Genomic DNA, 72,089 nt, shown 5'->3' on the forward strand with positions numbered 1-72,089 from the left:
CTTGTATTCTGAAAGGGTGTTGGCAATTCCTATTGTGTCTTAATAGCTTTGTCCTGTGTTGGATCTTGAGTGAGGGTTAAGGTTAACTCCACCATTCTGTCTTTGTTCAGACTTTGCTGCAGGGAGTTTCAAAATATCCTTCTTGAACGGATTTCTGCCTGCAGTATTTGCTTTGCCTATGAATAGAGCTATCTAGATACTCGTCTTCCTCTTCAATAAGCTCTTAATCTTTTAAGTGCTATATCTGCTGTGGGCTATTAAGGAAAGTGGGGGTTGCTTTCTGCCTTTAAAAAAAACATGTTTCTCCATTTCTCCCTTTGGAGAATATAATATTCTGCCTTCTTTTATTATTTCCCAAAATATTTCATTCTTCTAGGAGGGCGATAAGTGCTGACTTTCTACAATCATACACATTCACATCTTGATAATATTTCAGGTGATGTGCCTGCTAAGATAAAGCAATTGTCACACCTAATTGTCATTCTCACTGCACAGATTAATGGTTTTTAATCACATTTATTTTATAAAACAATATGTAACAGATTTCTATTGGATATTATTTCAAGCTTATTTATCTCAGTAAATGGATGTCCTTTTATTAGAATAATTCAGTCTTTGATTTAATGTCTCACTGATTTAAGTGGCACTACTATTCTTTGTTTGGTACAACACATTGTGTGTAATACAATCCAACCTATTAATTTAAGTTAGTGGAAACCTAATTAATTGCATTCTAGTCACTTAATTATAACTTGGAAAGAGCTTTTCCTTAGATGATACTTCTACAAGAACTTTGTTACTGATCAAACACTCAAAGCGGTTAAAGATAGCTACCCTTAGTTTACTGAATTGAAAATTTAAATTTGATTTTTATTTTAATAAAAAAAAACTGACATTAATTCTGACTTTAAAATGCCCTGGAACATAATTCTCTGAAAAACATGGGCTCATAATAAATCATTATTCTCAATCCGTTAATGTACTGCTTAGAGAATATAGAGTATTAAAAAGATTGGCTCCCATTTGTATGCTGCAAATGTAATAAATTTGAGCCATTATGGCACATATGAACTTGTCCCCTGGTAATGTGTATTGGCTAGATCAGTGATGGTGAACCTTTTAGACACCGAGTGCCCAAATTGTGTGGGCACGTGCATGCCCAAACTGAAAGATGAATGCACGTGAATGTATGCATGCACAGCAGAGACCGGAAGACCAGCTGGCAGGTGGAAGGCGGGCAGTGGTGGGTTTCAAAATTATTTAGAACCTCTTCTGTAGGTGTGGCCTGCTTTGTGGGAGTGGCTTGCCAGCCATGTGACTGGGTGGGAGTGGCTTGCCAGCCATGTAACTGGGTGGGCGTGGCCAATGTGTAAAATGTGGTGAAACTCACTTAACAACGCTCTTGCTCAGCAACCAAAATGTTGGCTCAGGAACTCTGGCACTGAAGTGTGCAAGTCTTAAAACTGTTAAGTTACAAGATCCTTGCACCCCTAACCCTTGAGAGAGAAAAAACCAGGGATGTTCAAACTTGACAGCTTTAAGACTTGTGGACTTCAACTCCCAGAATTCCTCCTCTCGCTCTTCATCTTGATGATGGGCGGACGGGCGGGGGGTGGGAGCTGGAACCGGTTCTAAACAGCACTGTAGATTTGTGGAACCTCTTCTATAGAAGAGGTTAGAACTGGCAGGAACCCAACCCTGGAGGCGGGGCATCCCAGCACCAGCAGTGCGGCAAGAGATAAGATCTTTTTCTTTCATGAGTTTCTGTTTCATCATTTGTAGGGAAACAGAAGCTCACGAAAGAAACACCACGGAGATCTGACCTAGGGCGATGGCGCGCGTGCCAACAGAGAGGGCTAGGTGTACCATGTCTGGCACATCTGCCATAAGTTGCCATTACAGGGCTAGAAATTATTATTATATTTTTTATTCATTCAACATGAAATCATTCAATTATTATTGTTGTTGTTGTTGTTGTTTTTATTCATACCATTATATTTATTTATATAAATTTATGTATATAAATACCATTGTTGTTCTTATTGCTGTTCTTATTACTGCTATTGTAAATTAAATTCTTCAAAGGCAATTAAGAATTAAATATGTCAATATTTTGTTATATTATATCTCCAAAATCTAGAATTTTCAATCTATGAAGAACGGTCGCTATATCGTGCCTGGACTGTAGCAAAAAAAATGAGTATATACTCATGGAAGAATGTCTATATTTCTAATTTGAAATGATAACTTAATTAAATTTGTGAACTCTCAAACTTTGAATTAGCTTTGTATCGATGGAGAAGCAAGACAAGACAATATGATATTTTATGGTCTAGAATCAATTTGTTGTTTATAAAAATTGTATCACAACTACATAATGAATTGGAGAAAGGCACATATTCTTAATAGACTTAAGCTATATCTCTACATATATATATATATATATATATATATATATATATATATATATGCATTTATCTTTAAATGTATGTGGGTGGGCATATGTGAATATATAAAGATAAGTTAAATATTTTGATATCATATTTATTTTTCAGGTAGTGCAGAGTTTTCTATTTTGATCATTTAAGTACGTAGTTTAATATAGTATTTCCATTTTTTCTTCATTTGGTTTTATAATGGATATCTACTTGGCAATTTATTATGAAACATAATATAGTTCATTCGTTTTAAGCTTTCAATAACCTAAGGCAGCATGAGTTCTATGGAAATCATGAAACTTAGAAAAAATTATTTAATGGAAGAATATACCATCTAACTTTCCCCGAGTTGACACAAAATGACAAAAGCAATTTGCTGTTCTTTTTGTCAGTTCCTATTAATTCATTCATTTTTATGCAGTAATTTGTCTCTTTGGCCTGTAGGTCTTTTTTTCGGTGGCCCCCTAGATAGCTTAATAAAAACATAATAAGAAATGAACCAATTAAAAAGAAGTACAACCTCAGAAAATAGTTGTACTGTTGTTTGGCTAATTGAGGTTCTCCCAATAGTACTGTGGAAGAACAGTCTAAATGTTAATAGGGTATAAGTCCTGATCATTTAACTTTTCCACAATGGAAAGAATACAGAGAGAAAATCTACCTCCTGGCCCCCATTCCCTTGATCTCTGGGATGGAACTCCAGAGCTTCCTCCCACCTAAACATGTATTAGATGGCAAATTCCATCTAGAGCAGGGACGTGTGGTCAGGGGAGGCTCTGCCTCCCCTCTCTTCATAAAATAATAGTATATAATATTATATACTATATATATATATATACTATATACTACTATACTACTCTATGGCATCCCGTTTAGGTCCTTTTTTTAGCCAAAGCGCATGTGCGTGCTCACATTTGTGAACCGGGAGGGAAGGTAAGTGAATACCACCCCTGGTAAATCGGGTAATGATGGCCAGGGAGTCCAAATGAGTTTTAAAGAAAATAAAAAGTATCATGAATTACACATCATAACTCCTATAGTACAGATGTTGCTCCCCTAACCAGTTCACACCAGTTAACCCAAGGGTAGCTTTCAAGGGAAATCGAATTAAATCAAGAAGTATAGCTAGGATACATTGATTCTTGAAATCTTCTGCAGCAGCAGTGCTTCCATCTTGCTGGAATTCAGTCTTAGCCTCTTCCACCCTTTTTATTCCTTCACATCCTGTAAACACTCATTCAAGATTTCTACTGCATCTCCTGTCCAGCTTTGTGCTCTAATGGCTTCATGTTGATGTTTTTTTAAAAAGTGAGCTAATTGTTTCCACTGAACTGCCCAGGATTTAACTTCTCCTCCTTCCACCTCTTCTGATTGGAACCACCTGCTCAGAAAGCAGCAAAACCACTGCAAAATAATACCTCTGATTTCCAGCTGTTACAGGGACTCCAAAGATAGGATGGTTGACAGCATCCAATGCTGCTGAAAGGTCTAATAGGACCAGGAGAGATATACCAGGGTCAATCAGGTCATGCTGAAAGTCATGCATAAAAGTGATTAATGCAGCTTTTTACCCCATGCCCAGGCATAAATTCAGATTGGATAGTCTGTTTCATCCAGAACCTCCTGTACTTGTTTCCCCATTTTCTCTACAGTTTCCCATAAAAAAGGAAGCATTGGCCCAATAGCAATCGCATCCTACCGCATACATCCCTGCGACCAATTCGCTCTCACAGGGAGGGACTCCTCCGGGTGCCGTCCACCAAGCAATGCCAACGGGCGGCGCCTAGGAGTAGAGCCTTCTCTGTGATGGGCCCAACCCTCTGGAATGACCTCCCCCCCGATATCAGAACTACTACCGACCTCCGCTCCTTCTGACAGAAACTTAAGACCCACCTGTTCCAATTAGCTGGCCTGGCCCATTTATAGTCCCATTTATACCTCCTGGCAAATATTTTATCCTGGGATAGTTTTTAGGGGTGTTTTTTTAATGTATTTTTAAATTTTTAAAATTTTAAATCTAACTTTAACTATTGTACAGTAAACTATTGCTACCTCCTCCAGCCACATCTATATTTATTTTATATTTATATTATGTATATTTATTGTTTTTAATATGACTGTACACCGCCCCGAGTCCCTTCTGGGAGAGGGGCGGTCTAGAAATCAAATAAAAGTTAAAGTTAAAAAGTTAATTATTTAATGTGATTGAGTCAAGTGGTGACGTGTCCAAAAGAGGGCACATCGTTGCCTCTTTCAAGCTTGGCAGCATCACCATAGAGAACCTTATCATGAATTTTCAAGGGGTTGCCTCTGTCATTTCATGAGACAAAACTTTCCAGTAATTCTAAATGGTTATGAGTGGTTTTTTTACTATAAAATAACTAGAGAACCACTCTTATCAAAATTTCCTTCCTTCCTTCCTCCCTCTCTTCCTTCCTTCCTCCCTCCCTCTTTAATTTCTAAAGCCACCACCTCACCTACTGTAAGTAACTCAGGATGGCTATAGAAGCTGAGGGTCACAAGAGGGGAATGGAACCAAATATCCAATCCAATCTTCTTCTGCAATAGCCTTCCTACTGTCATATCTCACTCTGCCCATCACTACGCCAATCTTTTCGTAATCTCCCACCAGACCTCTTTAACTGCTATCCCTCCATCCCAAATACCGGTCATCTGCAATTTTCCATTCTCAACACTTTGTTAATACAACCTTGAATGACCACTCTGTTATCTGGTTCCTGTAGCTCTATGACAGTCATGGCGAACCTTTTCAGCACCGAGTGCCCAAACAAGAACCCACGTGCATGCTTATGCATATGTGCACAACAAAGCACCAGAAACCCGAAGATCATCTGGTAGGTGTGCGAATGCCTGGTTTTTTGGCTGTTTTTCAGGTTATTTTGAGGCCATTTTTTTTTTGTCATTTTCAGGCTGTTTTTCAGGCCAAAAACCTGTTGGGCGGTTTTTCGGGCCATTTTCTGACGCTCCAGTGCCTCCAAAGACCAGCTGGCTGGCGTGCATGTGTGCGCAGGAAATTAGAAGAGCAGCTGGCGACAGTGCACGTGCCCACAGAGAGGTCTCTGCGTGCCACCTCTGGCACCCGTGCCATAGGTTCACCATCAGGACCCTATGAGGTACAGGACACTCTGTGGCCTTCATCTCAAGAACCTTTTCTTAACTTTTATGCAAAGTCTAAAGCACTTGTGACACACTTGTAGCCTAGGTCCTACTGTGGGTGTGGGTGTGAGTGAGTGTGAGAGTGTGTATGAATATCCCTAAGAACCAAATAGCTGAAAATTGAGTATTGAACTGGCAACAATAGGTCAAGTAGAATAGTGGACATCCCTTCTCCTTCATCTTATTTGGAAGATGTTTTCTCTAGAAATAGTGAGGCAGGGGATAACAAGTATCAAAGAACTTGACAAACCAAGTACTAATGGAAGGAAGATGGGGAGGGAATCCTAGAAAAAAAGCAACTGCAATGAAGACAGTGTCACAGGACGCCCATTTTCCCTTACGTGCCTGCAGCAGGCCACTTGGTCTCATTCACAAGATACTAAGTGGTAAAGCATTACAAGTTTTACATATGTTGGAAAGTTGATAATTTTAAATTATAAAATAGGGCAAGATGACAACAAAGGCTGAGGTTGTTTAGACATGGTAGGTAAGCACTCAATGATAGATCTAAATAGTACAGTGCTCCTTTAATGGTATACATGGCGTATAACCATAATTATGAAATGGTGAATACTGAACAAAAACCTTTCCAGAACCCTGACTCACATTATTTGCAGTGCCCAGTCTTACCCATAGGAGTAGAATAGAGTTGACTCCTTTTCAGAAAGCAGATCTGGAGAGAGTTATTTGTTTAAACCTAGAACATTAACTCTTCCCTCAACTTGGCAGGGACGTGCAGTCAGGGGAGGCAGGGGAGGCAGAGCCTCACCTCTCATCATGAAATAATATATAATATATAATAATAATATATATTTCCTCCCATCCCTTTTACACGGCTCCCGCTAAGCTCCGGTAAGGAGAAGAGCCTTTGGGGAGTGAAGAGGAAGAGGAGGGAGGAGGAGGAGGAGGAGCGATCGTGGGACGGTGCCAGCTTCCTGCCTCCGCTGTACTTTGCGCGCTCCTCGCAACTGCAATAGACGTCCAGAAGTGGCAGGGGCTGTTGGGCTGGAAGCCCAAACCCCATTAGCCACAAAAGCCACTTCTGGACGTATATTGCAGTCGCAAGGAGTGCCCGAAGTCCAGCAGAGGCAGGAAGGTTCTTGTCATTCCCCAGTCGCTTTCTTGGCTTTGTCATCAAGACGAAGTCCGGGAGCGCCGACAACATTTCTGCCTCCACTGGACTTCATCTTGATGATGTCGCTGCAGCTCCCGGGCGCGGACGGACGGAGGTAGTCAGAGTGGCGCCAAGGCAGTCCGGCGTGCGAGCGACCGAGGATCAGGCTGCCTGATCCTCCATCGCTCACTCGCTCACTCTTTCGTCCACCCGGACCGCCTCGGTGTCGCTCTGGCTACGTCCGGCCGGCCGCGCTCAGCAGTTGCGGCGATGTCATCAAGACGAAGTGGCTTGGAGGCGAAGTGCTTTTCAGTGCTTTTCTGTGCATCTGGCGTTTAGGTAGATAGCTGGATGTCCTAAATGCCAGACGCTCAGAAAAGCACTGAAAAGCAGCTGCTGTTGGGGACTGCGGAGTGCGAGCCGGCGGAGCACGCTCAGGAAGGCGGGGAATGGAATCACGTGTGCTGGAGTCTGAGGCTGCCTCAGTCTCCAGCACACGTGATCCCATTCCCTGCCTTCCTGATGACATCACCAGCCTCACCAGTCATAAACCTCACCGCACGTCACTGCAACCTGGTATCTTTCAAGTGATTAGAATAATGCCATACTGTATCAGAATCATAAATATAACTATCCTGCTAAAGAATAATAAATAGAATAGTCCTGTAGTGTTTAATTTACATTGTTTATTTTACTTCAATTAGTCCAACATGTAATTGTAGAGAAATAGAGCTGAGATGTTTTGAAACGTGATAGCATATTAGCAGTTTTAGAGTAGGGATATGTAAAAAGTATTTGAACTGCTACTTAAGTCCATGCAATTTGTTTCTTAATTGTTTGCTTAAAATTCACACAGTGCAGTAAACAATAAAGTAATCATACAGGCTGAGTTTGTACAACATGATAAACAACTAAAAAACTAACCTACACAATTTGGCTGGGTTCACACAGTGACAACCTTAATGAGTTTATAACCCTCAAGGTAGAGATTTATAGATTGAAGTCAGCTTTTATTAAATATTCTGTGAGGTCCAAATCACTTTGCTGTTCAAGATGCAATTCTGGAAATAAAATATTAATTCAAACAGTGTGGATTTGCTTTACCAATGCCACATTTGGTGCTGAAATCCAAAGGATTAATTTGATTGTGGATAGATTGCTGTGTGTTAAAGATGATGAGTTCCTTTTAATTCTCCCAATATTAGAAATCTAGCAAAAACTGTGAACCTATCATCTGGCTAACAGAAATTATGACAAAGCATCAACAATTCTACTAGATAAAGTAGAAAAATGTGGGTTAGACAGCATCACCACCAGATGGATTAGTAACTGGCTGACCAACCGCACTCAACGTGTAGTTCTCAATGGAACTGCATCTACATGGAAGGAGGTATGCAGTGGAGTACCCAAGGCTCTGTTTTAGGCCTAGTATTCTTCAACATCTTCATCAATGATTTGGATGAGGGGATAAATGGGGAATTCATCAAATTTGCAGATGACACTAAGATGGCAGGAATAGGAACACTTCAGAAGATAGGCTTAAGATGCAGAGGGATCTTGACAAACTTGAACATTGGGCACTATCTAACAAAATGAAATTCAATGGTGAAAAGAGTAAGGTTCTACATTTAGGCAACAAAAACGGAATGCACAGGTACAGTATAGGTGGTACCTTGCTCAATAGCAATAACTGTGAGAGGGATCTTGGAGTCCTAGTGGACAACCATTTAAATATGAGCCAGCAGTGTGCAGCAGCTGCCAAAAAAGCAAACACAGTTCTAGGCTGCATCAACAGAGGGACGGAATCAAGATCACGTGAAGTGTTAATACCACTTTATAATGCCTTGGTAAGGCCACACTTGGAATACTGCATTCAGTTTTGGTCGCCTCGATGTAAAAAAGATGTGGAGACTCTAGAAAGAGTGCAGAGAAGAGCAACAAAGATGATTAGGGGACTGGAGACTAAAACATATGAAGAACGGTTGCAGGAACTGGGTATGTTTAGCTTAAGAGAAAGAAGGACTAGGGGAGACATGATAGCAGTGTTCCAATATCTCAGGGGTTGCCACAAAGAAGTGGGAGTCAAACTATTCTCCAAGGCACCTGAGGGCAGAACAAGAAACAATGGGTGGAAACTAATCAAGGAGAGAAGCAACTTAGAACTGAGGAGTAATTTCCTGACAGAACAATTAATCAGTGGAACAGCTTGCCTCCAGAAGTTGTGAATGCCCCAACACTGGAAGTCTTTAAGAAGATGTTGGATAATCATTTGTCTGAAATGGTGTAAGGTTTCCTGCCTAGGCAGGAGGTTGGACTAGAAGACCTCCAAAGTCCCTTCCAACTCTGCTATTGTATTACTGTATAAAGTACAAATCTACCCCTGATATGCAACAATAGGTTACTGCTATGTGTTTTTTGTCACTGTTTGAATTGGGCTATTTAATTCAACTTCATCACTAATTTTGGGATTCTGTCATATTGCCATAGTGATATGCATATATTACTTTGATATAATAAAAATTTTAAATGCAAAGTCAAAAGCTAACAACTTTAAAATTCAGCCTTTCCTTGATATGTGAAGTTGACGTGAGTTGGGCTGAGAGAGAGAGCGATTGGCCCAAAATCACCCAGCCAGCATTCTTGCCAAAGTGATTTTTAGCCTGGTGTTTCATTACTGAATGCCTTTGCAATCTCTCCAAGAAATGTATTTTTAAAACTAATGATTAAATATTAACAGTGGACGCCTCCAGGTGTATTTGTCTACACATACCTCTTCATGAAGCATGAGTATCCTAGCTGAAGTCAGCAGGGAAATGCTGTTCATCGTTTTTTGGAGGGCAACAGGTGGAAGAGCTGTGGCAATGGCAGTTTAGAAAGGATTGTGTTCACTTGCACTCGTCAAAGTTTTTCTGCAAGAGGGAAACCATTACCTCCCCATTACTTAAAGCGTGCAGAGAATTTGGACTGCACGCCATTCATCGAGATAGAAAATAAGGGTTGCGAGAGGAGAGAGAGAGAGAGAGAGAGAGAGAGAGAGAGAGAGAGAGAGAGAGAGAGAGAGAGAGAGAGAGAGAGAGAGAGACCGTCCCTCCCTCCCCCTCCCCCCGTACTTCGTACCTTCACTTTGAGGATAATCCTATCCACGTTTATTCAGACGCCTTAGCCCCGGTGATGCCCTATAGGAGAACAGCAGCCCATTGGTCTCTAACCCCCGTCCCATCACTTACACGCAGGGGCAGCACCAGCAATAACCAAAGAGCGCGTCAGGAGCCCGGGGCACGGGCAAAAATCACCCGGAGCGCATCCCACCTTAGAGCAGCATCGCGTCTTTTCAAAGGGAGCGGCTTTAACAAGTAAGACGCAAGGGAGGAGGAGGAGGACAAGGAGAAAGAAGAGGAGGAGGAGGAGGAGGAGGAGGAGGAGGAGGAGGAGGAGGAGGAGGAGGAGGAGAGGAAGAAGAAGAAGAAGAAGAAGAAGAAGAAGAAGAAGAAGAAGAAGAAGAAGAAGAAGAAGAAGAAGAAGAAGAAGAAGAAGAAGAAGAAGAAGAAGAAGAAGAAGAAGGAGAGAGAAAGAAAGAAAGAAAGAAAGAAAGAAAAAAAGAAAAAAAGAAAGAAAGAAAGAAAGAAAGAAAGAAAGAAAGAAAGAAAGAAAGAAAGAAAGAAAGAAAGTTGTCAACGACTAGCCACAGAGAGGTCAAGGTGACAAGAAAGGCCACCTGGCTAGGAAAGGGTCAAGGGAACCTAATAGGGAGCAAAAGCGGAGAGTCACCGCGCGGCAATCACCAGTGAGTAACTAGCCGCTCAAAGCTGCGCCGGCTCCTCCACACTGCGCGGACGCCGTGCTGCCGGCTTTGGGAAGGATTTCCTGGCTTCCACGCTGCTCTCCGCCAACGCGCAAACAGCCGCGCCGCGCCCTTTGCTTTTGCAACCGCGCCGCGGGCTGCATCTGGCCGGGATTTCCTCTTCGGGGAAAGTGCGTGGAAGCTGGGCGAAGCCTCCGCGCCGCGTTGCTGTTGCCCGCCGGTTCCCGCCCCTTTCCTTCGCCTCCCTCTCCCTCTCGGAGTTGGTCTCCCTCGGCCACTCCGGTCCCGGGAAGGACAGGGACTCTCTTGGCTGGAGCCGTCATGTGACCCGATTGGGCTGCCTGGATCGGTGCCGCACCATGAGTGACCTGGGGGCTGGGCAGAGCGCGAGCCGGCGCCAGGTAGCGCCCCGGGGGCTGCTGCTCCCTCGCCTCATCTGCCTGCTCCTGCTTTGGACCAAAGAGAGTGCCGCGCTGGCTGACTTCTCAGGTAAAGGGACGCGAGACCCTTGGCCGCCGCCGTCCCCTCTTCTCCGTCAGCCCCCGCATTGCAAGGCGGCAGGGAACCGATGGGCGCCGGCGAGCCCCGGGGAGGGATGTCCAGGAACCCCGTTGGTTTAGAAGGGGATGATGTTTGAGCGCTTTGGGGGATTGAGCAGCCTGCTTTCTCCCTCTCTGAAGTCCGATAAGGATGGGATCAGGGAAGAAAGCTTTACCTGTTAAGTTTCTACCCACCCTGGAACTTTTAAATGGTCGACAGCAGCCTTCTCTGACATAACCAGCCGAGTCCTTGCTGATCACCACTAAACAGCCAGGCCTTCTAGTTAGGAGTGACAGTAGTAACATCCAACATCTCTAGCAGAGAGCATCAGGATTGGAAACCTGCTGTGTATGGCAAAACTAAATAGCAACTTTAATGCTAGTATGTTGACTCAAAATAAATTAGTGATAATGCAGGACCTTAATTACCCCAGCATCTGTTAGGAAACAAATTCTTCCAAGCATGGTCCTAGGAATTTCTTGTTAACAATCTTCTCCATCAAAGAGGGACAAAAAGCACCAGATGAATATTTATACTTAGTTTGATAATAGTTATTGCAGAGTTAGTTAAAGAAGTGGAAAGAACAAAAGCATGGGAAAGATGTATATTCGTTTTATTAGCGGCTTATCCAGGTTGTCTTTCTTGGATTTTGTTACACTTTTTAGCGAAGGAATTGTTTCTCTTAGGATATAGACAGTTACTTTCCTATTTACTAAAGGCTTCTAGATAAAGGAAAACCAAACTCATTTTAAAAGTGGAAGCATCAGTATTCTTTGTCAATAAAGTTCGTGGCAAGATGAACCCACTATATTACAAAACTGATCTTTGATATTGCTTTCTAGTTAATTTTAATAGCTGATCCCTTATCCGTTCTGATTTTATCCAGACCTTCCACTAGAGGCAGTTGAATAATTATTATCAGCTCTGTTTAGTCAGGGCATATTGTACAGGTCCCGAATGCTTTGAAAGAAGCATGGGACAGGAGCAGGGAACTGGTGCAGAAATATGTATGTGTATAATACAGCAATTGTTTCTTAGGTGCATATGCTTGTGAGGTTTACTCATGCCGGGGATATGGGTGGAGAGGAAGGAAAACTCAATCCAGGAGGCATGTTTAGAAAAGATAACATTCATTTTTAAGTATTCTAGAAAAAAAATAATTTGCACATGGTAATTCATTCTCCATTATTTTTTACATCACAATCAGGATACCTAAAAGGCTTTCTAAAAGAGTAAAACCACAACTCTAATATTTTCCAAAGAAAACTATTTCAATATCCATTCATAGATGGTAAGAATTCTAAGTAACACTAGAGATTTAATTTTTTTAAAATAGAAAAAGTTATAGTTATACATTAATTTAAAATTTAAAAAGCCAATAGGCTTTTTAAAAGAACAATTATAAGTTTCAGAGAACACTATCAATGTTCAGAGATTCCGAGAGTTGCAATTCAAAAATCTGAAGGGCAGCTGATTGTCTATAAAAGTTTAACCATTAAGATAGCAAATCATTTAGCATAAATATTTGAAATGTATGATATAGTTATACCAAGATGATTATTAAATATAATGTTTGAGTGATATTTAATTGAGTGCTACAGATTGTTAAGAAAACGTTTGATAAATAGCTACACTACAGTAGTCAGTCTACAAATCTGTCCAAAATATATATTGACAGAATAAGTCAAAACCCCAAAACACACAGAAAATAATTAGGAAGCTATCATTGCTGAGACATGTTGATAGATGCTCAGCGATCTAGAGAAAACCTGGGCACATTAAGTATACAAAAAAAGTAAATCTACGTGCTATGATAACTTAAACAAACATGAGTCAACAAGAAATCACATATTTCCTCACCCACACATGCAAGTGATATAAGGGATAATACAATTGAATGGAAAAAGTGCTGCACATTTAATCATTCAATAGCCATTGTCTTTGGAACCAGAAAAGTCATATAGCTTAGGTCAGGGGTGTCCAAACTTGGCAACTTTAAGACTTGTGGACTTCAACTCCCAGAATTCCCCAGCCAGCAGCTGGCTGGGGAATTCTGGGAGTTGAAGTCCACAAGTCTTAAAGTTGCCAAGTTTGGACACCCCTGGCTTAGGTGCTTAAAAGGGCACAGAATGTTTACTAGAAATTCCCATATTGCACAAGCACAACTAATAAAGCATAAAAGGAACTGTAAAAAGATTGGTGCTTAATTCAGCTAAAACCCCTGCAATTGTTACTTTTTTATTATGTGTGAAATAATGGTTTAAAAAAAACCCTAAGGAACAATTGCTTGCTTCTTATTGGTTAATAACATGTTTCTTATTCTCTGCAAGATACAAGAGAACATCGTACTTCACCGAAGCAAAAGACATACATCCATTTTAATATGTGTGAAGGGACTTAAGGAACAGAGTAGGAAGTTGTTTCTTGACCATGAGACTGTAACTCAGCGTGAGATATAGTGCATCTTAAAAGCTCATTTTGAATGCATACAGGGCAGGGGTGTCAAACTGAAGCCCTGGGGGACAGATCTGGCCTGCTTAGATCTGCCTGCTGGGCTGCCCTGAAAACAGCAAAGTACCAGCCCAGGGTGCCTCTGCCAGTGAAAACAGAGCAGGTGGCCCTCCCGACCTCAGTTTTCGCTGGCAGAGTGCTCGGGCTACCACAGATACCCCCAACATGAGTGACATCTAGCTGGTCATGCCCCCCCCAGCCCCCCCCCAGCCCCTCCAAGGTCAAACACAACCCTGATGCGTCCCTCAATGAAATTGAGTTTGACACCCCGATGTAGAGCTTAACTGTTCTGAAATTAACAATTGGTTAGTGGGGAGGAATGAAACCAAGTCCCAATCAGTTCATTTTATGTATTTTTAAGCTGAATATTTTAACTTTTAAATATATTTATTTTAATGTATAATTATTTGCAATCTAGTTCTTCAGTCTCTTACAGGACAATAGTAACATTTGAACAGCTACACGGGCTATACAGATATTGAACCCAATGAAATGAACCCAGTTCTTAGCTACAAATAGTCCATGAGTTACGGCAGTAATGGAGCCTGCCCATTATGGCCATAAGTTGTAATGGATATAAAACAAGATGGCAATGAACCCAATTGTAAGAGGTTTTTTATGGCAGTCACTAAGCAAATGCCATAGGTATTATGTGAATCCATTGTTTGCTATGACATGGTTCTGCCTAAACACGGAAGTACCAGTTTTCAGCAAAACCAGTGTGATCACATGACCATGGGATGCTGCAAATGACTATATGTCCAGCTATGTTGCTAAGCATCCAAACCTCAGAATTTATGATCTGGGTGGTAAGTGCCCTTTTTAGGTAGGTTGTAATTTTAAACAGTTGCTAATTGACCAGTTGTAAAAAAAAGGACTGCCTGTATAAAGTTTTCAGTTTATTCATGAGCTTTCAGTCTACATCAGTTTAAATGCTAGTATTAGATTCTGGTTTATGGAATAGAACCAGGGGACTGTTTCTTGCAACTGGATGATATGGACCAGTGGTGGGTTTCAAATAATTGAACAACCGGTTCTCTGCCCTAATGACAAGCTGGGTAGGCGTGGCTCAGTGGTCATGTGACCATGTGGACGTGGCCAACTGAACATCACTCAGGTTGATGGTTACTTCGCCTTAGACTGTTACAATGTAACAAGGGTTAACTGGAGAGGCAGTTTCTGTAAGCAGGGCAATAAAGATTAGGCTACAAACAACACCAGAATGTTTCCTTCCTGCCTTCCTTATAGGATTAGCCCTGTAAAATGGAAAAAAACAAAAGATTTCTTCCAACAACCGGTTCTCCGAACTGCTTAGAAAGTTAGCAACTGGTTCTCCCGAATAGGTGCGAACTGGCTGAATCCCACCACTGCTATGGACGCTAAGTAAGACACGGAAATTTATACAGTTCCTGCAATATAGAGAGCATCTGATTCCTAATATTTTCCGAAGTGTCTGGATTTTCTGTGCTCTAGACTTCCTGTTGATTTGATCTGGATGAGTTTGTTTGACTGAGTGATTGTGATCATTAACTAATGTCTGAATATTGTACAAATAGTATGTGATGATCTAAGGCATAGCCTGGTAAGGATCTGTTGGTGTTTTATTGGGCTATTTTGATATTTGCTATTCAACTTTGGGAGAGTGTCTTTTGTTCACACTTCACTACAATTTGGGGAGGGGGAGGGGCATTGGTGGCAAAGCTTCTGGGAACTGAAGTACACACATCTTAAAGTTGCCAGGCTTGAAAAAAACACAGTCATACAGGCATATTTTCCATTTCTGATGTTCTTATCCAAAAACCTGCTAGTAGATTTCACAGCCAGCAGGGTGGCTGACACAGCACAGAATTTTGATCCAGGTCTAGTATTATACTATGCCTTAAAGAAAGTTTTAGCCAATGTATTCTGGCTTTTTCCCCCTTGAAGAAGTACTAACATTCTTTATCCTTTCTTCCAATACTGCTTTTTGAGAAGTTGATTTTTTTCCCCAGGGGTACTTTTAAGCATAAACAGCGTTTGAATTCTTACAAATTATTGAATGCTTTTACACATTCATATACAACTAATATTTTCTCATCAATCTAGCCATACAATGACACTAAATGACAGCCCTTATTTTGACACTCCACAGAATTTAGGACTACCTGCATTTGATTTTCCATACATATGATTCCAAGGAAGAGAATAGTGACCATTATTGCAGCATGTGATCATAAAACTTAATTTCTGCGTTGGCAAACACTGCAAGATTATTTCTCTGGCACTTCATTTAGATGTTTCAGAAATAACTATTCATAAACAGTGCCAGGTTACCTTAGTTTCACAGGTTCCTAATGGGACTTAAGTTTGAAATATCTAAATTGTAACCATGAATCTGGTTGCATGGCACAGTTTCTAGTTGGGTATAACTTTTCAAAAGGATTGTCCTAAAGTTCCAATATTCTTAGTTGCCACATAATGGAGCTAACACCAATATAACTTAATCATGATTTTATGCTCAAGGAGTAATTTGACTAATAATGTAGCAATAGCTCAAGAAATAAATAACATTGACCAATGCTCCACAGCATCCTTTGAAGTCAAGAATCACTTGCAAGTCACAATGCCACATGCTGAGAACCATCATGGATAAAAGACATTCAAGATCTTATAATAAATAATAATAATAATAATATTGAATTTATTAGCCGCTCCCTTTCCAGGCAGGACTCGGGGCGGCGTACACTAGAACATATAAAACATAACACGTGTGTACAAACACATAAACATACATATATACAAAGACATACATGCACGGAGGAGGTAATAAATTACAACATTTAGACAATTAAAACCATTAACATACCCCAATAATAAAAACCCAATATACAATAAAAATTTAAAATTTAAAAAGACAGTCAGGAGGAATACGAAAAAATTACGGTTGAGCCAGGCCAGATAATTGAAAGAGGTGGGTCTTCAGCTGTACACGGAAGGAGCGGAGATCGGAAATAATCCGATAGGGTATCATCCTATGCAGATGTGCTGCAAGCAAAATAACAGCTAACATTATTTCTCATGATAAATAGTCAGAGAAGACCCGTCTATTGATTTCCAGAGCTTCCAGAAAAAGAATTATAGTTTTTGGGGGATGCTTATAAAATCATGCACATCTTGAACTGCACTGATGTTACACATAGCATGTATTGATACTGAGCTTCAGACAACCAGTGCGAAAGCAGCTAAAGTTAGCAGAAACAAGTCCAGTCCAAACTTTTATATTCTTCCTTCAACTGTGGTTTGTATTTTTGTTTTTAGGATACTTATTATGATGGCTTTTAATATTTATATTTGCTGGTTTTATATTCATTTTTTTAATCTATTGTGGACCACCCAGAGCCACCTTAGGTGAGATAGCAGTTATTATTTGTTTATTAAATATTAATTTATTAAATAAATAAATAAAGTCTCCTATGGAAGCTAGAGTGAGTAGAACTGATGCATTACCTGTAATTATTTTTTCATGTTTTTTTCTCTGGGCCAGATGTTTTGAGATCTCTGTTTCAGTGAGAATATCTAGCGATCGCAATTAGACATAGCAATAGCACTTAGATTTACCGGTATATACTGCTTCATTGTGTGTTACAGTCCTCTCTAAGTGGTTTACAAAGTCAGCATATTAACCCCAACAAGCTGGGCCATTAATTATTAATTATTTTATTTCATTTTAGAAAATTTATATTGCCACATACTCGCACATAGCAATTCAAGGCGGCTTACATAGATTTTAAAAAAAACCATATAAAGGAAATAAAAAGAATAAAAAGAAAACTAATTATAAATTAGTAAAATAATAATTCCCCAATCTGGCGACAACGCTGATCACCGGTTGCCAGCAGGCTCAAGGTTTACTCAGTCTTCCATCCTTCTGCGGTCGGTAAAATGAGGAGCCAAATTGTTGGGGACAATAAGCTGACTCTGTAAACCGCTTAGAGAGGGCTGTAAAGCACTATAAAGCAGTATATAAATCTAAGCTATTACTTTTAATGGGCTCCATCCCACTCTGGATTTCCAGGCCAGCTGACAGAACCATGTCTTCAGAGTCTTCCAAAAGAGTGCTAGAGTTGGGGCCAGTCTACTGTCAGGGAGGAATAATGTTCCAGAGGGAGGGAGATACCATGGAAAAGGCCCTTCTTCTGGGTGCCACCCGATGTATCTTCCTAGGGGATGGGCGTCACAACATTCCTTGCCTCCCCACTCTAGCGGGTTGGGTAGATGTGACCAGCAAGAGACAATCCCTCAGATAACCTGGTCCCAAGCCATGAAGGGCTTTAAAGATGACAACCAGCACCTTGAATTGAATCTGGAAGCAAATTGGCAACCAATGAAGTTCCCCCAGGAGAGGTGGAACATGTGCACATTGAGGTCTGCATAAAACCATGTGGGCGGCTGCATTTTGTACCAACTGAAGCTTCTGGATGTTCTTCATGTAGAGCGCATTGCAATAGTCAAGACAGAAGGTGAATAGGGCATGAGTGACCATGAGAAGGGATTGTTGGTCCAGGAAAGGGCATAACTGTCACACAACCCACTGTTACAAAGGCCCTCCTGGCCACAACTGCCATAGTCATGAGTCCAGGAGAACCTCCAGATTATGCACAGGTTCTGTTTGGGGCTGTACTACGCCATCCAAGACCAAAGTTGACAATTCTCCATGGGCCAAAGAATCCCAAACCCAAAGCCACTCGGTCTTGCCAAGGTTCAGTTTCAACTCATTGCTCCCCATCCAGCCCATAACAGTCTCCAGGTATTCCGAGAAGGAGGTCACGGCATCGCTTAACTCACCACGGGCTGAGACATATAGCTGAGTATCATCCGTATATTGATGATATCTCAGTCCATGGTGATGGATGATCTCACCCAATGGCTTCATGTAGATGTTGAATAGGAGCAAAGAGAGTACTGAGCCCTGTGAGACCCCGCAAAGCAGTGGGCGAGGGCTGGATCTGTCACCTACTATTAACCCTGAGAGCAACCACAGAGTAAGTAATTGAGAGATTATTTCCTGCTATGATCTCAGATGATATCAGATAGTATTGTTTACATCAGTGGATCTGTTTTTCATCATACAGTTTAAATAGTTTTGAGTAGTTTGTTTAATCACTTTTTCTTTTATTTGCTTAAAAATATATTCTTTTGATAAGAATAAAATATGATCCAGGTTTTAATTTGTAGCTATTTGGTATAAAATCATGTCAATATTTCATTATCTACAAGGATCCATAATCCATAATTACTTGAAACAAAGGCAAAATAAGGATTGTCAATGGGGACAAGAAATTTCCGAGTTGTAGTTTCCTGCTCATTCAAGTTTGTGTGAATAATATTTCAGCTCAGCAGTAGGAAAGACTTACCCAAAAAGGCCAGCATTTGCCTTCTAACTGTGGTTGGATATATGGTGGTATAAGTCTTAAAGAACTACAAGTTATCGCAATATTCTAAATACCAGGCATCTAAAGTTGTTGATCTGGGTCCAATTTTCTCTTCCTTGTTAGCAGCCACAGAATAGATTTCTTTAATCTTGGCTGAGTTTGTGATAACAAATCCTTTTAAAGAGACAGATCACTCTTCTGCCTTGTATAAACAAAAAGTTTATTATAAGGAAAGCAGTGACTTACATTTGACTAATAACTTGCTCTGTGTTTCATATAAACTTTTTTCCAATGAAGTCAAACTTTGTATTTTATTTGGCAGCAAATGCTGAAGTGTTACAATGTACCCAGGTTGTTGGGGGCAATATACTGACTCTACAAACCGCTTAGAGAGTAAAAGTACCATGAAGCAGTATATAAATCTAAGTGCTATTGCTATTGCTGGCTTGCCAAAAGGAGAAAAGAAAGGAAAAGGCAATACGAGATCCAAAATACCAAGAATTTCTGCATCCAATAATAATGATTAATGAGGCATTTAGAGTTTTTTTTTAAAATATTCCTGCTTAAGCCCTTTCTAATCCACATGAGTTTTGAGCTTTGATATTAAGATTATTCAGTGGTATATTTTCCAGGGTCTCTGATTATTTTGAAAATGTGATTTTTATATTAAGAGACTCAGGGTTGGAGTTTTTGTCCTACGCCTACCAATAATCAGTGTCACTAGTCTGAAGTACTGCAGTAATTACTTTACTTCCTGTGAATAAAATATATTTGCTTTCATTTCCATTGACATATGCATTATATTCAGCTTTTGTCCTGAACCAAAAGTTGTTTGTTTATTAAAGACAGAAGACATCTCATTTTTTCCAGAGATCTAGAAATAGATTTGGTTGCATCATCATTGTTGGAGGTTTATAAAACAACACAATATGCTTCCAATTGTAATGGATTTTAACTGTCAAATTTTATGCTTCTCAATTTAAGAGTTGAGGTAATAATGGTATCAGATCTTTTATTTTCCCAAGCTGCAATCCTTAGCATTTTAACTGAAAAGTAGATTTTATTGAAATCAATATTGCTGACTTAATTGGACACATTAAGTATTTTGAAGTAGGTTTTGAAGGTTATAATTGACTTTATTTTCAATGACTTTATTTTCAATGTGCAGTGAAGTTTAGAAGCACTAATTTGTGATTTTATTGTCATATATCTGAAGTAGGGTCCATTTAAATCTATATTTTATTTTCAAGAAGAATATGACATATCAAATGCTCATATGATCGTAATTATTATTATATAATTATGTAAAGCACCTGTCATATTTGTGTACAGGTAATCCCCAACGAACGACAGTTTACTTAGCAATTATTCGAAGTTGCAACCTACCCCCACCAAATACTTATGAACCATTCTCCAAATTATGAATGTTGTAGCATGACGTCCGTCTTTCACACTTACAACCGACAACAGAGGTGCTGCAACATTCGCCCTGCCTATTCCCTGCCCTCTCCCAGCCGGGTCTTCACAGACACTCTGCCTGTGGAGACACACTTACCTTGCAAAGATCTCCACTCTGCCACGGTTTCTTTGCTTGCTTTCTTGCTTGAGGTCTTCGGAGCATTCACAGAGAACAGAAGCTTAAAGTACCACGAGACCATGCGAGATCAGTGGCACAAGATCTCATGCTACTGATCTTGTGTGATCTTACACTACTTTAGGCCTATGTTCTCTGCAAATTGAGGCCTAGGCAAGATTTGCAGCAAAAGGCTTTGCAAATGGAGGGAAGCCTTCGGTCCTTCAGGCCTTCCCTGCGTTTGCCATTTCCTTGCTGAAGCCTGCAGGGAGATTGCGCCCCTGTAGCAGTGATGGGTTACGACTGGTGCACCCTGGTACAGGCGTACTGGTGCCTGCCGGGAGCATTGGGTACTGTTCCAATACGGAGCTCTGGAGGACCCACTCGCTCACCATCCTTACCTGTATTTGAGCTCTTCAGGGCTTCCGCGCACATGCATGGAGCATACGGCGCCTGTGCGATGCTCTGCTGAGCAGCTGGAGCATTGCGGAGGTGTCGCAGAGCATCGTAGATGGTAAGTAGGCATGTGTGCACTGTTCATGTGTTGGACGCCAGGGTCCATTGCACCGTACCAGTTGCCTCGAGATACGGAAGCCACCACTGCCCTGCAGCCTTTGGCAACCCTTTGCAAAAAGCCTTTGCTGGCACGAGCGGAGCTTGGGAGGGGTGGGCATGTTCCTTCAAAGCTCTGTTTGTACCAGCAAAGCTTTTGCAAAGGGCTGCCAAAGCCTACAGGGATGCAGAAAGCCTTTGCCAATATGGACATAGCTTTGGAGCGACGTGCATGCCCCTCTGGGGCTCCATTTTCAGTGTCAAAGGCCTCCTTAAGCACTTTGCCACCAAAAATGGAGCCCCGCAATGGCATGTGCATCTCTCCAAAGTTCTGTCTGTACCGGCAAAGGCTTTCTGCAAAGGGTTGCCAAAGGCTGCAGAGAGATTGCATCCCTGTAGGCTTCAGCAACCCTTTGCAAAAAGCCTTTGCTAGCAACAGCGGACCTTGGGAGGGGGAAGCATATTCCACACAAGCTCCGTTCAAGCTGGAAAGGGCTTTTTACAATGGCTTGCCGAAGTGCTTGCAAGCCTATGGGACTCTTTTAGGCACAGGGTTTTGCTGCCTAAAAGTGTCCTATCACTTCCAAACTCTTTGTGGGCCAAGTCTAGAAGCTTGGGAGGTGTTCTTTTTGCGCAGGAGGGAATGGGGTGCAAGGCGCGTTGCTGGCCTGCCACCTCCCACCCCACCCCCAATGGTAACAGCTGCTTGCCTGGTTCCCTTCCCCGATGTCCCTTTAGCGAGGAGTAGCAGAGGGGGAGAAGCAAGACGCGTGTCCTAGCGCTACCAGAGCCTGACAGTTCCACTGCGTTCCTTGCCGTTTTGTCCAGGGAAGCCCCTTGTAAAAAAAATCTCATGAGTTCAACTTGCGAGGTTTTTTTTACAAGGGGCTTCCCTGGACGAAATGGCAAGGAACACAGCAGAGCTGTCAGTCTCTGGTAGCGCTAGGACACGCGTCTCGCTTCTCCTCCCCCCCAACTTGCCACGCCTCACTAAAGGGACAGCGGGGAAGGGAACCAGGCAGGCTGCCTTTACCATTGGGACAGGGTGGGAGGTGTTTGACCATGCGGCACGCCTCTTACCTTTCCTGCTCTGTCACATTTCTCGCTATTATGTCCAGGGAAGCACCTGGTAAAAAAAAAACTTTCTCGCGAGTTCAAGAAGTTTGATTGAACTTGCGAGAAGGGTTATTTTTAACCAGCGGCTTCCCTGGACACAATGGCGAGGAATGCGACGGAGCTGGAAAGGTAAGAGGCGCGCCTCACTTCTCGCCCGCCCCAGAAAATAATTTACCCCCCCCCTCCCCTGTTAATAAGGCCAGGCTCATATTTTGAGGGTCAAAAGAAAATAAGAGCCTGTCTTATTTTCGGGGGAACACGGTATTTTTTAAAAGAGATTTAGAATAAAATAGTAAAATGAAAAAGAAATACTAAGGCCATAATTCTATATATTATCTCAATAGTGAGTCTAATTGAAGTTAGACTGGTTTCTATGTAATCATGTATCAGGCAAAAATATTTCAGGAAAAAAGTTTCTTATTATGGTCCAGTTTACTGGATCATTTCCAAATGCAAAACAACTTTGAAACCTCACTGGTTTCAAATTGTGTAACAATTTTCCCAATGTGGTTTATGAAGTGGTAGGAGATTTCAGTATAACCTGTTCTTTCAAATATTTTAGAATTCTTTATACAGTAAACAGTAGGCAGATGCTGGAAGTCATAATTGGACATTTAATGGTTGGATTGGCACAAATATTAGTTTACAACTCCCAGTGTCCTAGAGTAATAGTCCCCAACCTTTTTGGTACCAAGTACCAGTTTTGTGAAAGACAATTTTTCCATGGACTGGGGGCGGGGGATGGTTTTGGTTTCACTCTCTTGCCTACTGCTCACCTTCAGCTGTGTGATCCGTTCCTAACAGGCCACAGACCAGTATCAGTCTGTGGCCCAGTGGTTGGGGACCTCTGTCCTGGAGTATCTTATGCTGGTTATGGTAGTTGGATCTCTTAAGAGCTAGAATTCAACAACTATAGCCTATAATGACTAATGATGACCATATGATTTCAGTGAGGTATTTTCCATATTGAATTGTATATGATGCAATATGGAAAACTGTGCTTTAAAAAATTATATATTGTCTAATTAGTATAATTGATTTCCCTACATCAAAGTTTTCATACTGTATGGGAGAGGATTACCCTGTAGGCTAAATCCAAACTTGGTCTTACTTAAAGAAGACTCCTTGCAATCAATATGACATAACTTAATTGTTTTCAGTCTATTTATTCTAAGGACCTTTCCTCACTACTGATATACAGACCCATTCCTGAGTCAGCAGAAAATTATAGTAGCCAATGGTATTTGTGGGGGAACCAGGGAAGCAAATCTGGCAAGATGACACTTACAACATTCTGACCCATTCCCCATTCTGTTTAGATGTGCACCAACAACATCTACACATATAAAGTGGTGAGGACTTTGATTATGATGCCATCCCTGATATCTTGCCCAGTTTGACCTCCTTCCCATGAAACTACTCATACTGGCATATAATTTGCAGTCCCTATTGCTGATTCCTATCCTGTATCTATTTTTCTCTGTTTCAAGTCACAGCATTCACTTAAAAGTTTCCTTCAAGGTAAAGAGTGACCAAGCCTAAGAGATGTTAAAAGCCATGAGGTTATCCTTCGAATGTAGTGGAATAAGGGGAGAAATATTACACTACAGATTCAAGATAAGGACACTTTAAGTTTGTCTCATTAATGGGCTAAGAAGGAGATCAAGGCAACATAATGGTGCAGAAAAAAAATGATGGAAAAGAAAGAAATGGGCATGTTTGTACCACCATAGTTAGGTAGAAGAAGAGAAAGGCATGTGTGAGATTAAATCTGTATCTAACTGAATGTTCTCAATATGAACAAAGTGTTTTGTTCTTGGCTCAGTTGCAATAGTAGCATAATACAGAGTTATCTTTGGTTCAGCAGTACACAAAGTTCTGTGGCACTTGACCTTGAGAGCTTTCAAATGTAATCCATAGAGATGTTACATGTGAAAATTATATTTGCCAATCCCCAGTCCCAAGAAGGACATGCTGTCTTCTGTATGTTGAAGACAGATGTTAGTTGCACAAAAAACCAAGCAAGTATTGTTCTTTCTTAATAGAAACTGCTATGGACCATGCGCAAATACAAACACACACACACACACACACACACACACACCCCAATAATACAGGGTATCTTGCATGAATGTTATTTTTTTCTGAGCTAAAGGTTGAACCAAGAAATAAAACTTCTTCTCTGCATTATTTCTTATGCTAAAAGAGATGTTTGAGAATTGACTGTTTTGCTGATTGCACCTCATAACTAAATTTTCAGTGTGAACATCTACACCTTATCACAAAGGGTTAATAAAATACCAAGAATTGTCAACTTGCCAATAATTGAAAGAAAGACTATTGTGTATGAATGTTTTCCTTCTATTGCCACTGTGAGAATGGGCATTGCCAACCCACATTACAAAAATTTGAGTAATGTTTACAATCTACAGTGGAAACAGAAAAAAAAAGGAAAAAGATAAGAGTTAGCTTTGTGTAGCTGTTCTTGGCTGGCTGGGTTTTAAGACAGCATGACCAGTAAATATTGGAACATTTAAGAAATGGGAGAAAAAAACACAAAGGCAAATCAGATACTGAAAGAACTGTTAGGGACAAAAATTAAACTCTTCAGCAATGGATGTTATCGGATTTCAATTCCTATTAGCCCAGCCTAGGAAGTGATTAAAGAATAACAGACTATGGTAATCATGCGTTTTTCTGGATCGGACATCATTTCATCGGATGTTTATAATGTTATCCTGAAAAAGGAGTCTGTTGGAACACACAAAGTCTCACAAACACAGAAACAGATCAATTTGGGTGATGGCAACTAACAAAAGAACAAAATTATTGGATTAACACAAGTATTCTTGCATTGTTGAGTTGATTAATGCCTTGTCATGCTCAAAAAATCAAGAAAGACACACTGAGTTTCTTCTAAGCAGTTTCTTCTGTTGTTCCTCACCTAGAGAGAGAAATATTGCAAATGAAAATAATTTACTTGCAGCACAAAGATATTCTTTGAGAACTCCTAGGGAGGAGCTGTACTGATCCTCTTCCTCCCAACCAAACTTCACTGTCTCTTGCTCCTCTGGAATGCATGCCTTCTCTCCTGGGAGTTTGGACTACATTCTGCCACATTTCTATAGTGTAATCAGAAAATTTTGACCTCTGATTATTCTGTGAGAAACTGTGGCTTAGCAAAGAATACGCACCATGCTAGTGAAGCTGCTCAGATCTGCCCACATGTTCATTTTATATGTTGGCAGTTAATGAATACTAGTTAATAAATGAATTAAATCTCATTTGTTTTTTTAAAAAAAGAATGTGAGGATGGATGCATATTAGAATATATTTTATGACTGTTATTTCATGACCATAGCAAGCTTATGCTTTTAATCCAAAGTCCATGTTTGAGTCAAAACCTTGGATTCACTGCTCTACAAGTAGACGAGGAAAGATTGCTCCATGAAACCTTAAGAATGGCTACCACTAAGGGCTTCTCAGCCTTCTTCAAAACTGGAATTGGTTTAGAGTAGAGCTAAAATTGTCCAAAGGCATCCAGAGGAACAGCTGCCAGACCAAGGAGAATTATATCATGAAGCAAGGGGAGGTGGGCTGCCTGGCTGCCTGATAGTCAGGGTTACTTTGGACAGAAACACATAAACAATGTACGCAAAGCCAGAGTGAATTTTAAATGATAACTAAATTCTGGCTTCCTTTTGTCCTATAAAGTAAATGGGAAATGTTCTCCAGTCAACTGGTGACAGTTATTGAGAGGGGAGAAAAACAAGCTGGGAAAACCATCAGTCTGTCCTTAACATATTCTGTACATCATGAGGACAGCCCTATTGATGAATGCTGTACCAGTAGCAGGACTAGGATCATCCAAGTGAGAAGCAAATGTTATACTGATAGGCAGAAGGACTGGTAGATACACTTTCTCAGATTTGATGAAGAGCCCTAAAACAGATCCCCAGAATCTTTTCAAGTGTTATTGCATAATTGAAGGAACCCAGAAATTTTGCAATATTTAAATATTATATTACATTTCTTTCTCTTTGTGTGATGGTTGTAGTCAAGACCACCTAAAGATATTGCAAGTACTGTGATGTCTATACTAGATTAGATGGACCCACGTTTGACTCAGTTCAATTGTTCCTAGGACCTGAACAAACATTAACAAATTCAGCAGTACTCTTTGATGTTCACTTATGGAGTTTTAAGTGGAATGAGATAACCTTGCCAATGTAATAGCTTGCACTGTAGTTGTTATTCTGTAGGTTTTTGACTTCATCCTTCTCATTGACATGGTTGTTTGCTGATGTTGTTATAAATTTTTCAGTTGCATCTGGCACATTCTTGTGAGGACTTGATGGATGAGACTTTTAGGAACCTGGCCAATCATTTCTGTGGTACTTCACTCTATTTTGATCTGAAATAAATAGGTCCATAATGAAAAATAAATGGTAAGTCAACAGTTCTTATTACAAAATATAGATTGAACTGTTCCAGCCAATATAATTAACATCTATCTTAATTGTCTTCGCTTGATGATACTCATGTTAGCTCCTGAAATACAAGACTGGGTAATACTTGTTTTCCTAGCAAAGCATTCTGCCAAAGTTGTGATTGTTTGCTGGAGGGGTAACTAGATATCTGGTTTATGAAGGATTTGGTTGTTTTTCTATCAATACCAAGATATGCCACTTAAAACCTGGTGCCATAGATAACTACTTAGAATTAAACAATTCTAAGGTCAGGAATTTATTCTGAAGTAGCAGGACTAACTGAAAATACCGTAACAGCACTTCCACACAGAAAAATTCAGTCTTGGTTACTACCACAATTTTTATTTTTGCTTCAATAGTATAATTTAGAATGAAGGTGAAAAATAGAAAATATTGGGTCTGTGGGCCTCTTGGGACCTCTTGAATCACAAAGCACCTATTTCACCCCTTAATTCTGTCCAAGACTCTCCAGGAAATTGGGCCTGTTCCCCCTTGTTTGGAATGTGGCCTTCAATGTGCCATATGAAGGGGAATCATTGTTGGTTAAGCAATTAAAATCAGAGCCTTCCCTTCTATCAATAGATTCAGGCCTACTGTTGTTTATACTTATTATTCCCTGCGTTTGTGGAGGTAGAAGATATCCAAGATATTGTCAGGAGATTTCAAAAGGCGTATTTCTTATTTGTCACTCAGCACATGCTTTATGGGGAAAAAATGTTCTCAGAATATAATCCTTTAATTAATCCCTTACTGTGTTTCTGAAAGCAAAGATCATTTTAGTCTAAAAATACTTAGTTAAAAACAAATATTACAGTATTCAACATCTTTATCTAGAAACATTTTCTAGTGATATTAAGTATCATTAATGTAGTAATCAAAATCTTGAACCATAACTTGATCATGTTCATGCTTAAAAATTCATGCATATATTATTTCATGTTTAAATAATTTCTGAGCTCATGGATACCCAGCATCTCACTGTTTTCATTAAAGCATCCTGGCTTTTTTCAGGCTTCCGCACAAGTCTGAAAAAAGATGCTGCTGCTTTAAGGAATCATTAATTAAGGTTAGTATGACTGTTAAAGCAGAAACAGCCATATTCAAGTTTGTGCTGGACTCAGGATAGAGGGCAAGAGAGTTATCTGGCGTTGGTCTGAAGCTGAAATCAGAGAATTTAGACATTTGTCATTTTTAATTTGTGTTTGTCTATGTGCATTATTGCTAAGAGCGTCAAGAGTTGCAAATGTCCTAGATCTCTAAAAAGCCTGTATATGACCTACTCTGTTGAGCCACTAAAACTGCCACTGATTAGCACAAAATACTGAGGGATTGGGTCTGGGGAATGATCAACCCTACTTCCATTGATTTCATGAGAGAAAAGGGGCTATATAAATGCATTGCTATCCATTGTTATAGGTGTAACCCAATACCAAAAGCCACTACTTCTCTATTTTTGAAATGTTCTGGTAATAAAGTATCCAATAAGCCTGTTTTAATGTTCTGTATTTTCTGATTTTGTGTGAGAAATCAGAAGATAGGCTGCATCTTGACAAACTTTGTGTGCTTTTTCTGTTGAATAAAGGGTTTCCTACAAGTAGCAAAAATCTGAGAATGTCACTGAACCAACGTGCCCAAGAAAGAGTAAAACTGCCTGAGGAAGAATGAGCCGCTTGTCCTTTCTCTCTTGATCTGGCTAAAAGTTGGGGAAAGAGAGCAGTTGTTCACTTATTCATTCATGGACTCCACGAGTAGTGGCAGAAACTGCTTTGCCAAATAACTATTAAAAGAATGATACTAGAATAATAATGATCTAAAGCAACAGGAAAAAAACCAACAGTTGCAGCCTATTTGAAGCATTTTTCTTTCTTTTCTTTTCTTTTCCTTTCTTTTTTTCTTTCTTTCTTTCTTTCTTTTTTTTTTTTTGTTGTTGTTGGATCCTCTTCCTTGCCAAAAGATGAAGTTTGCAGAGGGTGTGTTATGAAGCCGATAATTCTCTGGCAATATCTACAGAAAATTTCTCACAGCCCCTGCAGGTATGGATCCATGAAACAGGACCTGACTGGACCAACCAGTACTAAGAGTTTCTGAACCTCAGAAGTCAGTGTAAATCCAAGATTTCAGTTTAAGTGATTTCCTGTTGGGGCTTGTTTTTACCCTGATTAAATATAGTTATAAGCCATAACTAAGAGAGGACTCCAGGATAAGATCCTTTGTTTCTCCTTAACTTGAAGTAAGCATCTATAGATTTTATTGGCTTCATATTAGAAATTTAACTTCAAGATGGAGAAAGCAAAAAGCTGCTGAGGAAACCAAAGAAACATCTGAGGTTTAATTTTGGATGATTATGAATAGGGGACTTCTGTATTCATCACTTTATACAACCTCCCTAAGTAGGATATTTTAATTCCTGGCCCCATATTTTCAGCAGCATTTTCTTACCTCCTTTCTTACTTTCAACCCCATGTATTGCAAGAATGTTCAATATCTCGCCAAAAACAAGGTAATCAGAATGGGTTCCATAAATGAAATAAATCTAAATAATATAAATAATTTTGAGTTCTCTGAACATAGCAATGACTGACAGCTCTGCTGTCTTAATTCTGGGCAAGGAAAATAGCTACTGTTTGATATCTTTATATCAATCCAAATGAAAAATAACGAAGATATGGGTGTATGTAAAGTATTACTGCCTCTGGAGACAGTATTGCCTGAAAGGAAGCAGTTTACATAACAGTACCAGTGGTGGGTTCCTACTGGTTTGGACTAGTTTGGCGGAACCAGTAATGGTTTGGCGGTCTGGGTTGCTGGAACCGGCAGCAACCCAGGCCTGCCACGCCCCTGAACTGGTTCTCCTACGGGGACGCCATCTTGATTTTCAATTCCGCACATGCACAGAACAATTTTCCTTGCACAAATTTAATTTTGTTTCATTTTTTAACATTTTGCGCATGCGCAGACCTATTTATGTGCAAAAAAAATGCACGTACCAAACTGGCAGTAATGCCATCAGCAACCCACCCCTGAACAGTACACCAAGCTTCCTTATCAAATGGAAACTGCAAAATCCCATAACTATTTTCATCCTTCATGGTGCCCATATGGCAATAATATCACTTTAACTTTAAATGACACTTCAAGGGTTAAAATTTCTATTTAATACCTGGTATTATTTCATTTTTGTCTGACAAAGTAAATGTTATTGTACCATTCATGGAGCCACTGAATAATGAAATTGATGGTAAAAAGTACTTAAGTACAGGGATAGGAATTTGCAGATTAAAATAGTAGCTAAAACTCTCGGAAACTCATTCAAAAATCTGCATAGCTAAATATCCTCAAGAGAATACTAGGCTGTTTTGTGCAAGGGAACATTTTGTTCCAAACAGATAAGAAACCAAATTAACATAGATGTAGGCCCACTTTCTTTAGTGTCCTGTGGAGATGCAACTTGCAGTCCCTCAAAGGCTTTGATTACAGATAAACAAAATACAACTTTGCAGAAGATGACTACAAAATTGCAAGAAAAACAGCATGAAGCAACAAATAATTATTTTTCTTTTTCTCTTCCCTGCAAAAACTGCTGGAAAGTAGCAAGTGGCAAGCAATCTTCCAGCCACGAAGCCCATGAAATCTTTTCCCCAGTTTCATTGCTTCCTTTTCTGAATTCCACTTCCCTGGGACTTTCCTTATTTCCTCCTTGAAGTTGAAAAGAAGGCTCTGTCTACTCCTACCTCCTACTTCTTGCTCACTCTGAGTAGCAGACAGAACTGGTTTCACCTGTTCTGTTCTGTTCCGTTCCAATACAGGCAACTCTACACTGAGCACAAACAGTTACCTCTGCCAGTTTGTTTATCTTCATCTTTTAGCTGTGCTTTTTTCGGTAAAGGTAGTGATGGTGGATTCGCTCCTCTTCAACACCTCCCAGTAAAAAGAAAAAAAAGAAAGGTACAATTGAGCAAATACTGGTGGTAGTTGCTTTGTGGTATGATTTGAGTGTATGGGGAAATGTGGGCATGCTGTCTTTTCTCTTCACTAGCCAATCTCCATCTCAGCCGTTTGCCTTCCCCATCAGAATTTTCATTCTTGAGTTCCTGGTTGAAACATTATATTTTCTTCCCCTTTCTGCTTTTGACACCATCTCCCCAGGTTTCCAGCAAGTTAGAGGAAAGACAGCAGATGAGATGTATTTGTGTTTATCAGTTTCCTCTACATTTGTCACTTTCAATCACTTCCACTTTTGTGGAGTAGTGGTCCGGTGGATAATGAGTTCATTTCTCCCACTGTTAGAGGACCTAGTCATATACACAATCATAAAAGGGACAACTTCTCTTGGGAACCTATTCAGCAACACTATATATTAGGACTTTAAAAAGACATAGTTGAAGAGAACAGGGATTAGCAATAGGAGCAGCAAATTTTATTCTGGCATTGATTTGTTTTAAAGAAAAGTTGACCTTTCCTAGCATCCCAAACTATTAATCAAACCAAATGTTATTGATCATTTTTAATTCAAATTTAGAGGAGAAAGGAATATTGCTTCACTAAATGTAACAAGAGTTAAATATTTTTTTAGGTTACCTAACCAAACTCCTGCGAAACCATACTGTGTATGCCTGTGATGGTGATCATTTGAGTCTCCGGTGTCCTCGACATTCAACAATAAGTGTCCAATCTGCATATTATGGGCAAGCTTACCACTTGTGTAATGCACAGCAACCTGAAGTCATGGTGAAAGAGCCACTAAACTGTGTGGCATCTACTACCTTGCAGGTATAAAATACTAAATACTAGCATTTAAACAAATCAGAAATATTTTAGATAATTTATTTACAGTAGATTAAAAATGAAATGAATAAAGATTCAGCATGTTAATATCTGGAATATCAGTTACAAAGCTTGATTAAGTTTGCAAATGAGTTGGTTTAATTTGCTGGAGGATTTATAGTATATAATTAATTATGAGGCCTTGTCAGATGACATTTCTTCATAATTTTGTTCCTTCAGAATAAAGAGTTTGTCCATATTGATACAGAGAATAAATCGGAGTACTTTTAAAGCTGATGTTTGATTGTTCAAAAATCATAAAGTGACATTCCCATTTTAAAGTCCATGACTTTTTAAATGAAACTGGCTGAAGTTTGAAGTCGAGTGGCACAAGCTATTCAAGAACTCATTGGAGCAGGGTCTTATCGTAAAAGCAATCCAGTTTGGGAGGTGGGAAGAGTTGTCACAGACCGAGTTGCTGAATGAACTGTCTGAGTTCCTCTCTTGCCAAGCAGATTGGGACAAAAAACCATCCAACAATGTGAATCTCTATTAAGATTCATGACCAATGATCCAATGTTAATTTGTGCCAATCCACTAGTTTTGTCAGAATTGTCTTGGCATTAGTTTAGGTCAGTGGAGTTTCCTGAAAGACTTAAATTTATATTGCCAACAGAAAAAAAATGGCTCCAAATGTTTAATCAGCCACAGAATTTATAGCACAGTATTGATAAGATAATGGAATACTACCAGTAATGAGTATATTGAAATATCAACCAGCCAATTTTGTAGCAAGACTATTTAGCAGTAGGCTAACACATCAGAAAATCTATACAGAGATTTTCTGATTTCTCACCTTTGGCATTTTTGACTGCCTTCTTGGAGACACAAAAATAAAATCGTAGAGCATTTTTGTGTTCCAAAAAATAATAATGCTACAGCCCAGGCACTTCATCATATATTGGCTTATTATACTTAGTTTTCTGGGAATGTTGCTAATGCTGCCCTCTTCTAAGACAAGAATTCTTTCCTTAATAGAATAACTTAGAAATAGCAACATAAAGAATTGGAAGTCTTTTCCTGAACACAAAAGATGTCAAAAAAAGTGGTCAGACTTGAATGTACCCTACACAATAGGATCTTTAGTCCTCCTAATTGGCATGATATTTACACATGAGTTCCCATTGTATTCATTCAATCCCCATAAATACATAACTCTGTAGAGGATGCAAAGCAGATAGGATTGTAGGTTGAAGTTTCATATTCCAGACTGAGTTTAGAAGCAAACTCACTGATTTTGGTTTTGGTTCTGCATTTTATCCTGTGTTTTACCTTGCTATATTAAATGGAGAAATAATAAGATATTTGAGCATTATTCTAGTTACCACAAGCAGGTAAACCAGTCTTTCTACAGTCTATATTTGTCTTGATGGGTTTCAAAAAAAGAAAAAGAAACAAGGTATAATACTTTAGTTACAAACTAGATTTGAATATAAAAATTGAAGAACATGAACACGAAACCAAGCCCTGATAATTTATTTAGGATTACTATTATAGTTAATTGCTTTTTATTTTGTTTTAGTAATAATGAGCACTCAGTATGCAGGACTTGAATCATAATAAAGATCGTCTGCTCTTACTGCTAAGCAGAAATCTCCACCGTTTTTTGGGGTGGTAGATAGTCTATATGTCACTGCTTTCTTAAATCCTATTACTGGTTAGGTAAGAACACATCCAAATAAATCACTGCAACCACCTGTAATCTTTTTGCTAAGAAGCCATTTTGAGACAAATGTATAGTAAAATATTTAATTTAAGGGTGATGCTTAAGGGTTGTAATTTGCCTTTAAGTATGCCCTCTTTCCATTTTTAATGTATTTCATATTTTACTTTTTACGTTGAGTGGGAATATGAAGTGTAGGGGGGGTCAGTGTGGTTTAGATCTTCATCCTGCATTGGATTGATTTGGGCAGATTACATTACAAATATATAGGTATATGTTCATTTTTGTCCTAACCTATCTACTTCTTTCTCCTGGTCTTTCCTATTTTGTAAAAAGCACCATTTAGCCAACCTACTGCAGTCCTTGCACATACATACTTGGAAGTAAAGGACATTATAGTCAATACAGAATTTGTCCAAATACGTTTGCATAGAATATTCCTATAAATGTAATAAATGTGATTGTTCTTAAAGAACTTTGCAGCCATGAAAGATAAGAAAGAAACCACCATGACGTTACACTTAATAAAATCATTGTTATCAGGGGAGAATCATAGTGCCATGTGCTAGAAGTTCCATAAGCTTGATTTATAAGTGCTGCTTTGTAATAGTGGAAAAATAACCTGCGAAAGTCCAGGTTTTTTTAAAAAAGTGAATTCACACCTGTAGTTGGTACTTACTGGACTGAAATGAAAAATATTTGGTTTTATTTTAATTTAAAAGACTTCCAATTATTCCAAAATACACCAGGATATTCTTAGAAACACATCTGATTGTTCCTATTTAAGCTCTCTGAAATAGAAAAATAACCAAATTAGTGTATTATTTTCCAGAATAAACACTTTATATGCATGATTTTTTGCTCAAGTTCTGAAGGAAAATTTTAATCTATAAGTATTCAGACCTTTTCCATGCTTGAGCACTGCAACCATCATAAATATGAACCAATTACCAAGCTTCCCAATTTTGATCACATGGGTGTTGCAATGGTCATAAGGGTGAAAAACAACCATGAGTCACTTTTTTTCAGTGCTGTTGTAACTTTGAACGGTCACTAAATTAACTGTTGTAAGTCGAGGACTATCTGTATTCTGTTTCCTTTTTATATGAAATGAGTGTAAGGTTTTTGTCATTTGAGCTCTGGGAAAGGAATGTAGTTTGGGTTATAGTCTTTGAACTCTTCCTTTGGCCAGATGCCGGGAAGAAAGTGAATACTGACTGATTTATGTTATTTGCTGGTTCCCTTATTTCAGGATTGAAATAGACGGAGAAAATTGTGGCTTGCTTTCCACATTGCTTTTTGAGAAACTGATTGTGCATGGAAATGCTGGTGGCGTGGAAGGATCCTTAAGTCTAATGAGGAAGCATAGGAAGTGCATCCTCATTTATAAAATGCAACAAACAATATTTTTTTGGCTATTAGAATCACCAGTTCAGCCACACAACAAATGCCGGCAACCTTCTAATAGAACCACATGATCCATGGAGAATGATTAAGAGCTTCAGTTGTCAAAGCCAATATTTCTTTTTTTTTTTTTCTAGGTTGAGGGGAATTTTGAAGAGTTTGAATTGTAACTGCAGTATATTAAATACAGATAGTCCTCTAATTACAACAGCTCATTTAATGACCAATGACCATTTTTCACACTTAAGACTGTCGCAGCATCCCCATGGAAACATGATTTGCCTTCAGATGCTTGACAACTGGTTCGTATTGATGACGGTTTGCCGTGTCCCAAAGTCTTGTGATCATCTTTTGTGACCTTTTGTCAAGTAAAGACAATAGGGAAGCCAGATTCACTTAACTATTGTGTTACTAATTTAACAACTGCAGTGATTCACTTAATAAATATGGCAAGAAAAGTCATAAAATGGGGCAACACTTACTAACACATTTCTCGCTTAGCAACATAAATTCTGGGCTCAACTGTGGTTGTAAGTTGAGGACTGCTTGTATATGTTATGCCAGGAATGGTTGGTTATTAGGACTTTCATGACAGTTTCAATATAAAACTGTCACCTGTTTTCTGCAACAGGAACTCCGGGGAGCTTTTAAACAATTTTCCTCTTCTTACATTCCAGTAGCTAAATTATATTTAAAATATAGAATATAAGTTTATTAGATAGCAATTTTCATTACTATATTATAGTTCTGTGTATATAGTTATGTGTACATTTCTTTTAATTATTTTCTATGTATTGTTTTTTTTTTAGCTCTCTTTTATTTGTTTACATGCAAATTATAATCCCTTACCCATTTTAAATATTTTGGCTCAAGATTTTTTCTTCCAGAAATTTGAGGAAAGTGGTTAAAAGCACTTTGCTTCTTAATGCTAATAATGGCAGTAAAGCCACAGTATATAAATATTTGAAGCCTTAAAACAGCCCTTCATTGGAAGTTAATTTAGGACAGCCAACTATGACAGAAATGCATTATGCTTTCATTATAAATTTCATTTACTAGTAGCTGAATGTGTCTTCATTTAGTGGGGTTGGGGAGCATTAAAAATGATAATTTCAGAAGTAATTATGATCATAACGTTTAATTATGTTCTTCAAATTCAGTGAATTGTACATCTTCAAACTGCTTCTCCCATGACAGTTTCTGAAATGGTACTCTAATATTACTACAGCTTCCGGTTTTTCCAGCATTGGTGTTCAGAAAACAACCTTTCGTGGAGATTTTGAATCATAGCTTATCCTTTAGAACAGAAACGTCTCTGGTAGTAATTTGTTAATAATGTTATTTCTTAACATAATTTGCTTTGGAAATCTTATTTTAGTACGTATTTAGTAAATATGTAACTGTTAATCAGTGGGTAAAGTTTGTCATGATAGATATTAATAGTCAGGATTTGCATTGTTGTATAGTTTTTTAAAATGTTTTTTAAGACTTTTTTTTGTGTGGTCACTGTTGTAGAAAGTCCTCGATGAATGCCAGGACCTGAGAGACTGCCAACTCCTTGTTAACAGTCGACTTTTTGGATCTGAGTTATGTCCAGGGGTCACTAAATACCTCCTAGTCTCCTTTAAGTGTCGACCTAGTAAGTAATTTGCAGAATGGCCGTTTTTTTATGTATGTTTCTTTCAGTTGAAATCAGGGGTCTCCAACCTTGGCAACTCTAAGTCTGAAGGATTTCAACTCCCAGAATTCCATGGAAGTTGAAGTCTGCCAGGCTTAAAGTTGCCAAGGTTGAAGACCCCTGGTTTAAATTGTAATAACAACACGAAAATCCTTGCATGGATTTCTGCAAAGCCCCGACCTGACTAAATCCAAACATTGCAATCATATGTAAAAATGTTTGTTGTACTTACCCTTACCCAATGTGGGCATCTTGTAGATTGGTGAATTTCCCTAACCAGGATGAACTTTGATGAGAATTCTTTGTACTGGAGTCCCTATAATAGGAGGGCACCCAGAGCAGGAAGCACTGGCTAGTAGTAGCTGATAATGAAGAAATTATAGTTAATGGGTTTGCATGTTATGTGGATTGCAGTTTATTAAGTAAACTATAGTTATAGAAAGTGTAGCTTAACACAGTGTGCAAGACAATTAAATTACTGTGTAAAATGTTGAGGATATTCTTGAGTGCATTAGTCTTCCCTATTCGTGTACTTCTATGTAACACTAGACAATATAAAGATTTGACAGAGCCCTAAAGCTCCCTGTAGCTGCTTTTCCAATATTTTCACACATATACAACAGTATTATCAGAAATGCCTGGAAAATGTTTTTCTATATTATCCAGTAACAACCAATACTTTGGGGGCAGAAAATATCCCAAAATAAAAATGAGAGAGTTATCACAGATGATTGTGGATTCATCTTTACAGCCTGGGCTGTTTTAACTACATTTCTTCTGGGTTTGTTTGAGTGGATATAGTATAAGCAAACAACAACAACAACAAAAGAAGGCCACTCTATTTATATTATATTACTGTTCTGTTTTACTAATAGAAAAGTGATGGTGCATTCAGTCTCCATTACCATGCAGCATAATTGGCTCATTAGTAATTTATGGAGCTGGGAAGGCCTGCTAGAGCTGTTGCTGACATCCCTTTAAATGTTAACTCTTTTTTTCCTTAAATCTCTGGTGAGAAATGCTGGGCTAAGTCACCGTAGTTGCCAACATCTTTTTGTTGTTGTTCCCAAAGAGATGCTGGGAAACAAAAAAGGAGTTAGTGGTGCATGCAGCCCAGAGACAACAATTTGCCAATCGGTACCCAGAGTCACTGGGAGTGAATCCTCTCTCTTCCTTAAAGTCTCAATCCTGTATATTAAGGGATCCATTTGGAATACAGCCAAAGAAAATTCTTGCCCTATTTTTTCTAGTCCAATGGGGTACAACTGTTTATCAAGACAATGCATAGGATACATTACACATGGTGTAGAGCAGGGGTGTCCAAACTTGGGAACTTTAAGACTTGTGGACTTCAACTCCCAGAATTCCCCAGCCAGCATGGGAATTCTGGGAGTTGAAGTCCACAAGTCTTAAAGTTCCCAAGTTTGGACACCCCTGGTGTAGAGTATCAATAATTATGAATATTTAAATCTTCCATAATTCTCCAACATGATAGGGATTGCTCTTAATCTTATTTGGTTTTCCATTCTACCTTTTTATCAGAGAGAAGTAGTGTTGTGTATGGCATTCAGTAGTGCTCAGTGGTACAGAATAAAAATACATATTTTTCCTCTGAAATTGACAGTGATACATAGAGTTACTTCTGTAACATTTTGGGTCTAGTTAAGAAAAATAGAATACAAAAGTGCATAGAATAGGAACTACCAAAAACTTAGTTTACTGATCACGGCTTCTCTACCAAGAATACTCTAATTGAGTATACTGTGTATAATTCTGCCACAAATACTATGAGTAGTCCCTCTTTTCCATAGCTGATAACCTTTTAAAACTGATTCTACAGCAACGTCTGAAAAATACAAAACAGCCAACTAATTACAAAAACAAAAGTAAAGAAAAATATTAGTGGCAAATAATAATAAGCAAAACTGGAACACATTATGAACAGTCCAGATATAACACATATAATAAATATCTACCTATAAAACGTCTATTGAGGCCACCAATGAAACAAGTACCTGCAACACCTATATATATGAATATTTTAAATTAGAAATATTTTTAATAAGTCATGAAATCTGTACTAAAGGGAAATGTATTGTGTCATTTCTTGGAATGGTAAAAAAGATGTTTTCAATTGATACGATGACAGATGTATTGCATTTAGTCCCTTATACCTAAAATGGTAGTGCTTTTCCAATTTCTCACAATAATTTACTTAGCAATTCCTCAAGCTCCAATTTTGTAATCAAAGATTTTAAAAATTATAAAATTCCACATGTTAATATAATTCAACATTAAAATATTTAACATTAAGAAATGTCTCCATAAATCTATATGCAATAAAATATTGTTCCAAAAAGATGTCAATCCTGTAAGTCACAAGACTAAATTATATGAGTTAACAAACCCCAATTTAGAACTACGATTGTTTTAGCTGGATTTCTCAGTATGTGATGCTTTCACCATTTTTCTCCACACTAGACTGCTTACACAAGTGACAACAGGACCTGTACGTAATATTTTTTATCGCTTATCCAAGAGTCCAGTTATCTCTCACCATTGCTTTTTGTCCTTTTCTCTTCCAGGTGAATATAAAACCAGATCAGTGTGTGAAAATGAAGAATTGAAACTACACTGCCATGAATCTAAATTTCTTAACATCTATTCAGCCTCTTATGGCAGGTCTGCCCACGAGATGGACTTCTGTTCAACAAAAATGGATTACCTTCCCCAATATGGTAGGCTGACAAAATTTAAGTGAGAACTCTTTATTCTTGAATTTAAGGGTTATATAACATTAGTTTTTATCCCATAGGGGAAAAAATATTTGCCTTTCCTGACTCCCATTAGCATGGGAGTTGAATGCTTCTGGTTGTTTCCCAATTCAGAATTCTTGGAATTGAGCAACTGTGAGTGTACGACATGAAATTTACCTGGGAAAGTCAATGATGGTTTCCTTTATAATCATGTTGTGTATTTTCATGCATTCCTTTCACTCTGCTTCTGTGTTACTGAATGGCATAAATGGTTAAAAATGGTTACATGGAAATAGTTCTAAATTAATAGTGGATGTCAAATTTGTTACCATGACCTGGAGATTGTTATCTTCCAGGTATATATTGTATCAAGCAATGACTTACAAGTAGGTCAAGATCTTCAGAGGGATCTTCAAATCCCATTGTGTGTAAAAGTCAGATGGGTCTCTGCCTTGCAAAAAAATATTTCTCCCTGCAGCTTACGTGCGTTGAACTGTCCTTTTTCTGCTGGTTTTTAAAATGCTGCTTACCCAAGGATTTTTTTCACCTTGTTTTTACGTAAAATATTTGTACTTTTAAACAGCTTATATAGATTTCTCTTGATCTTAGTCATAGGGCATAATAACTATCAGACAAAATATCCATTACTGAGGAAAAAGAAAAGAATCAGAGGAGGGAAAACAAAGAATTGTAAAGAGCAGCTAATTAAAATATTAAAATGTTTGTGCCAAGAAATCCCATTGAAAAGAATTCCAGGATGCAACTCAGTGCTCACCCAAAGAAAAATAAATTGAACAAAGCGTTGGAATTCCAGAAATAAGCGCAGTTGCCTTAATGAGATTTCAGTTGAGCCACATATCCAAATCTGTATAGGTAGTCCTCAACTTACAACAGTTCCCTTAGCAACCATTCAAAGTTATAACTGCACTAAAAAGTAAATTATGACCATTTTTCACACTTACGACCATTACCCCATGGTCATGTGATTTACATTTGGATGCTTGACAACTGACTCATATTTATGATGCTTTCAGTGTCCTGGGGTCATGCGATCATCATTTTGCAACCTTCTGACAAGTAATGTAATGGGGAAACCAGATTTACTTAACAACTGTGTTATTAGTTTAACAATTGCAGTGATTCGCTTAGCAAATGTGGCAAGAAAAGTCATAAAATGGGCCAAAATCATTTAGCAAATTTCTCACTTTGGAACAAAGTAAATTTTGGGCTCAATTGTGGTCATAAGTCAAGCAAAACAGGATGTGCCCATAGCCACTTGCACCGTTTCATTTTGGTCCAGCTGTAGCCTTCAAGGGTAGAGACAAGCAGCACATTACAGTAGTCCAAATGAGAATAATGTGAGAACAATCTTTTGGTCCAGAACAGGTGATAATTAGCACGTTAAATGCATCTGGATGAAGACCCTCCTGACTATCGTTGCCACATGTTCACTGAGCAAGAATTGGGGGGATTTGTACCTTATAGATAAGTTCCACCTGGGATAGCACAAAACCCAAAAAACTAAATTGAAAAATCCCTGGAAAATGATGGACTGAAGAACAAGTTACTGAAGAATAAGGTAGAATATAAAGCAAACTAAGAAATAAATAATAGACTTGAAATATACTGTAAAGAATAGCAATGCTCACTTTCTTACTAATCTTTCCTTCAAATCTCCCTCTAAAATTGAAAGATTTGGCTGACAGTGTGGAAGTGACAACATTGGTTATTGAGTTTGGCTGCATATGCTTGTCATAAGTTCAGCATAAACTCCTGTATAAGGAGGTAAGCAAGCATATCATGTCTCTTTGCTTTTGCTGATCAGGGAGATGCTTTTGGCCAAAGAAAGCCATACATTCCCTGTCTTTTTGTTGTTATGTGGCTATAATGTTATGTGGCTATAATGTTGTTATGTGGCTATAATGTTATGTGGCTATAATCTTTTTGTTGTTATGTGGCTATAATGTTATGTGGCTATAATGATCACATCAAATTCAAAGAAAGTGTCAGGGTTCCAAATACCATCCAAAATTAAATCCGAGTCCAAGGCAAAATATTGCTCAAAGTTCCAATTTATTAAGAAAGCCATGTTGGCATATCTGGGAAAACCCAAATCTGAAAGCTTCCTGGTTTTCCCGTACCACTTGAAAGTTCAGAATCTTGCCCCCACACCCACAAGCCCATCACATGGTCCAATCTTCCACTGCCATGCTGGCAGTTCTACCCATCCAGTTCCAGTCAGGTGTAGAGACAAAGGATGGCCTTGGATTCTAGAAAGGAATTTTATTTTGGCTACATAGCATTTAACTTCATACCATCCCCCCTCCCATTTTTCCACAATAGAAACACATAGTAGAATAATAGAAAGTGTGGCAGGCTAAAGATCCAAAAGGGAATATGGCTGCAGGCCTGACAGGCGGCCTCTCCTCAGAAGAAAACCATTCCCTGAAAGAGAATAATGTAGGGGTTAACATAACAGAATTAACCACCTCTCCCCCAACCCAGGGGGATCCTTTGGCTTATCGGGAAACTTATCATGGAATTGCTTTACTAACCTATCAGCTTTTAGGTTCCAGCTTTTCACCCAAGTAGCTTCGGACAAAGGGTACCCCTTCCAATGCACTAAATCCTGTAAGTGACCCCTATACAGCCTGGAGTCTAAGATTTTTTTCACCTCATAATGTGTTTCCCCTTCTATCACTACGGGAGGGAGTGTGGACGGTCTTATGCTGGACCCAATTACTGGCTTCAATAAGCTACAATGAAATACTGGGTAAATTTTTCCTAGAATTCTGGGTAGACTGAGTTGAACTGTAACGGGGTTAATTATCTTCAGTATTGGGAATGGACCTAGAAATTTTGGGCCAAATTTCTTGCTAGGCATTCTTGATCTTATGTATTTGGTAGATACAAAAACTTTGTCCCCCACACGAAGGAGGGTTGGAGCGAGTGGGGTTTATCAGCTTGCTTCTTGTATGCTTCTACCGCTTCCACTTTTTCGCATTTTCCCATCCTTTCTTTAGCATGTCCATCCACTCAGTCAGGGACATGGAGGAGAGAGGTTCCCTAGGCAGCTCAGGCATGGGGAAAAATTCCATGTCACTGGTAATTTGGAAATGAGTTAATCCAGGGCTGCTGTGGACCGCGTTGTTGTATGCCACTTCGGCGAAGGGTAGCAAGACCGACCAGTTGTCTTGCTGATAGTCCACATAACACCGGATGTATTGTTCCACCATTGCATTGGCCCTTTCCGCTGCTCCATTCGTGCTTGGATGAAAAGCTGAGCTCAGTCCTTGTGTGGACCCAATGGACCTCAGGAACCTTCTCCAGAACTTGGTGGTGAACTGAACTCCACGGTCTGAAATGATTCTCCTGGGCATTCCAAGCAGGCGGTAAATGTGTTTCACAAACATTTTCACTAATTTATTTGCGGACGGCAATCCTGAGCAAGCAATGAAATGTGCCTGCTTGGAAAACAAATCAATAACTCTCTAGATTACTCTATTCCCGCTGCAGTATGGGAGCTCAATGATGAAGTCTATTGCAATCTCTTCCCATGGTCAGCTAGGGCTGGCCACCCATTGTAGTAGTCCAGGGGGCTTCCCTGGCCGTATTTTCATTGTCGCGCAAGTAGCACAGCTTTTTACGTAATCTTCCACTTCTGATTTCATCTTTGGGCACCAAAATTGGTGCGTGGTGAGGTGGAGTGTTTTTAGGAATCCAAAGTGGCCTCCTAGTTTTGCATCATGGCTTTGCTGTGGGGACATAAAGTTTGGGTCTCTTCCAGGCTAAGCCATCTTTCATCGTTAGGATGTCCTTGTTATTGTTGAGCCACAGGTCATTCAGGTTAATGTCAGGGTTCCAAATAGCATCCAAAATTAAATCCGAGTCCAAGGCAAAGTATTGCTCAAAGTTCCAATTTATCAAGAAAGCCATGTTGGCACATCTGGGAAAACCCAAATCTGAAAGCTTCCTGATTTTCTCCACCCAGTTGAAAGTTCAGGATATTTCCCCCACACCCACAAGTCCATCACATGGTCCAATCTTCCACTGCCACGCTGGCAGTTCCACCCATCCAGTTCCGGTCAGGTGCAGAGGTGTAGAGACAAAGGATGATCTTGGATTCCATGTAGCACAAAGAACAATGCAAATTGTAACTTGATTACTTAATGATTTATTTAAATAACTGGTCCACTACCCTTATTAGTCTGCCCAGTATTTTGAATTGGCTAAAATAGGAAGTTTAGCCAACTCGAGCTTAGCCCTTAACCCTAATTTCAACTAATAGGCAATATATCAATTGAAAGACAATATATTGCCCAGGGTAAATTTACCTGAAAGAGTCTGGCTAAAAGTTTAGGTTAATTTATGCTCCTAAAACATACTCTAGTTAGCATGCTTGGAAAAAGGTTGTGCAATACATAATTTAATGAAAGGGTCACATTCCTGGTGAAATCATATGTAACAAATATGTGGTATCATTTATTGTTTCTAGTATAGCCTTTCTACATAATATATTTAGTGGAACAGAATAATCAATATTAGCATGCAGAGGATTAGCGTGTTGTGATTCCAATTAGAAATAATTTCCCTGAAGCCATTGCTAGTCCTAGAAATTAACTCCCAAAGCAAATTGCTCTGAATAAGAGCAGAAGGGAATCTGCACCAGAATCTACAGGCCACATTCCTACCCTCCGTGTTCCCATCCCACAGTATTTAGAACTTTGATTAATACTCTGCTGTTTCCAAATATAATTGAGATAATATTTCTTTCTGACACATATCCTTCCAGTATTATATGTTCAGCAATATACACATTGAAGTGCCAGGAGCCTCAATTTCACTGTAATTGGCTGTAGTTATTCCATTGAATAGTTTGCTTTTGTGTAGTAGAGGAGAGACACCAGAACTTGAAAATAGAAGAGGCTTTCAATAGAGAAAAGAAGACTTGTCACTTTTATTAAACTTTGGGCAATTTACGGCTTCAACAACTCTGCATAATTTGCATGTCAAAACCCATCTAAAACCCAGCTAATTGGTGACTTAAAGGATCTTTCCCTTGAAAACAACAGATGCTGGACTATTAAGTAGCTCAGACCAGGGCTGATGTTTTACCACTAGTTTCAGAACTGCTTTGATGGCTGCTTCTTTTCATTTCCAGCTGGATATATGTGCACCAAATAAAAAACATCAGCATTATTTGGCACATGTCTGGTTGCTAACCACTAACTGCAAAAGATGGGCAAGGATTGCAAGGGCTTAGAATGAACTGTATTTTTCCTCCAGAGGTGATCATGAAACACAGGTTGTTGGGGGTATTTTTTTGCTTTTAATTCCTGTTCTTTATCTTCAACTTAAATAGGACTGCTTTGATTTTTTTTTTGGCATGGATCTTTCTTATCCTAGATTCATTCACTGCATTTGGATATTCCATTGATTATATTAGAAATCGCAATCTTAACAAAGGGTAGGTCATCTAAATGACATGCAGCCTGCTCATTTCAGACAGAGAAATCCAACATTTTAAGATGCATAAAAGGCAGATAGTTTGCATTTTCAGGACAGTGTGGAAGTATCCCAATGTATTTGCAGTCCTGTCATGTCCCTGTAAGTACCAGCTGAATCAATAGTGCACATCTACATGCATCCAACTGTAAGGTTTTATCTCCTTGTTTTGAAATAACTATTTATATCTCTTCCAAGCTATTCCTCAAGTAGTCTTCCAGAGCAAAACCTCAATTTTGGTTTGGTAATTCTGTGTGTTTATTTATGTGAAGCAGAAGAAGGAAAGGGGTGTTATTGTCACACATCTGAAAGCATTTCCCCCTTTTAATAATTAAAGTAAATTACTGGCACACATTGCATTAATGCTTACATTGATACTTACAAAGATTTAAAGCAAAAATAATAGCGAATCCATCAGTATTTTTTCTCTATATAAACGTGTGTGTGCGCGTGCGTGTGTGTGCACGTGCGTGTGTGTGCGCGCGCATATGTATATCAGTGGTGGGTTTCAAATTTTTTTAGAACCTATTCGGAAGGTGTGGCCTGTTTTGTGGGAGTGGCTCAGGGGTCATGCGGCCAACTTGACATCACTCATGCCCACTTATTCACACGAACCCCCCCCCCCCCAAGTCATGCCCACGGTGGCAAAATATTTTGGGACTCCGATGAAAGGAAGAGGGGGGAAGAGAGGGGAAAACTCCTCAAAATGGACTGCCGAAGGATTTAGGCCGAAAATTGCATGTTGGGGAAAGCAATAGGGGTGATCGGAGAAGGCAGGACAGGGGGGAATCCAGGAGGAAAGTATCACGTGCTGAGGAAAGCAATTGGGGTGATCGGAAAAAGCAGGACAAGGATGAAACCAGGAGAAAACCTCTGAGCTTGCAGTGGATTTTGCCACCGGACCCCTCCATGCCTCTCCCTTCACCACCTCCACTCCCAGGTATGGCGAGCCCTGTAATGGGACTCAACACCGAATTGCACTCATGCACTTGTGCCCTGCAGTCATGCATGGCACCACCACCCCACCCTGGGTTCCTCCTTTTGCATTCTGTTTTCGTGCCTTCGGGTGGAGGGAAGTGGGCTCTGCATGGCATCCTGGCTCTGTGCTCTGCTCCACCTGAAGGCACAAAAATGGAACACAAAAGGTTTGGCTGCTTTCAGCTGCCTCTCTCCTTCTCTTTGACTGCCGCCTCATTTCCAATGGGGGGAGAATCCATGCAGAGGAAGGAAAAACACATGGATTTCCCCCCCCTCCATTGGAAATGAGGTGGCTGTCAAAGAGAAGGGAGCGTCCACCACATCGGCTTGTCCAACAGCCGAATCCTCACCTCCTGTTCCTTCTTTGGCTGTTGGACAAGCCCACGTGGCGCGCACTGCTCCCTTCTCTTTGACAGCCACCTTGTTTCCAATGGGGGGGATCCATGCAAAGGGAGGAAAAGTACATGGATTTCTCCCCCCCATTGGAAATAAGGCAGCTGTCGAAGAGATGGGAGCGCACGTCACGTGGGATTCTCCCAATCCTCCACTCCGGCAAAGGAAGTGGATGGGTGGGTACAAGCCTGGTGCAGACAGGTGGGACGAGCAGTAGCGACTAGGCAGGGGAGCTGGGGGAGCGAGTGGGGTGGCAGGCCAGGGCAGGGAGTGTTCCGGTATGGGGCCTCCGGAAGATCAGGTACAGAAAGGCACGCTAAATTTCACCATCCGGTATGCCTGTACCGGTGCGTACTGGCTAAAACCCACCCCTGATGTATATGCATATGTACACGCACATAAAATATGTTTTCATTTTAAATTAAAATAATATATTCATTTTATTTTATTTTAGGAAGATGTCTAGAATTTTAATCTGCATTTTAAATGAAAATTCCAAGGTGCAATGGTGCCGTTCATAAATTAGATGATTCTAAATCAGACATGCTGCATGTGCTGCAAAGCATATATAAATCCTTCTTCTGACTCTTAAGACTGACCCTGGGGTGTTGGGATTTTTTTGTTTTTGTTTTTTGCCACAGTTCTATTGGTTGGCTACATTGGGATTGTTGTATTTAATGATTAAGTTTAGTTGTGTTGAACTGGTTTACCTTAAATCAGTCTGTGCATTCAGTCCACAGCAAAAATATCTTCTTACTTGTGTCTCCAGTGTGTTGGGTGGGGTCACATAATTGGCTTGATCATACATTTTTATACCATCACTGCAAACAGCCAACCACAAATTCTTGGAAATTATGTAAATGATCACTTCTTCCTTGCCCCTTCTTCCTGGCCTTTATCAGAAGTAATATCTATATTTAGTTGGGCTTTTGGAGTTAGTGTTATTCCTGTACCAATAGATTTATATCTCTGCAAGCAGGTACCAGTAATCTCTTCAGATAAATCAGTTTTGTTGATATGTGCATATTTATTTCTCCTTTCAGATTGTTTTTCCTATTCAGCTTTAGAAGTCTTGTCAAAGAAGTGCTACGGAAAGCAAAGGTGTAAAATTATTGCTAATAGTCATAACTTTGGAAGACCATGCATGCGTGGGGTGAAAAAATATCTCAATGTCAGCTATGCATGTGGTAAGAAAAGTATGGAATCATAAATTTCACAAACCGCAACCTTTCAAAACCTGGGCATCTTGCATATATATGTAAAATTCGTATTATTCCCATATTTTAATATCTAAGATAGGCATGATAATAATTTTGTTTACCATTTATATAATTTGACTAGAAAACACATTGGCAAAAATCTAATTACGTTTCTTGGACTGATCCAAATTCTTCTTGGATGATCATAGCTTTGAAATTAGTCAGGTAATAATTGAAAGGTCATATGGAATTTGGCCTGTTGATTATTGAACTTTCATACATTTTCAGTTAGTTTATGATTGCAGTGAAGCAGCAATGCAATGCATAAAAGCCACCAATCCAACATGACATATTTGTTGACTTCTCTTTATAAATATTCTTGATTGATTGACTTCTAAAACGTGATGTGTGAAAGAAAAAATCTGCTATCAAACTTTTTGGTTTTGTCTGAAGAGAAGCAGGATATATGTTTTAAAATCAATAGATAATATATTTTTTTTATTTTCAACTTTACAGTCCCACGATTCATACTGGCAGCAGTTGATCCAATGGTTACCATACTCCCTCCCTCTTGGAAGCCAAAAGAAGATGAACATGGTAAATTTAATTGTTTGCTATGGACATTTGCCTTTAAGCATTTGACCTAGAAGAGAAGGGGTCTCTCTTCATGGAACTTTGGATGGGCCAATGTTCAATTCCTTTTGAATGGTGTAGCACACCACAAACAACACACACAAAAGTGATGGGGTGAAGACAAAGACATGGACACAGCCAAATAGAAGTTGAAGCTAAACTAATTAAAGACTAAACTGACTTCATTGACTTTGTTGTTTATCACATGAACAAAACTTTATTGCAGAACTTATAAATAAATAAAATACTCATCTCTTAATTATTAGGTTAAAGACGTAATTCTTCTTATATCTAGCTGGTGGGAATCATAGCTTAGAACAGCAATCCCCAATCTTTGCGGCTTGGCGGCCCGGCTAGGAGAGAGTAGAGGGGAACTGAGCCATACAAGTAGTGGGCCATGGCCTGAGGAACCCCTGGCTTAGAACATGGTTTGTGGGAAGAAACCTCTTATTTATTTCCTGATATCAACAGTGCTAAAAAAATTCCTAGGGAAAACAGGAAACAAACAAATTATCTTAAAGCACATTCTCATATATTTATGAGTTGTGTTATATAATAAAGTAAAATAGACATTTAAAATTAATTTTGCTTTAATGCATAAAATGTGTTATTGTATACCTGGAAATATGGAGATGTTAAAGAAGATAATTGCTTGTGGTAGGATATTTAAATTATTCATTTATCAAATACATATTCCTTTTCAATTTGGAAAGTTACTTCAAATACAATCTAATCAAGGAACTTTTTTTTCTTTCTCATAGGTATAAATTTTGATCCAAAAGAATCAAGAATTCCAAAGAAGGAAGGAATTATAATTAGCAGCAGTTTGGCTACATTTGCATACATTAGAGGTAGACCACTTTACTTTACATCCTTGTGTTCTGATAAGAAATCCTGTTAATGCTAGCAGTTACATTTTCCAGAATTACTAAAAAATATTAAATACACATATTTGCAGCATTTAAAACTTCATTGATTTATTATGGTATATCCTTTTGCCAACAATATCTTAAATTAATACCTTAATTTAAAGTATTATTTTGATTTAATTAACTCCATGGAGGAAAAATCCTTGAAGAGATAATTCACATTTTTTCTGGTACTGGTGGTTACAGGCTGAGTTAAATAATAGCATTTTGCTGATCTTGAAAAATGGGGGGAAATGGATTGGTTAGGATAGGGCCCTAACTCAAGGCCCGTGGTCTGAATTCAACCCAAGCGGTGCTTAAATCTGCCTCATATGTCTGCTGTGCCTCTAGCAGACAAAATGGGGTGCGGTGCGGGGGCACGCATGGCCCCCATGCCTTGTTTTAGGCCTGCATGGTCTCCTGCAGCATCCTGCTGGCCAAAATGTGTCACTCTGTGGCCTATTTTGGCTAGCAAAGTGCTGCAGAAGGCAGACAACAGGTTGCTGTTGCAGGGGGCATGCATGCGAGGCCCCCATGGCCCATTTTGGCCAGCAGGGTGCTGCAGGATTCCATCCCTCCCCTCCCCCCCCCAAGCTGGCCCGCAGAGAACTACAATGCTGATCTGGCCCTCAAAGAAATCCAGTTTGACACCTCTGTGTTAGGATATCCAGAATTGTAGGCAAGAAAACTGGAATCTTAGAAGAAGATAATAGTAAACTATTTTCACATTGTTGCAAGAAACTGTACAGATCCTGTATAGATATATTCTTATATCACCTAACATCATATTTTACTTAAGAGTTTTCTTAATTTTGGTATTGTACTTTATTTTCACTTCCATATTGCTCGTCAGAAACATGTTAGCAAGATCTGATGGATTATGTGGATTTAGATTTTAATAGATTGTCTCAGTAGTCTAGGCTTTTCAGAAATAACAGCAAATTATTATCATTCCCATCCATCTCTACATAAGACTCTAGTCTGGGATTTTGTTTCTAATTTCAGATCACCTTGAAAGAGCTGCTCTTTTGTTTGTGTCTAGTGTTTGCATTGGCCTGATACTCACACTTTGTGCTCTGGTAATGCACATTTCTTGCTGTGATGATGTGATAAAGCTACGGAAGATGAAAAAGCATCTGGTACTAGAAAATCAGAAGGCTGATGAAAACAATGAGGAGGAGGATGACAAAGAGGAAGAGGAAGAGAGAGGAGAATCTTCTGATTCAGATTTTACTGATGAACTAACAGGCTTATGCAGGACTTCATATTCAGCTTATTGTTCCCTGGATGCAGCTGAATTGGCTGAAAGGATAGAACGGCGAGAACAGATCATGCAAGAAATCTGGTTGAACAGTGGCTTGGAAGCATCTCCTACTAGAAGCTTCAGCCCATTCTATATCAATGAACAGCAATGCATTTGTTTTGGATAACATGCACCTCTTTTCTTAAACTACCTTCTGTGAAGGATCATCTGCAATGTAATATAATAATTATTACAAAGCTATATAAGTAATTATTTAAAATACCTTAAAACAGTTTTTAGTTGCATATTTTGAATGCTTGACTCCAATTTATTCTATTTATTTTATCTCTGAATTGTTTTTAATTGCTTGAAAATGAGAACATATGCACTACATATATTTGCACAAAGAAGAACCTGTTTTGGAGCATAAAAGGTAAGGCTGATAAGAGCTAAGGTCAATGTGCAGATCTTTTTTTCGAAATAACTTCTAGACATATTCCATTAGTTGAAGCCAATCAAATCTACATGTATGCCTGTCTTGAAAATATCCTATATTTTATTGCAATCTGCAGGAAACCTGAAGAACAAAGGGAGGAAAAATGTCACTTCCTACTTAAGAAAGTTAGAAGTGACTGAACTTTCCCTATATGTTCATATAGTGACATGAAATGTAGCGGGGGTGGAGCACCTTTTGATTTTTTAAAAAAATTTCTGATGGGTTTAAAGTAAAACATTGGACCTTGAGAAAATATAGGCAATGATTTTTTTCCAATAACTAATTAGTGAATTCATACTGTACTGGGAAACCTTCAACTGATTCATTTCCTAGTAATGCAGGAAATCAAGAGTTGCCAAAAGAGGTTTTTTTAAAAAACAAGAATTGAACGTAGTATTGAAAAGAACTATAATGTGGTCTTATCCATTCAAGGTCAGAAAACAGCCTGATTTAGACTGATTGACTATGCTATAGGCAAAGAGCACATTCTGTCCTCTGTGTCATATAATATCCATACACATAATGCTCTTTCCTTTGGGAAAAACAATATCTTCAAGAAATATCATTTGCCTGTAAGCAAGAACTGGCGGGACATAAAATAGAGAACTTCATAGAAAATGAAGAAGTTGAATTGCTCTGGGACTTCAGAATCCAAACAGACAGGTATCTCCCACATAACACCCCGGACTTAACAGTGGTTGATAACAAAGACAAAAAAGTCTGGATAGTGGATGTGGCAGTGCCTGGAGACAGCAGAATAGAAGAGAAAGAACTGGAGAAGATAACAAAATACAAAGACCTACACATAGAAATAGAGCGACTATGGCAAAGGCAAGCAAGGGTAGTACCAATAGTAATAGGCACCTATTACTCCAGTTCCAAAACAACTGGAGCATTACTTGAACACCATAGGCATTGACAAATTTACCATCAGTCAATTGCAGAAGGTGGCTTTACTTGCAACTGCTTCCATCCTGCGAATATATCTGTAACACCATCAAATATCTAGATTTGCCTATCTCAGGTCCTTGGTAAGGACTCGATTGGTAGACAAAAATGCGAAACCCAGACTGAACATCTGGCTGACTGTGAATAATAATAATGATGATGATGATGATGATGAAAAAGTCAGGATTTTGTGGGATTTCAGAATTCAGACTGATAGGCACTTGGCCTACAACACACCTGACATAACAATAGTTGAAAAGAAAAAAGTTTGGTTCATTGACATTGCAATACCTGCGCGAATTGAAGATAAGCAGCAAGGAAAAATCACAAAGTACCGGGACTTGCAAATTGAAGTTGAGCAACTGTGGAAAAAGAAATCGAGTGTTGTCCCGATTGTAATTGGAGCCCTTGGAGCAATACCTTGGGCTACCTTGGGCTACCTCGCTATTTGGAAATTCTAAATTTATCAGACTTGAGCATTCTGACTCTACAAAAAAACCACCCTACTTGGAAAAGCTTATATCCTCCGACGTTACCTTAACAGTTCCTAGTTCCTTGGTTAGCACTCGAGCTGCTGAGCTACCAACCAGCCCCAAAGACTGTGAATAATAATAATAATAATAATAATAATAATAATAATAATAATAATAATAATAATAATAATAATAATAATAATAATAATAATAATTTATTTTATTTATTTTTATTTATTCTTCGTATTTCCAAACCGCCCCCTCTCCCAAAAAGGGACTCGGGGCGGTGTACAGTCCACACAACAAATAACAGATAAAATACAAATATAAATATAACTATAAATATACGTATATATGTGGAGGAGGTTAAAATTAAGAGTACTGTACAGAAGAATAAATATGGGTCTAAAAGCCCTAAAAACAATTAATTATTAAAAATTAAAACATTACCCTTAAAATAACCAGATGAGAGTATACTACCAGGAGTTCATAGTTGTAACATTTATAATTATGCCAGGCCAGCTAATCGGAACAGGTGAGTCTTCAATTTTTGTCGGAAGGAGCGGAAGTCCAAGGTGGTTCTAATGTCGGGGGGGGGGAAGTCATTCCAGAGGGTTGGGCCCATCACAGAGAAGGCTCTACTCCTTGGCGCCACCCGCTGGCATTGCCTAGTGGACGGCACCTGGAGAAGGCCCTCCCTGTGAGAGCGGATTGGCCGCAGGGATGTATGTGGGAGGATGCGATCCCGCAAGTAACTAGGTCCTAAGCCATGGAGCGCTTTAAAGATAGTAATCAAAACCTTGAAACGCACCCGAAAGACCACAGGTAGCCACTATAATAATAATAATAATAATAATAATAATAATAATAATAATAATAATAATAATAATAATAATAATAATGTTTATTGATATCGCTGTTCCTGAAGATGCCAGAGTCGTAGAAAAAGAACTAGAAAAAATAATGAAATATCACGACCTGGCCATCGAAACTACACAGCTATGGATGAAGCATGTAACAGTGATACCCATTGTCATCAGGGCACTTGGCACCATGTCCAAGAATTTTACAAGATACATCAACAAATTGCAGCTTCCTGCAATAACACCAGCGGAACTGCAAAAAACTGCACTACTCAGAACATCTTATATTTTAAGAAGGTACTTGGTTGATACCTAGGACGCTGGCAGCAAACCGTATCAACCATTAGCATCAGTCACTGGTATTTGTAATGCATTTTTGAATGTTCAGTTGGCTCAGATTCGTGTTTAATGAATAAAGTATATATAATAAGTAAGCAAAATAACTCAAAGGGAGAATACATGAGAAAATACAACTAATTGGAATTTATACCAGCACCTTCATAGTTCATACACTTTTCAGCCTTTCAAACCAGATTTGATTTCAAACTATGTACATACACTTATTTGTTTTTCTTTAAGTTTGTACCATGTTTTCAAAGAAGTTTTCAACTTTCCTTGCTCCATTCACTTTTATATTTGCTTTGCAATTTTATCCTATTCATTCTCTGTGAAACCAAATCCTAACTCTAACCCAAACTTCAGTTAATTTTGTCATTTGAGTCATTCACATTTATATTTTATCATACCGCTTATTACTTAACACTCATTGCAAATCATTTGAGTTCTCAGCCACAAACACAGCATCCTTTGCTTACAAAATTGTACAGTAAACCCTGTCATGGCCCAATCAGCACATCCATACTGTAATGTAATACCAGCATGTATTACATATTTCTGTGTAAAATAACCAAGGGAACATCATACACTTTTGTTTTACTCTGCTTGTACTATTTACTAAGCATTCCATTTATTTTCAAGCATGTTTTACTTTGATTGTATACAGCTTTACTGTAATTTCATTCATCAGTCAGTCTTTAATTCAATATCTATGCAAAATGTTACATAATCATAGGATTTTAAATCTTTCAGAATAACCCACTGTCATTTCAGAAAACTTAAAGAAAAAATAGACAATACAAAAGTACAGTGTTATACAGCGTTAAGGTTGCAAGAACTTTAACACCATGCTACAAAAATACATGAATCGAAAAGATAATTGATTAACACTTATCCTTCCTCCTAACACACATATCTTTGGCTATTCTTTTTCTCAGTTGCAACCGATAATGGAGTTGCAAGAAACAAATCACATAAAAGGAAATTTTGAAAAAAGAGAATACAGGTAGTCCTCGAATTACAACCATAATTGAACCCAAAATCTATCTTGCTATGTTTCTGAAACATTTGTTAGGTAAGTTTGCTCCATTTTACAATCTTTCTTCCAGAATTGTTAAGTCAATCACTGTGGTTGTTAAGTTAGTTAAACTGTTGTTAAATGAATCTGGCTTCCCCATTGACTTGTCAGAAGGTCGCAAACTGGGATCACGTGACCACGGGGCGCTGAAGGTGTCATAAATATGAGTCAATTGCCAAGTGTCTGAATTTTGATCACATGTCTATAGAGATACTACAATGGTTGTAAGAGTGAAAACTGGTCATGACACTATTTTCAGTGCTGTTGCAACTTTGAACGATCACTAAACAAACTGTTGTAAGTCAAGGACTACCTGTCCAGAAAAAAAAAGGAAACCCAGCTTTTATAAAATGCCCTGAAAATTCCTGACCTGCAGGAAACGTGAAGTCTGCTTGGAAGGTCCCTTTTCAGGTTTCATTGAGTACTATTTCAACTTGGAGGAGAGAACTGGCAGCACTAGAGTATAAATGCTGGAACTGAAGAAAAAACAACAGTTGCTGGTATAATTTAAAACAAGTATTTAAATTAAAAGGCAAAAATTTAACAGAATGGCACTGTTGAAGAATCCAAACATGATAATGAGATGTATAGCAGTTTGGTGTAACCAAGGGAATAACAGAAGGTTATCACTTATTTGATTGAGTCCATGCATATTAAACACATGTTATATTCCAATCTTACAAAGCTGCATATGCATCTGAATACACACATTCCTCCGGCAAATAATTATTATACTTAAAATTTTGATATCAAGTTTTTGTGGCGATTTGCAGAGTTTTTTGTTTATTTTTATTCTGTATGTCCCCTTGAAATAGGTCACCTAGGAAGCAAATGTTCATCAAGACTACCCATATTAAAGCAGAAAAAAAAGTTGAACATTATCCTTGTTTGAAAACTAAGCCATTTATGCAACCTCGTTCAGCTGCTGCAGGTACATTTGTCTTGGTTTTCTGGCGTGCAGCTGCTCTTGAGTTTTCAGGAAGTTATTTTGATTAACCAGCTAGGGCTTCACTGCTGAAGAGGTGTGGAGGAGGTGACAATGAAAATAGGTGTGGCACTGCCCTAAAGAAATGTTTAGGTTTCCTTCTACATGAGGATGTGAAACAGTTGAGAAAATAAAACAAACTACTGGGCATGTCAGGAGCAGAGGACTGGAAAGGAAAAACCCTGGAAGCAATTCAATTGGCTTGGCTTTAGTACCGTGAGATGCCTAGATGTTTTGTAAGCTGATCTATTTCACCGTAACATGGCTGAACACCATAGGCAGATTTTTTATTGCAAGTCACAGTGATAGTCATTTGAGACTTAAAAGCACTTATTTCAAAACCAGTTGATGTTGGAAGCATGAAACGGCTTTGATGGTTGTGCCTGATAAAAGATTAGATTTCCTTTATGACTCAGGAATTTGATTTTTAAAAAATATTTTCCGGTCTTTTCTAGTCCAAATGAAAAATGATTTTTAAACTTATTTTTAATATTATAAGTTTAAAAATCATTTTTGGAGATATCAGAAAAGACTAAAATCTAAAAAAAACCACAGATTAAATCTTTTGTAAGAATACTGAATTGGATTAGTTCTACAAGGGATGCTGGCACATTTAATTAGTAATTATCAGATCAGGCCAATATGTCTGGAAACTGCCATATTGGAAACCTTTATGAGGTCAATGATAAATAACTGATTATTCTGTACTGATGTACTACAAATAATATATTACAAAGCTAAATCTTATCCAAAACTGAGATCTTATAAGCATGACTGCCACTCCAAATAAATGGGACATAAAATTGACAGAGACAGCAGTGCCTCCATTCCTAGGAAACTTGTTTATATCTTGAAAGAGAGATACAAGGCTCTTCAGAGAAGAAAGAAGCAAGTGAGCCAATTAGAAGGATGGGACAGACCGATTCAGGCAGTTCAATCTAAACATAGCATCACATTCTGGCACTTCACTTCCTTAGTGATAACATAATTTATATCCAGAATGGGTCATTTAATATGGAGGGACATTGAGATATTTTCTATCATGTATTATTTCAAATTTATACTCGGGATCTTGATACATGCCTAATATTTTCCAACTTTCTCTCAATGAGCCCCAATGTGAGATATCGAATCTAATTGTTCAACTCAAGAGTTGCAAAGATCCCAGACTGCCCTGATCATCCCAAAACTAAGACCTAAATGGTGGATCACTATCTTAACTTCCTTATTTATCATATCAGCCAACACTCTACAAATCCCCAAAGAATGGACCAACTCTATCACAATGGCAATATATAATAAAGGTGATAGGATCAACCCAGCTAACTACCTTACGAGTCTGACATTCTTCGTCGGAACTGGGCTTTGCCTAGTGACAGGGGGCGTGGTTTAATTTAACTGTCAGGCTCAGTCCTCGCAATGAGTGGATGAAGGTCAACCTAGTCTGGATGCTACCTCCACCCTAAGAGAAGAGGCGTCTCAGGTAAGGACCAACGCCTTTTCTCATCTTGTACACAACTGGCCAAAAGCAGGTACCATGTGGTTCATACATTCAGATTTTATATTCCTCAAGTGAACTATTCAGAAAGAAAAAAGAAATTTAGTACCACTCAACTTCCTACATACTTTTAGTGAAATGCTTTACTGCTGAAATAAGTTATTTTCTTCATTAAGATAAAAATGTTACGGAAAAATATGCAAGCTATTACATTCAGTAAATACCCATACAGATATCCTCAACTAAACCCCAACTTAAAACTGTACCTTCAGTTAAAACTGATTAATTATACTTTGGTTGATTATATTTCCTTTAAAAAAATTTCCCCTGTAACTCATAACCTTGAGACAGAAAAGCAATTGGAAAGGTTTTGCTTTTTTTTTTTAACTTCTAAAGGAAGTGCCAAGTTTCCTAATTTTCTATAAACTTCCTCATTCCAACTCCCCCGCCCGGCCGCCCCAAATTTACTGCAGTACACACTGTATTATCGGTGCACAAAGAAAAATGAGCAAGTCGTGTCTTTGAAAAAACAGGGACAGGTTCTGTTGTCTCTGTCTGCGTGCATGACATGTGCTTTCATGATTTAATTTTTAATACTGTACACATGAAAACTATTGAATTTTTAAAAATCAGCCATTAGCCATTGACTACAAGAGGGTCTGACTCTCAGTTATGTGGCATCAGGAAGTAAATGACTTTTTCTTTATACAGGACTAAAACGTAACAATAGTGATGGTGAGAAGAATAAAGAACCTGATTTTGTTTCCTAGGCAGTCGTTATCAATATTTCTGGTTCAAATTGATAAACAGGCTGCTTTACAACAACTCAGTACATAATACTGTATTTGGATTAGCCAAATGCATGGCTTATTATGGGATGGAGCAGAAGACTGCATTTTCCTCCAAGACTTCTTTGGTTTCTGCACTGCCTTCGGACTATCATTTTACACTTGCTCTGCCGATGGATTTCAGATTCTAATAAACAAGAGATAAGGTTGAAATCTGCACATTCTTTAAGTCAGCAGTTGTTAGAAGTCACTTTAGTGAATTATGAGAGATTCAAGAAGTCACTTTGGTGAATTATGAGAGATTAAATTAATGTGCAGTGAGAAAGGCAAGGGAAGGCTCAGTCTGGTGTTTTGCAGTGGGCTGATCGAGGGCTTAAAATAAAGGGGGAAATGACAAAATATTTCTTGATTTTGCTGCTGTTGTTTTTATCAGTTTCCCTTTAAACAGGGAGCAGAAAAACCACCAAACACTCCCATTTGGGGAATGTGAGATGAGAACCCTTCTGTGGAGAAATAATTATCACAAAATGAAACAAACCATAGTATCAACTGTAGCTGAGCAGTTACAAATAATCTCATATTTCTCACATTGCTGATATTGTGAGAACACAAACTATGAGAGCTAATTTTGTTGCCACAAAATCTTCAAATGGATCTTTTCTTGGCAACAGAAAGCACTCAGAAGTCTGGATCAATAACACATTCTCACTATAATTACAGGGCTATTTCTTATACTTATGTAACAGTAACTCAACATACATTCAGGAGGCAAAAGATAAAAAGAACATCAAGGGGATTGAAAATCCTTTATAATGGGATTTTAAAAAATATACAAATAACTGTATTTTTCCTATGATTGGCGAGCTAAAGTTTGCTCTGTTCCATGCAATAATTAGAAGTTTAGTTTGAGTGTATGCTTATATGAGCAAAACATGATGTGCCATGCAAAGCAATCTTATGATATTATTTTGTATATATTTTTAAAAATTCAGTGAATTACCTAAGGCAATAAAATAGATTATGATGCATGTCACTTAATTTCTTATCAGGCTGATATCAGTACAGTAAATAAGTGGTGTAGTATCTAGATTTGAAGTTCTTATATTTTAAGATCCAGGCCAATTGGCCCACCTGTTACCCTCCTGATTTGCTTTTAAATTAATTCCAGCAGGCAAAATGGCCATTGTTAACAGTTGGTACACTATTAGGATATCTTCTAACTTTTATTTTATTAGACAGGAAGCAAGTTTGATTTGCATCCATTATGATGATTGTTATATTGTGTAATAAAGACATTGCTTTTGTATATATAATAATAACAATCTGCTGCAGGTGATAGTAATCTAAAGGCTACCAATATATTTCCATAAAGCATAATTCACTTCCTAAATGTGAAAAGGGATTTAGAGATACCCTTAACTTTCTTTTATTTAATAAACATAGTTTTCAAATGTTTGGAATCTTCATAATCTTACACAATAAATCGGATTTCTTTAGAAATAAATATGGTCAAAAGAGACACAATCATTTTTTCTGATTTATACGTAATGGTAAATACATGATTTGAAAGATTCCAGTGAACTATAACTTGCTGACAATTTGTTTTAGCTTTTTTGTCTATTTGGTTCTTCAAGCGATAAGCAGAGGTCCCCATTTTTAGAAACATTGCAAGAACTAACACTCATTTCCTTTAATTACTTCATCTCTGGATCAGCCACTTTGGCATTCTTTATCTCCTCGTTCTCACTTCTGTAGGAAGTTATCACCCAGCCCTCTCCCAGAAAAATGAAATATCCTAGGAAATATTGATAAGGCAGAATATTATATTTTCCTGGATGTGAAAAAGGGAGAAACACATTTTAAACACAGAGTAAATTCCTGCAACTTCCCCGCTTTGTCAATGGGCCATTAAGAAGGCCAAGCTAGTCCACTTTACATAATAAAGAGTTCTCCCCTTCAGCTCCAGGGGGGATGGCAATGAAGGCAGGATAATATTGCCTTTTACTCAACTGACCACATGGCATCTAAACTCAATCAAACCTGAATTCAAAACAGCCTAGAGGGTTGCCCCTGCATGGGCCCATGTGAGTCTGGCAACCAATCAGAATACATTTCTTACACAGGAACAGGAAACAGATAGGTGGGGCAGAACAGATTATAAAAATCCCTGCAAGCCCTTCTTCTTGTCTGCTCTTCCCCTTCTCTTCCCTTCTCTTCTCTTCTCCACCAACATTGAACCATGTGATCACCTTTGCTGTTCAGGACTCAAGCCATGCGGTCCTGTCCACCATTAAAACCATCTTTCCAAGCAGCCTCCATGACTCCAGTGTCTTTTTCCCCACTTGGAGCCGAACCCAGAAGGACATTTCTCCCAACACTTCCATAGAGGTCTTCCTTGTCTTAATTGATACATTTTCTTTGGAATCCCCTTTTAAATTACCTAATTATCTCAAAGCACTTTCTTATTTTTCAAAATATTGTTGTCTTCATTCTCTACTTATCCTTCTTTCATCTCCGTAGTCTTTTGTCCCCTATTTACATGTCTGGGCTTTTTTCCAGTCCTCAAAATGCCCGAGGCTTGATACTCTGAAACACTAAAATCCTCTTCATTATACCTCAGTATTTACAGAACTATGAACTGCAAGACTGTGGCTCCCAAGACTAAACATTTCTGGGACAGATCAGTAGACAGCACTTTAAAAGTGGATATTTAACAAGTGATTGCAATGCATCCAATTATGTTTGGCCATTTGGTCTATGCCTTTTTAATTTTATAAACATCCACTTCCACTTTGCATAATCCCTGACCTCTGGTCCTTCTGACGCGCCCTAAAAAGTTGGCTTTTCCAGCGAGCCGGCCTGGCCTGTTAATTTTAACTTATTTTAAATGTATTGTCTTTTAAATTCGGTTTGTTTTTTTGGATATATATTTAATTTTTTTTTTTAACTTTTGGGATGTGTGTTTTTTATAATGTTATATGCTGCCCTGAGTCCTTTTGGAGAAGGGCGGCATATAAATCCAAACAAACAAACAAACAAACAAACAAAGTGCATGAGCAGATACACCTGCATGGATAGGTACAGGTAGTCCTCAACGTAAAAGAGTCCATTTAGTGACTGTTCAAAGTTACAATGGCACTGAAAAAAATGACTTATGACCGTTTTTCAGTTATGACATTTCCAGGATCCCTATGATCATTTGATCAAAATTCAGACACTTGACAACTGGTTCATATTTATAACTATTGCTATGTCCCAAAATCAGTTGATCACTTTTTGTGACCTCCTGACAAGCAAAGCCAATGGGGAAGCCAGATTCACTTAACCAGGTTACTAACTTATCTACTGCAGTGATCCACTTAACAACTGTGATAAGAAAGGTCGTAAAATGGGACAAAATTCACTTAAGATATCTCACTTAACAACAGAAATGTTGGGTTCAATTGCGGTTGTAAGTTGAGGACTGTATTTTCTCATAGATACAGGACAATATAAAGAATGTACTTCATTCATAATCAGTGGAGCTGACCAGAGCCACTATTATTCACTTAATTCAAGAAAATAATGCAGGAGAAATATGGCATTGGTTGGGACAAGCAAAATATTCCCCTCCCTAAAATACCCTTTAAGGTGTTTGAATCATTAGTGAGAAAATTGTATATACAATGAAAAGATTTGACAATGGAAAAATGAATGAAGTTGGCTGAGATGGCAAAATTAACAGCTTTCATTAGAGAAAAGACATTAATGTTGACTGGAAACCCCCTTTGGCCTTTTTATGTGAAACAGAAATTTATTTATTTATTTTCTTTTATTTTCTTCGCATTTCTAGACCGCCCCCTCTCCCAAAAAGGACTCGGGGCGGTGTACAGTCCACACAACAAACAACAAGTATCAAATACAAATATAAATACAGATATAAATACACATAAATACACATAATGAGGAGGTTAAAAATTTAAAAGAACTGTACGGAAGAATATAAATATGATTCTAAAAACCCTAAAATCAGTTAAATTTAAAACCGTACCCTATAAATAACCAGGTAAGAATACGTTTCCAGGAGGTAACAGTTGTCACAATTATAATTATGCCAGGCCAGCTAATCGAAACAGGTGAGTCTTCAATTTCTGTCGGAAGGAGCGGAAGTCTGTGGTGGTTCTGATATCGGGGGGGAGGTCATTCCAGAGGGTTGGGCCCATCACAGAGAAGGCCCTACTCCTTGGCGCCGCCAGCTGGCATTGCCTAGTGGACGGCACCTGAAGAAGCCCCTCCCTGTGAGAGCGGATTGGCCGCAGGGATGTATGTGGGAGGATGCGATCCCGCAAGTAACTAGGTCCTGTGCCATGGAGCGCTTTAAAGATGGTAATCAGGACCTTGAAACGCACCTGAAAAACCACAGGTAGCCAGTGCAGCTCGCGCAGGAGTGGTGTTACATGGGAGCATCTAGAGCTCCCCATGACAACCCGCGCGGCCGCGTTCTGGACTAGCTGCAGTCTCCGGGCGCGTCCCAAGGGAAGCCCCATGTAGAGAGTGTTACAGTAGTCTAGGCGAGACGTCACCAGCGCATGAGTGACTGTGCGTAGGGCATCTTGATCCAGAAGGGGGCGCAATTGGCGCACCAGGCGAACCTGGTGGAACGCCCCCCTTGCCACGGCTGCCACATGGTCATCCATTGACAGCCGGGCATCTAGGAGGACGCCCAAATTGCGCGCCCGTTCCACAGGGGGCAATTGCTCGCCCCCTATGGCCAGCGATGGGGTCAGCTGGCTGAACCGAGGCGCCGGTAGCCACAGCCACTCAGTCTTGGAGGGGTTGAGTTTGAAATGAAAGTTATGTTGTAAACGTAAGAGTATGAGGTTAATATAAAATTATATTTATATCTGTTGCGAAAGAAAACAAGAAGTCATTTTTTAAATTTCTTTTTCTTTCTGCAATTTTGGCATTGTTCTTTCACTTTACTTTAAAGTTGAGCTTAAAGTTTATTCTAAAGACACCCTACTATTTTTAGAAGGTTTTCTTAGTTTTTATCTCTACTAAAAATTTAATAAAGGTATCTTTAAAAATAATCTTTAGGGATTTAAAGCACTATGAAAATTATGAAGTGTTATTGAAGGAAAGTTAATAGTCAAATTATTTTCTTTGTGACTCTTCATAAATTTTATAATTTCAAGAAATCAGTCCGTGTGCTCGATGTTATATTTTCAGGGAGAATAAAAACCACTGTTTTCATAAACAGATGATGAAATACAAAATATTTAAAAGGTTTTTAAACAGGATGGTGTAATGGATTGCTGCACTAAGCAAGAAGTTGAACTGGTTGGTCCAATCCATACAGAGTATTCAACCCATACACACCTCCAACCTATATGTAGTATTCCATTTTTGGCTTCATTTGATTCAAAAATCTTGTATTTATAAATTGATAATACAATTTTTTCAAGAGGACTGCTATTTAAAAGTGAATATTGGAAATGGAAAAAAAAATCTCCTTCCAAATTCCCTTACGTGATTCTTTGGATATTTCAGTGCTGTTTTTGCTCAGTTACCGAATCTGCAAATTAATTTATATCATCTTCTCTAAATATGCCTTGTATACTTACAACAGATTGCAGGTTGAATATGAGCAGAAACTGTACCATTCAAACAAGGCACAGTACCGTCAGGTTCTTCTACTTGCACTATTAAAGAATTTTATCTTCCCAACTGGATTGTCTGATATTCTTTATACTTTACACAAACATGATGTTCTAAATCAGTATTGTTTAAGGCATAATGTTTTCTGGAAACTTACCTGATAAATATTTTTTCTTCCACAAAGTTTGAGTTTCCTTCAGTTCCTTCTAAGCTAAGCCATACTAACTGGAATAATTTTATTTAGAATGCAAAAATGTAACAAGAGGGATAACTTTATTGTTTTTAATAGTTTTTAATAATAACCTATTAGCAATGTCAGTATTTTTTTTAAATATGAACTTCATCAACAATCCTAGTAATGTAGATTTATTGAATACAAGGCAACCAAAATTATAAATAAATACAAATATAATATTTTATTTGGTTTTAATGAGTGCATTGATATTACCAATGTAACTTCTGAGTTAGTTTATCTTAACACTATTTTTTCTTGAAAAATTGCTTTATCTTGGTCTCCACTTAATATCTTTGACACCATGAAAATGTCTTTTCAAGGCATGAGTATCAGCCCATTCAGAATCTAAACATGTATCATCATCATCATTTTCTTCTAATTTCTGAAAAACATGAAAAGAAAATGAATTATTTATTGCAAGTAAAACGTAAATATCTTGTTTTCAATAGAGTAACACAGCAACGACACCTGATACCTTGAGTTCTTCTTGTCTTCTGTGATAAAAAAGAATCATCTGTTTATGTTCTTCACCGCTTATGACAGGTTCACGTGCTGGAGGTCCTTGCCCTTTCTGGAAATATAACTGACGTTAGTATATTTTAACCTGCCTTAATCTGACAATGGAATGCCTATTGTTATGATGAATAAAATGTCAGGAGAGGCAGACTTTAGGCCTTCTAGAGCAGGAATAGGCAATATACAAGTCCATACCTTGAATTGCACTGTCATTATGGTGAATGATGAAGAATTTTAGAGGCCGTAATACAGCCACACGTGGACTGAATCGGGTTCTCTACTACTACTCTACAAAGGCAAGTTTCTCTGTACTGTGAGACACTCAGTAGCTAAATTTGGCTACCTTCAAACTGGAACAAAGGGACAGCTTGCCATAATGCTTTTAGTGCAGAGGTATGATTATCCTTTTTATAGCAGTGAATGAAGTCAACCTCCCTTTTGAACATCGTGCTTACCTGTATGAAGTTAAAATATATGTAAAATATAATAAAATTTAAAACATAATAAATCTGGCAAAATATTGCTTTGGATGAGTGTAAACCTATATAAAAACTCTCACTTTACTCTTAAGTCACAAATACTTACTTTTTGTATTTTGATAATAATTTTTGTTTTCTCATTTTTGCCAACATAGTCAGAAAGCTGGTTTGTTCTTTTCAGTTCCTTTGCTGCCCACCACAGCTGGGCCTCTGGTTCTTCAATAACCTCAAGAGCAGCCTGTAACAAACTGAGCTTTACAATAGGCAGAATCCAAGGGCACACAAGCAGACGTCTACTCACAATAGACCTCCTTCCTTCTCTTCCTTGTGCTACTCTTCCTAGCCTTTAAATCTGCTCTGAATGGTTAAACGATTCCTTAGAACATTGTTGAAATCTATATAAGAGATCTCAAAAAGAGAATTGCTCCTCTATCATGCAGTTACTAAAAATCACCTGTATAACTAAAACCGAGTTTATTAACACACAAACACACACAGATCAAAACTTATAAAGTTTCTTTTTGCAGAATGCTGGTAGCAACAGTGAAGTGATTTTGACTTATCAGTTAATTAACTCTTAGGGAAGGAAATATAAGGGCTTAAAGATGCCTGGATTTAACAGTGATGAGGGGTGGCATTATCAGTTTTTTCAATAAAATCTCCAGGGTTAATCTTTGATTTCCAAGTTTGATACACAATACTTTTTTTTCAACAGTTACAGTTAATAAGTGGAAGTTTACTTTTTACAGAATTGACTTTTTTGCAATGATGAAATATCTAGGGCAGCGATGGCGAGCCTTTTTTGGCTCGCGTGCCATAAGGGGGGGAGCGCAGGAGGGTCGTGCGTGGGCATGCTGCACCCATAATGCAACATGCGACCCTCCCCAGTGCGCTTGCGTGCATGAGAGGCGCTCCCCCCCCAATTTTTTCATACTTTTTTCATCCTCCCCAGGCTCCAGTGGCTTTATGGGAGCCTGGGGAGGGCGAAAAGAGCCTCCCCGCTCCCCCAGAGGCCCTCTGGAGGCTTCAGGGGCCTTCAGAAGGCTTCCCTGAAGCCTCTGAAAGGCAAAAAATGACCCTACTAGGAAACCAGTACTGGGAACTTCTGGTTTGCCCATAGGGCCATTTTTTGGCACTCCGGAGGCTTCAGGGAAGCTCCTGAAGCCTCCGGAGGGCCTCCGGGGGGGGGAGGCTCTTTTCGCCCTCCCCAGGCTCCTATAAAGCCACTGGAGCCTGGGGAGGGTGAAAAAAGCATAGAAAAATGGGGGGGCGCCATTGCATGCCCTGACAAATGGATCCGCGTGCCACCTGTGGCACATGTGCCATAGGTTCGCCATCCCGGATCAAGGGAAAATGACTTTTTTTAGTGCAAAGATATAGCACTATGTAAAAATGCTGTATACTGTATAACAGTACAGAAACCAAACACACTCATAGATAATGAATAAATTACATTTTCAAAACATCTCTCTGGAAGAACAATACTTTAAAAAAATAAAAATCATGAAATCAAAACTAACACTTACATGAGTTCCTGACAGATCTTCTTTATTTTCAAATTCCATTCTAATTGGGTCATATGGAGGGAGCCCCATTGGATAAACAATCATTACAGCTCCTCGGAGCTGGTCGAGGGCATCTTTCACCATACTGGTAGTAACACATACATTGGCTTCCACTTGCTTCTGCAATACACAGCGAAGCAACTTAAACAAAAAAGAGGGATCTTGGGGTCCTAGTGGACAATCACTTAAATATGAGCCAGCAATGTGCCGCAGCTGCCAAAAAAGTACACAGTTCACAGAGGGATAGAATCAAGATCACGTGAAGTGTTAATACCACTTTATTATGCCTTGTTAAGGCCACACTTGGAATACTGCCTCCAGTTTTGGTCACTACAATGTAACAAAGATGTTGAGACTCTAGAAAGATGATTAAGGGACTGGAGGCTAAAACATATAAAGAATGGGAATTGAGGTAGGGATGACATGATAGCAGTGTTCCAATATCTCAGAGGTTGCCACAAAGAAGGGGTCAAACTATTCTCCAAAGCATCTGAGGGTAAGACAAGAAGCAATGGATGGAAACTAATCAAGGAGAGAAGCAACCTAGAATTAAGGAGAAATTTCCTGACAGAACAATTACCGTATTTTTCAGAGTATAAGACGCACCAAGATTTTGAAGAGGCAATTTAAAAAAAAAGCTTTTGCACTCCGCAGGCCTCCCCAAAATGGCCCATTTTTCGCAAAAATGGCCCAGGTTTTTTTTTTTCAAAAAAAGAGCACGCATAGCCTTTAGGAGGCTTTCAGAGTGCTCCTGGGGGTTTGGGGGGGGGGATCGAGCAAAAAACAGCTCATTTTTCACTCATTTCTGCCCCCCCAGCCCCCAGGAGCACTCTGAAAGCCTCCTAAAGGCTATTCATGGCCATTTTGGTGAAGGGGGTGGGGTTTCTGGAGGCAAAAATGCTGTATTCAGTGTACAGTAAAAGATGCACCCAGATTTTCAGCCTCTGTTTTGAGGGGAAAAGGTGCATCTTATACTCCGAAAAATACGGTAGTCAGTTGAACAATTTGCCTCCTACTGTTGTGAATGCTCCAACACTGGATGTTTTTAAGAAGAGATTGGACAACCCTGTGTATGAAATGACCTCCAAGGTCTCTTCCAACTCTTTATTGTGTTATTCTGCTAAATGAATAAACTAATAAACTACGGAAGAAACAATTCTTCCTCTGAAATTTACAATGAGACAGTACAGTATGAGATAAAGCCAAATACTGTGTTTCCCTGAAAATACGACAGGGTCTTATATTTTTTTGACCCACGAAATATGGCCTTGGGCTTATTAAAGGGGAGGACTTATTATTTTTGGGTTGACGAACGGCTGCTCCCTTGCATGGGTTAACTCAGTCAGTCTCCACCAATGTTGGAGAATGACATTTCTTTGTCTATTAGCATTATCTACTATCAATTTATCATCTATTTCAGAATTAATTATATTAAACATTTTTGTTAAAGTGGGGATTATCTATTATGTACTTGTGCATTTGATTTTTCCTATCTAAGTGTTGAATTTTACATTTATCACCGCATAATATTCATTGAATAGCATCCAGTGTTCAAGTTTCTTTTGAACTATGAACCTGTCTTTCAAATATTAGCTTCATGAAACTGCTTATTCCCAAATTGCTGGCACTCAGAAAAGCTGAAAAAATAGGTCTATTGTGATAGGTATTCAGGTGTAAAGAGTAGAACTGGACTGCCTTTTTGTTTTAGGTAGCTTTTAATTCTGGTTAATTGTGAAGTTTGAAATGACAAATTTTAATGGGGGTTGAAGCATGTTCAGCTTTTTTATTATTATGGATTTTATTGTACTAAACTACTTAGAGTTTACATGATTATATAGTATCTACATTATACGATAGTCAAATAAATAAATAATAAATCTGGTTCTTTAAAAAAATCTTTTATAATGCATTAGGTGTGAATCCAGAAATGTGGTTATTTAATTAAGAAAGTGCAATTAAATAAATACAAGCTTACTTCAATTAGTGGTTTGTTTTAGAATCGGACTTCCTGCTATTCTTTGAAAAGACTAAGAATAATTGTCTCTGATAACATAGCTCATAAATTATATTTCACACCAATAATATTGTACCTTACCTTAGAAATCAATGCCTTGGCTTCTTCTACAGTTGCTTTTAAAACTTGTTTCATTTTCTCATTTGGAGCTTAAAAAAGAAATATGCAGATGATAATATATACTATATAGCTTTGTATAACTATGGACGTAATATAAATAATAATGTTTTGTACTGAAAGGGCCTCTAAACTAAAAATCAGCTATTATCTTAAACTATCCAATATTAAAAGATCACAAAACCCAGTGATTTGCCGACTCTGGGCTTTAGCTTATTCCCATTAGAAAACTTAAGTGTGTGGAATTGGCCCAAGTGAGCCAACAACAAAGCTTTTGATCAAGAATGTTAAACAGAAAAATTCATGTCTATTCAGGAATAAATCTCAGCAGGGATTAGATCTAATTTAGCAAAAAAAAAAAAGCACAGCATGATATTGGAGCCAGAGGTAACAAAGAATAAGGGTTAAACAAAGGAAAGAGAGCTTATACAGCAATAAAAAAATACAAACAGTAATAGGCTGTGTTGAGTAATTTAGCCCCATATAACCATGGCATTTGTCAATATACAGTAGCATGTTAAAGAAATACGTGGGCAGTGGGATATATTGAATAGAAAAAGCAATGGAAATGCTATTTTACCTAGCACAGATTTTGGAAGCTTTGTAGGAGGACGGTATCAAAATAAGGCATACATAAGCCTCAGATGGCAAGAGGGATGGAAAAGGGAGCAGTCAACAGACCAGTAGTAAGCATGCCAAGTAGCTTAATATCATTATTAACAAGAATGTGAGCCAAGTCCTACATTCCTCCCTTTTCCACAGAGAAGCACTGACACAAAAGCAATGAGCCACTGACTGACTTTTTGCAAAGGAGAGCAGCGCTGTCCTTTTCAACAAAGGGAATCTTTGTTGGCTAATGGAATATTGGCTATTACCACCTTCTCTGAATTGCTAGGATGGAAGAAAAAGGAGAAAGATGACAGGTGAGGGATGAGTGGAGTATATGCAACAACCAACTGTATCTTGGAATCTTACGGTCCGCCTATCTCATTAAAATATAGGCCCCAGGATTAATGGAAACAGGGAAAAGGGTCTATTGAAATATATTTGTAGAATATTGAGATGGCAATAAATAAAAGAATGAAATAATAAAAATGGTGCAATAAATTAAGTCAGTAAAATCATGAAAATGCTCTCTGAAATAACTGGGTTTTTAATTCTTTAATAGCTTCTAAAAGGCCAGTAGGGAGGGGGCAAGTCTAATCTCTAAGAGGAGGCCACTCCAAAGCAACCAGATTGCTAGAGAAGCAACGCCACCAAACTCTCGCGCTTCAAACTATGGAATCATTAGCAGCTATTCCCTGTGAGATCTAAAAGGTACTTGGGAGAAGATTGCCCTGAAAATACTCAGATGAAGGGATTTAATGTTTAATATCGGAACCTTATCGCATTCAAAAATATAGTACCAAAAGTCTAAAGAGCAATTTCTTTTGAATTTTAGAAACATGTTTTAAGTTGTGGCTGGCTGAACATTCTTGCACACAGGGCACATAATATTGTATCTATCATTGACATTCATTAATCAAAATTTGAAAGTGTACAACATAACATATTTTTTATAAAACTTGGCAAGCTACTTTTATATGCAAAAGTTATATATATATATAATATTTACCATGACCATTTCTTCGTCCAATGTCATCTTTTTTAAATGTGCTTCCACCACTTGGAATACATTTTTTTGCCCATTCATCTGTCAGTTTCAGCTCTTCAATTTGTTCATCTGTCAGACCTTGCATGTTAGGAGGTAAGAAAATACCGTGTTCTGCCAGCAATTCCATTTCTTTGAAAAGAACAGAGTGAGACATGGAGACATAAAATGTCCTTTAACCATCTATTTTTGAGAAATTGTTAAAATAAAGTACCATTGCAGCAATATAAAAAATTCTGCAATTTATTTAATGTTATTAGAATATTATAAATTTATCAGAGGACACAGTCATACTTAAAAAAGATTATAATTCTTTCATATTTGGATATATTGTAAATATTGCTGAAAGGTATATTTAGAAAAAGAGACAACAGTTAATAACAGACTGAAAGAAAACACAAAATGTATTACAACAGTAAGCCATGTACAGAAACTTTAGAAACATGTACAACCAGCAGAATTGGTTGAGTAGTTTCCAATATTCAGACAATTCACCTGTGACATGAACTTAATATAGTGGCTATAAAGAGTAAGCAAAAAGAGGATTCAGAACGGCCCAGAGTTGCAAATAAATAAATGCATTTAAGAAATTATTATTACAATTATTATTTACTACATTTATTATGTTTATATTATAATTTTATGTAATATAATACATTACTATTAAATTATTTATTTGTCATATTTTTACCTGACATTTAGGTAAAAGGACAAAATAATAAATTGACATATTTAATACCTGTGCAAAGACGTTGAACTTTGAGTCTTCCATTATAGATTCTGGTCACTTCCTGTGTTAAGTCTTCAATGGAAACCTTACCTGTTGTTTCCAGGAGAAACTGGCTCTCATCTCCATGCTTCACATGAAGCAGAACCATTTCTATTAAAGCAGAAACACAAAAAAAGTGCATGGTATATATTAATTTTTTCCGCCTTGGCAGCCTGAAATTTAGACCCATGGCAGAGAATAATCATGTTTCCCCTTAGGGGTGATGTGAATAAGCTTTGTTGAAAATCTACAGCTTCTATTATTTATAATCTAGTACTCATTTATACAAGAATAAATATTAAAATGTCAAGATTGAAAAAAAATCAATCTAGGAAAGCAAAAAGCAATATATAAGCAACACAGAATCAAGGCTGGTGACAATAATATACATTAATATCACAAACTAGGCTCATTTTCCATTCTGGCCCTGTATGTGGGGGAAAGGAGCTTAATCCAAAGGGCATATGCAGCAACAAAGAGAGCATTCTGTTAGATCCCATTAGATGGCACTGCTTTAGAAATGGGACCTTAAGCGTACCCACTTTGGGTGATGGGAATAAACAACTGAGAAAAAGCAGTCCTGCAAATAACCCCATCCTGTGTCACGGCACTCAGAAGCCAAAATACTTAGCACAGGTACAATCTGACCCAAGGTTGCCATCCTCCACCTATCTCAGGCAACACCTAAGATCTCAGTGGAACTTTGCCTCAGAACTCCAGACACAAGTCCAAGTTCCCATCAGGTCCCTATGACACAACAGGTACTGATCCAACAAGTTTTTCTCTATGCAAGGGAATAGCAGGGAATGAAAAGGGGATAAAACATCATGGCCCAGCTCCAGATCATGTTATCATTGCACCTAGACAAAAATCACATCTGGTGTATGACTCCTCATATGTGTCAGGCTTTCAATAACCTAGGTCAGGCCTGTTTCTCCATGGTAGCCGTGATGACCCAAGCTGTTTCTGACTCTCTGCCTAGAGAAGGAAGATTGAAGACCCACAAAATGATAGGGCTTGGAATCTACACTGCCAACCTGGAAACATCATCCAGCAGCTTGGGTAGAAAAGCAATTAAGTAGCAAGGTGGCAATTGCATCTAATCCTAGAACACAAATTCACCAATAGGTTCTTACATCCAATTAACTGTGGAACAACACTCATGAATGTCAAAAGGTCTCCTAGATGGCAAAATCTACCACCTGCCTCTGCGTTGGGGTTGTAGCTGATGCCAGATACAAAACCCAGTTAGGCACTAAAGTAGAATTTGGCACTAATTTTTAGAGAAACCCCAATTTTATTTATTAAAGAGCCTTAAAGGGCTTTAATGAGCCATGCTGGTGCAGTGATTACAGTGCAGTACTGCAGGCTACTTCTGCTGCCTGCAGGCTGCCTGCAATTTGGCAGTTCAAATCTCACCAGGCTCAAGACTGACTCAGCCTTCCATCCTTCCGAGGTGGGTAAAATGAGGACCCAAATTGTTGGGGGCAATATGCTGACTCTGTAAACTGCTTAGAGAGGGCTGTAAAGCCCTGTAAAGCGGTATATAAGTCTAAGTGATATTGCTATTGCTTTAGAGTAGAATTAATAACATAATGGATCCTTTGTATTTTTGGAAAAAGTGAATTGGAGCCTGAAATTCCTAGCTATGTTTAAAGTAACAAAGTGCTAACAAGATAAGTGAAAGTGTTAATTGCAAGAATGTGAGTTAGTTTTGGGATGTATACATATTT

At 38.5% G+C, this 72,089-nt stretch overlaps 2 protein-coding genes across 4 annotated transcripts in view; one reads left to right on the forward strand and one right to left on the reverse strand.

The window, feature by feature from the left end:
- Nucleotides 1-10,291: 10,291 nt before the first annotated feature.
- On the forward strand, nucleotides 10,292-50,198 carry EVA1C (eva-1 homolog C). Of its 2 annotated transcripts, XM_081951686.1 has the most exons (9): nucleotides 26,630-26,682; nucleotides 28,679-28,757; nucleotides 31,298-31,494; nucleotides 36,131-36,254; nucleotides 38,879-39,031; nucleotides 46,969-47,112; nucleotides 47,641-47,721; nucleotides 48,519-48,608; nucleotides 49,671-50,198. In XM_081951686.1, exons 3-9 carry the CDS (start codon nucleotides 31,450-31,452, stop codon nucleotides 50,093-50,095), a joined length of 1,062 nt encoding a protein of 353 aa, XP_081807812.1. In that variant the 5' UTR covers nucleotides 26,630-26,682; nucleotides 28,679-28,757; nucleotides 31,298-31,449; the 3' UTR covers nucleotides 50,096-50,198. The 2 variants fall into 2 exon arrangements, with proteins under 2 accessions (XP_081807811.1, XP_081807812.1); XM_081951685.1 differs by lacking the exons at nucleotides 26,630-26,682; nucleotides 28,679-28,757 and adding an exon at nucleotides 10,292-11,020.
- A 13,074-nt stretch (nucleotides 50,199-63,272) lies between these two features.
- LOC309391852 (cilia- and flagella-associated protein 298-like) overlaps nucleotides 63,273-72,089 on the reverse strand; it is an 11,889-nt gene continuing 3,072 nt past the window's right edge. The window contains exons 2-8 of one of the 2 annotated variants that reach the window (XM_081952651.1): nucleotides 70,327-70,467; nucleotides 69,552-69,719; nucleotides 67,901-67,968; nucleotides 65,767-65,922; nucleotides 64,347-64,478; nucleotides 63,721-63,816; nucleotides 63,273-63,627 (exon numbers count right to left, since the gene is read on the reverse strand). In XM_081952651.1, the coding sequence (XP_081808777.1) occupies nucleotides 63,514-63,627; nucleotides 63,721-63,816; nucleotides 64,347-64,478; nucleotides 65,767-65,922; nucleotides 67,901-67,968; nucleotides 69,552-69,719; nucleotides 70,327-70,465 (873 nt within the window). In that variant the 5' untranslated portion in view covers nucleotides 70,466-70,467 and the 3' untranslated portion in view covers nucleotides 63,273-63,513. Of the gene's footprint in view, nucleotides 63,628-63,720; nucleotides 63,817-64,346; nucleotides 64,479-65,766; nucleotides 65,926-67,900; nucleotides 67,969-69,551; nucleotides 69,720-70,326; nucleotides 70,468-72,089 lie in introns of both variants that reach the window. The other variant, XM_081952650.1, reaches the window with a different exon arrangement.

The sequence above is a fragment of the Natrix helvetica genome (genome assembly GCF_964273705.1).
Source record: "Natrix helvetica genome assembly, chromosome: 4".
Lineage (NCBI taxonomy): Eukaryota > Metazoa > Chordata > Lepidosauria > Squamata > Natricidae > Natrix > Natrix helvetica.

Excerpts from the sequence above, each read along its gene's own strand:
- EVA1C (XM_081951685.1), top strand. The coding sequence starts at position 10,891 with ATGAGTGACCTGGGGGCTGGGCAGAGCGCGAGCCGGCGCCAGGTAGCG. Across the intron at positions 11,021-31,297 it reads CGCGCTGGCTGACTTCTCAG|GTTACCTAACCAAACTCCTG; the intron begins GTAAAGGGACGC and ends ATATTTTTTTAG. Across the intron at positions 47,722-48,518 it reads GCCAAAAGAAGATGAACATG|GTATAAATTTTGATCCAAAA; the intron begins GTAAATTTAATT and ends TCTTTCTCATAG.